Below are 72,089 nucleotides of genomic sequence, written 5' to 3'. Positions count from 1 at the left end.
ACTGACCAGCCACACTCATTGGTAGCTGTGTACATGCATTTGTGTATGTGTGTCGTAGTGTGTGTAGGGAAAATACGGATTTGTGAAAGTGAATTTTGAGTTAACCAGGGCTGTGAGGTGTATAATAGACATGCTGAGCAGTTGAAGGGTTTTTTTCAGTTACCCACTCAAATTCTTGGGGGAGTCCATGGAGCTAAGCACAGAGCTACATATATACCTCACACTGAACCCTCGTTGAAACATGCACAACTCAAAGCCCAGACATCACTTGAAATTCATAAATGCTATTTAAGACCGAAAGTTCTCACAGCGACTCCAGTAGTCACAAGGACTCTCGGGAATTCACCAGTTATATACGGTGGTCTGGCTACTGAACATTCACTCCAGAAGCAGCCCTGTAGGTTTAAGACATGATGCTAGGTTCATGAACAGGGGAGCAGGGGTTGGGAAGTAATGGATCTGTGATCAGGCTCCAGGAAAAAAGAGGAGAAGGAAGCTGGCTATTTCTGTGCCCTTCATTACTTGGTTAAGGAAAAAAAGAAGAAGAAGAAATCAGTGATTTTCATTTTGACGTTATCAAGGACCAGCCTGGACTGAACGGAGAAACCTGAGTTTGGGGGTGGGAATGAGAAAGAAAGAAACACAAGGAATGGGATCAGGAGGGTCACAGCTAATGCTGAGACCACGTTTATTGGTTCACAGCAGTTTCATAGGATTCAAGCACAGTGCAATCACGTGGGAGTCACCTTGGTCATTGCATAGATGATTCAATAGAACAATCAACAGAACAATCTGCTGGTGAATTAAAGCTTCCTCATTTTGTGCTGTTACACTACACTGCCTCAGATCAGAACTTCTTGCAATGAGCTTAAGGGCAAATCTATTTTTCTCTGCCTACTTTCAGCTATGTGGTTTACGTGCCTCTGCAAGCTGCGGTTTAGGGCTGAAGCTTTAGGGCTGAATGCGGTGGGTAGGGCTGGTCTCTCACGTGGCCCTAAGACCACAAGGACCCTGTCCGCTTGCTGTCTGGTCACCACACGACATGACTCTTTGACTAGACAATGTCAACATGAGTGTCTCAGGCTGATTATGTCAAAATGTCCGTCTTTGTCCCTTTTGCTGTCTTGTAGACTTTTCAGTCAATTCTTTGGTTTTTCGGAAGAGGAATCGAATCTTCAATGCCATCTTCTTTCAACTCATTGTTTAATCATTAAATATTCAGGAGATAAATAGTGAACATATGCCATGTGCAGCATTTTAAGAATTATGGATACCATGATGAATACAACGTTTCCTGCCTCCAAGGAGTCTGAATTCAAGATGGAAATGTACATAGACGATTTCATCTCACTTAACCCCAAGAGACGCTGGCTGGGACCTGGTTTTTGAAGGAGAAGGGAACTGACACTCACTGTATTTTGATTCGAATACTTTATTATTCATTATATAACACATCATCCTTGAAAGAATCCCGTCATGGGATGGATTTCCCACAGACTATCTACCAGTAACCAGTAGCTCTGAAGAGATTTTTAGACAGACCGAGGGTTGAATCTTACTTCACTGCTTTCTAAATGGATCTTGGTCAAACTACTTAACCTCCCTGAACACCAGTCTCCCTCATCTAATAAATTAGTGAAATTAATAATCTACTTCATAGGGTAAAAAAGAAGTGCAATAAAGTAATTTAAAATATTGAGCATTCTGTCAGAACTCAATAAATGTTTCCTTTCTTACATTCTTCCCATTTTATTTTAAAATTAAGGTAATTGTCCATCTGTCACACACGGCCCTCTCTGGGAAAGAACCCCCATAGGACATGTATCATTGGCAACACTGGAAAGTATCCAGTGGAAATAAAAGCTTGTGATCAATGGTCAGATCTTGCCTTCACCCTACCAGTGCTCTAGGGACATACAACTGCTGCTACATTGGGCATGAAGTGATTCAACCGTTATGTTCTGTGCAACTGTTAACAGGGGGTGTTTAATAATGTTACATGGACAGTGTCATTGCTCTGTGGAAACAGGGAGTTTCTTCTTAGCCACTTTCTTAAAAAAAAAAAGTTTAATTTTCATCTTTTCTTTGCTTTTTGACAGCAGAATGATGCTGATTTCACCAATGAAATAGCTAAGAGAGCACAAAAGCAGACATTTCAAAGCATTCCAGACCTAACAGGAAAAGAAGGTCCTGGAATGTTCAAAAGACCTGCCAGAAGCAATCCCTCAGACCCCAAGGGAGGAAGAGTCCATATGAGTCACACTAAAAGTAAGGATGTATTGTATATCAGTATTTTTAATAAAATGTATTTTGAAAAGTCTATTTAAACATTAAAATAATACATATCTATATTAAAAAATCACACTGTAGATTCAGCTTGTTTAATACTGTTGCTGGTCCTGCCAATATACACTTTTGTTTACTACTTTAAGATCTTTGAGATGACATTTATCATCTTAAATAATATACTTATGCTTTTATTTATTGCTTCATCATGTATAGATGGCATCTTTCTTTTTTTTTTTTTTAAAGATTTTATTTATTAGACAGAGAAAGAGAAAGCACAAACAGGGGGAGCAACAGACGGAGGGAGAGGGAGAAGCAGACTCCCCACTAAGCAGGGAGCCCAATGCGGGGGTCCATTCAGGACCCTGGATCATGACCTGAGCCAAAGGCAGACACTTAATCGGCTGAGCCATCCAGGAGTCACCCAGATGGCATCTTTCAGCCCTCGCCTTATAAATAGGAATTTTACCTTTGTTAATCTTACTTTTATAACTTCTTTCCCTCTTCTACCTCTTAGTTGTTGAAGTCAACCTCCTTTTTAAAGGGCAGAGGAGGAGGTCGTCAGGCAAGACAATCAGGAATAAAGGCTTAAAGGAAGTATGATTTTTTAGACTTTTAAAAATTTTTAGGTATTTTCTCTGGCTTCTACTTCTTTGATCCTCTATCTCAGGGCTCTCATATACGTGTATATAAGAATTAGCTAGAGTATTTCTTCAGTATATAACTTGTGGTATCCAAACCCTAGAAGTTCTGGTTTGGTATCTTCAGAGCAGGTATGGAAATCCTTATATTTACCAAGCACTGTAGGCAATTTTGAAGCAGGTTACCCTCAGAGCATACTGTGCGAAATATCAACTTTTCTTTCCCTTGGTAATGGATATCTTTGGACCTATGCTAACAGAAGATGTTATTCCAAATGTGTTCCATGTGCATTCTAAATCCAGTGGAATGGCCAGCCAATCTGGAGAACTTATACAGTCCTGTGGCCTGGAGTTGCTGGAAATAATTGGAACTCCATAGATGGACTCTGGGAAATATATAGGTAGTGATGAATCATGTACCAGTTTATGCCTTGGGTTGGTAGACAGTCCTATGTTGTCATCACCCCAAAGGAGATCTTCCAATGAGAACCAACTGCTGTAGGAAGTGGTTCTCCTAGTCTCTGTAGAAGTAGCTGGAGGGCTCCCCGGGAAGACTGCTCACCTGATCTGTTTACTGAACTCTAAAAAAGAAATTGAGGGTATTTCCCTTCAACATTAGAAATGATGGAGCTAGTACGCAGCATTCCAGTCACATCCTTCCAAAACACTTGGAGAGAAACCACTGGAATCTTCCTTCAATTCTGATGTCATGACAGAAAGCTTAGAGGCCCATCCGTCTCTACTTTTGGATGGGTAAGGGGCACGTGATAAGGAACCTCGCTTCCTTTGCATCTAAATTTAGGAACATATTACAGGACATAACAGATATATCCTTGCTGCTGTTCAGCAACACTGAAACCTGTGAGGGTTCAGTCAAATCAAGAAAGCAGAGCTTCTGGAAGTGTTCTGGATTTGGGGGTCTTCCACAACGGCAAAGATGTTGAGGAAGGGAAGTTCCAGAAGAGGGCGCTAGAAGATCAGGTACATAATATGAATCTGTTTTCCTGAAGTCCTGTGGGGGTGGGATGGGGTGGGATGGGGTGGGATGGGGGGGCCACCTAGGGGCCATCCTGTCTGAGGACTTCACAGGCAAGAGGCAGGCTCTGATCCTTCTTTGGCAGGGCGGAGGAAAGAGCTGACCAGGTGAACTGGGTGCTAGGGGTGGGGTCGGGGTCGGTGGACCAGATGTGAGCTCCCAGGAGAAACAGCTGTTCCGGGGACGATTGAATCCTATTCAGGAGGACTCTGTACCAGGGGATGGACTCCTGAATTTACAGGGACAGAAGGACCAAACATGCCTGCTGGAGGAAAGTTGTTTATTTCTGCCCTCTTTGTAAGTACAGACAGTTCTCAGGCTAAAGTACCACAAAAGCTAGCCAAGGCAAGGAGTGTGCTTTGTTCTTCCCTCCCAGCAAGGTGTGTGTGTGTGTGTGTGTGGCGGGGGGTGGGGGTGGTGGAGGTGGGGGGTGTAACTGCAGACAGCTGCAAGGAGAAACCAGCACCAGGTTACACTTGCTCTGCCTCTTACCTCTCTTCTTTCCTCTGCTCCAAATCCAGATGGACCCAAATCAGAGTCAGAAAACCAGCTGGGAGAAGAGGCAGTGAGGGAGGGAAATAGAAAAGAAGTTGACTATAGCCCCATTATAGCCTCTGAGCTTGTGGAACCCAGGAGGGGCAGGATGCTTTCACTTTAAATTAAATTCAGGCTTTTTAGAAAATTGCACTTGGCTGGGTACATTTATGACTATTCTTATGCTTGAAAGTGAATGGGAGTCCTCTTATTCTCTAATAGTGATTGAAGACGTGGACTTTATCAGAGATTTCATACAGGGGCAGGAAAAGAAGAAGGCTCACAGAGTAAGCTTACATGGCAGTAGGGCAAAGAATAGAGTTATTTTCTGATTGAGTCATAAGGGTTTTGATTGTTCAGCTTAGCAGTTACCTGCCTTGGTTAAAAAGAAAAATTCAAGCAACATATCGTAGGCAAACTAGCTTATCTTGACTTTACTTACTTACTTATTATTATTATTTTTTTTTAACTTTACTTGCTTTAAAGACAAGCAGAAAAAGGGCTTTCTGAGTATTTGGAAGATTTTGCCGAAGGAAGCGGATACGGCTGTGTGTAGTTTTAGAAGGCTCAGATATGACAAAATTGAGTCTTGCCGCGGAAGACAAACTTGTCAGTGGTGCTGGGGCTGCTGCCATGCCTTCGGTCACCTCTTTCACTTACTTTCACCACTTACTTTCCCGAAAGTGACTGCCTGTTTGAGGCTTGGCTAAGGCGGTAGGGAAGCCTATGGTGGGAGTCTTTGACTGCTTTGGGGATTTCAGAATCTATTGTTTTGCTGTCCGCATCTTTCTTAGCCTGCAAAATTCTTGCAGTTGAGTTGAAATGTCTGTTTTCTACTCAAGAAGGTAGAAAATGAGATCACAAGGTAATGTCATCATTCTAAATTATTTAAATCCCAATCTCCTGAATTTATAAACATCCATATGCTAGTGAACTTTTCAATAGAGTTGAAAATAATTTGGCTTAATCAAAAGAGGATATAAAATCTTAGACATAAAAATAGGAATAGAAATAAAGTGTAATATGACTTTAAAATCACCTTAATTTCTACTCTGCCTTTGGAAGTAATCCTAATTCTTTTTCTAACTTTAACCATAATTTCCCGAATAATTTCTAGGCAAGGACTGATTCTTGTTATTATGAATGTGTTAGTTAACCTTTATTTATTTATTTTTTAAAAGATTTCTTTTTATTTATTTATTTGACACAGAGAGAGAGGGAGAGAGCACTAGCAGAGGGAGTGGTAGGCAGACAAGCAGAGGGAGAAGCAGGCTCCCTGCCAAGCAAGCAGCCCAATGTGGGACTGGATACTAGGACCCAGGATTGTGACCTGAGCTGAAGGCAGACGCTTAACTGACTGAGCCCCTCCAGGCTGCCCCACCTTTATGTGATCATTTAGTTGAACTAAAATTATACGCTAGTGCTTGAAAGCATTGCTTTCTATTCTTGTACTAAGTATAATCTCTCCAGGAGCAAATCCAAAGGGACCGTGTGAGAAAAATCCTGGTAAGCTGGTTCACCTGTGTTCAGTGTCCCATGTGAGGAGGGTACTCGCAGGGTTAAAATGCTGGTACAGCTTTCTGTGGTATCTACAGTATGCAGGTCTATCCTTAAATTCAGACCGAGGAGCTTACTAGGCGTTTGTCCAAGAATATAACCCCAAATTGCCCTATTCTAGCCTTTTAAAAATGCCCATTTGAAGGAAGCATCTATTAGGAAAGACCATCCCAGGGAAACAATGGACATCGACTCCTCAGCAGGCTTTAAGTTGTGTCCTTGAGTTGGGTTCTGTGGCTGAAAAGCAATGTACTTGGCCATCAGCTTTGCCCTTTCCAGACACCCTGCCTGTGCCGCAGTGTAATGGGAAGTTCTCAGTTTTTATGGCATTCGCAATAAGAGAGAGGCATAGGAAATTTGCTCCTTCATTTACTCTGAAACCGTCTATTACATTATTTAATGTGCCCTATATAAATCCTCATATGAGACATTCTTTTAGAATTTAGTTCTAAGGAAAAAAAAAACTTATCTCCCCTGAGGAACTCATTGCAAAATACCTTTCTTTCTGATATAGGGACTTACTATAATTTATCTGGTTACATTTTATTCTCATGGTTCTGAAATACAACTACAAGTTATCAACCTTTTTAACCTATATTTTGTGTGTTTCAAATCACTTTTGAGAAGGGGTAGAAGTTAACTGCGATTTGCCTTTTTCCCTACTCTTAGAAAACTACCTTTTAGGAATGTTTTAATTACCATATTATTTTAAAGTATAAAACCAGAAAGTTTCTTATTTTAACATGGAAATAACATTACCTATTTCATGCTGCTATTGTGTTGACCATAAGAGATAATGTATTTAGAGCCCTTAAAACAGATCCTGACCTCCCCACCTAAACAAAATGGCTGAATATATCTTCAATTCATTGCTCTCCATATAGCACGTAACAATGCACCTTGCCAAAAGGGTATGTCTATTTTCTTTATTTATCCAATTTTGTTATTACGTGTAGTTGCTTATCAAAAGCCAAGCCTTGGGACACCTGGATGGCTCAGCTGGTTAAGCAACTGCCTTCAGCTCAGGTCATGAGCCCAGGGTCCTGGGATCCAACCCCATGTCAGGTTCTTTACTCAGCAGGAAGCTGCTTCTCCCTCTGCCTGTTGTTCTCCCTGCTTGTGTTCTCTCTCACTGTCTCTTAAAAAAAAAAAAAAATCTAAGCCTTCATGATACAATAAGTATACATCTTCACAGAAAAAATACTAATTGATTTATTTACTGATTTTACAAAACATATCCCCCAACTCATTCATTGTTTTAAGTGCTTTTGTCCACTTCAGAGAAGCAGTAAACAATGTCTAGTCATTGTTTTTCTGATATAAAACTGTTTTCTTCTTTTCATAATCAACTACATTTTTGTCAGCTTTTTGAAAGCAATGCTAGCTTTGGTCTTCAAGTTCTTTTATTCTACAGTACTCTATCTTTCTCTTAAAAGAATTTCAAGGGACATAGAAAACAGCTATCTAAATTGTAGAGTGGAACATATTTAATCATCATTAGGTTATTGCTGATATAATTTCTAAGGCAACTATTTTCTGGATAAGTAATTTAAGTGAACTATACATTTCTGAAATATTAGAATGAAAACTTCCATAGTTAACTTGTCTTTTTTTTTTTTTTTAAAGATTTATTTATTTTAGAGAATGAGAAAGAGAGAGAGAAAGAGAGCACATGGTGGGCAGGAGAGGCAGAGAGAGAGGGAGAGAATCTCAAGCAGGGTTTCTGCTGAAAACAGAGCTGATGTGGGTCTCCATCTCAGGACCCATGAGATCATTACCGGAGCTGAAACCAAGAGTCAGATGATTAACACACTGATCACCCATGTGCCCCAAACTTGTTTTTTATAAGAAATAATTGTTATTTTCAAATCTGTTGATGAAATATATATCCTGGAAAAATTTACCTGTAAGAAAGATAAATTTCATTAGTAAGGAAAATTTAAAACCATGAGGGTTTAGTATCTGCCTTGCAGAAGTACCTAGACTGATTAGTGAATTCTTAAGCTTATGCTTTGATGAGTTAAAATTGCTTCTGTCTACTGCTCTTTCATGGATATTTTGAGTTTTTAGAACTTACTGACCCTACAAATCTACCAGAAGAAAGAGGTAACATTTGTTACAGTATTTATCATATTTAAGATCTCACCACTAGACTCCTACAGTATTTATTTATTTTATTTTTATTTATTTATTTTAATTTTTAAAAAAAATTTTTATTTATTTATTTGACAGAGAGAGATCACAAGTAGGCAGAGAGGCAGGCAGAGAGAGAGAAAGAGAGAGAGGGAAGCAGGCTCCCTGCTGAGCAGAGAGCCCGATGCGGGACTCGATCCCAGGACCCTGGGATCATGACCTGAGCCGAAGGCAGAGGCTTTAACCCACTGAGCCACCCAGGTGGCCCCCTCCAGTATTTAGAATATCACCAAATACAGTCAGGAGTCATAACAATGATGAAAATTTGAGAAAAGTGATAGACAGTCTTCTTTCCTGCATTTTTTAAAGGTTGTGAGTATTGAGGAGTAGGGAGGCTTACAGCATTCCAAATATTTGTCAAAACAAAAGAAGACAGGACAACACAGCAACAACAACAAATTAACCTGTGAAATTACAGTTGACTCTTGAACAGCTTGGGGAATGGGGCGCCGACCACCCCACGCAGTTGAAAATGCACCTTTAACTTTTGAATTCCCCCCAAAAACCTAACTACTAATAGACTGTTGGCCAGAAGCCTCACCAGTAACTTTAACAGTCAACTAACACATATTTTGTATGTTCTGTGTACTATATGCTATATTCTTACAATAAAGTAAACTAAGGAAAAGACAATGTTATTAAGAAAATCATAAGGAAGAGGAAATACAATACTGTACTGTATTTGTAGAAAAAAAATGCACATATAAGTGGACCTATGCAGTTTAAACCCATGTTGTTCTAGGATCCACTGTCTATTTGTAAGTGAGGTACTTTGACACGAGATGGCTCTGCATCCCTAGAGAGAGAATGTCAGGGACATCAAAGCAGTTTTACTGTCTTTATTTCATGTTTCCATAATTCATACTATTCCTCGTGCCGCCTTTGTCATGATTCCCACCCCAAATGGTGAGAAAAGAAGGTGAGGAAAGAAGATGAAACATTCCATCCCTTAGGCTGCTTATGGCCGTGTCTTTTCATGATTAATTAAGACCTGAAACAAATGAAATATCCTTAATTTTTAACTTAGTTTACAAAGTAAGGAAAGTATTTGCTGAGTGCTTAATCGTAGTGACCTATTGAAGAAAAGTGTTGCTGTGGCGGCGGCATGAGCAGCTGAAATAGCTCAGTGAAAGAGAAAAAGGGAAGAAAGTCCTGGAAACTGGGAAGGTGAGTCAGGGCATTTCTGGGCAATAGTGAAGTTCTTAATTTTAGGTCTGTGATGGGGATATTGGGCGGAATTCTTCTAGTTGTGAAGCCTGTTGGGCAGGTGGGGGCGCCAGCGTGCTGTCTGTGGTACCCAGGGTATGCAAGGAAGTATCGACTTAATTCACTCTTCTTGAAAACTTTCACCCCAGCCTTCCCCTGGACTTTGTTTTTTTTTTCCCCCTTAAAGGTACCATACTCAGATTTCAAAATGGAATTCATTTTTGATACTAGAATTTGATGTATTCAAATTTAGAGTCATCTTTGTTAGAAAAATCCTAAAACAATTTTTACTGTGATTGAGCAAATCCATGTAAAATGTGTTTGGTTCCATGTGTGACTGTCTTTATAAAGTGGGATGGAAGTAAGCTTCAAAGACTTGTGTTGATAGGGCTTTAGTGCCTTCTGTGTATTTTGCTTTGTTTCTTTTTCCCTCCGATCTTTTGACACTTAAAAATTCTCATTACTTTAAAGGAATGTTGATACGATCCAGGCTACTTAAAGCATGGTGTGTGAATCTAAGGAAATGTTCAATATTTTATAGTCAGAAAAAATAGATTTTTGTATCCTGACCTTTAAGTTAAGCTTTTCTTTTCAGAACTATATTACCTTGCAAAGTACACAGGGAACTGGAGCCAGCTTGTGACCTTTTGTTAACATGTAGTTCTGAGAAATGGGAAAAAGGCATTGCATAGATCAGGAATTTTATTACCAAAAAGAATTAGGAGTCAGTTGCAAGTTCTGCCTTTCTTAGAAAGACAGCTAGCCGTATAATTTCTGGGACAGATCTTCTCTTTTGGAGGATTTTGTGAGTTAATCCCAAAACGCCATCCCAAGTCTTCCATGTGAAGTGAGAAGCAATTAGACTGGAGAAGGTGAAGACGGGAAAGGAGGTGAGGAAATATTTGGCATGTTGCTGTCAGGAACATTCTGGAAGCTTGTTCTTACTAGTTAAAGCCAGCTTGCTTAAAATGTAGCAGACTCTAATTAACGTTAATTGAAAATTTCCCCTAGTGGATTAAGAGCGTTGCTGTGATTGGGTAGGGAAATAAACCAGAGGAGGAGAAGGTGCAATTACATGTTCGCGAGGCCATGATGCCCACCAGTTTGTAGCCACGACCGATCCTGTGGGTGCTACCTTCAGAACATACTTGAACTCCCCCTGAACTCACCGTGGAGCAAGCTACCTCCATCTGGCCACTTTGATTATGGCAGAACCCCTTGACTGGTCTCCCTGCTTCTACTCTGCCCAACTACCCATTCTCCATACAACAGTGAGGGAAGTCCTGTTAGTACAAAGTCAAATGATGTCACTTCTCTGCTCAAAACCCCTCAGTAGTTCCCATGACACTCAGAAAACAAAGGCCAGTTGCACAATGACCTGCAGGGCCCTGATGGGCTCCTTGACCTCATCTTTGGTTCCTAACTAGTGCATGCACTAGTCCAGGCACACTGGGGTCTCTGCTCAGCTCTTGCTTGTATCTCTTGCTGGAGCAATCATACTGTGTTCAGAGGTTGTCTTCTAAGTGAGGCCTTTCCTGAAGTCCGGAAGTAAGAGAGTAACCTTCTTCTTCCCACACCCTTCTGGACTACAAGCCTCTTTATATCATCTCTGCTTTTCTCGATAGCATTTGATTGGCCTCGCAATGAATATTAAAACTAGCAAAATAATTTCATTTTTAACAAATACTTACTCAGGAATTATACTATTTAAAGCCCCCTGTTAAATACTTGGAAAATAGTGCTCCAGGAAGGTAAGATGCAGATGCAGATGTGGAGATGCAGATGCAGACTGGGCCAGGACTCAGACACAATCAAATTAACAGACTATTGGGGCACCTGGGTGGCTCAGTGGGTTAAACCCTCTGCCTTCGGCTCAGGTCATGATCCCAGGGTCCTGGGATCGAGCCCCACATCAGGCTCTCTGCTTAGCGGGGAGCCTGCATCCTCCTCTCTCACTCTCTGTCTGCCTCTCTGCCTACTTGTGATCTGTCAAATAAATAAATAAAATCTTTAAAAAAAAATTAACAGACTATTGACTATTGGCATGCTTTCTTAGTCTGCTGGAAGGAGCAGAAGACTTCAGTGAGATGATAGGATACTTTCTGCACTTCAAGACAATCTAACCATTTAATGAATCACAAGAAAATATATTTTCCTTATATATTATACTGTTTTTTAAAAAGCTTTTTCCAGTTTTATATTCTGTGTAGGTTAAAGATGTAAAGCATAATGACTGAGCTCACAAATTCTGTGAAAGGAGAGGCGCCTGGGTGGCTCAGTGGGTTAAACCTCTGCCTTCCCCTGGGGTCATGATCTCAGGGTCCTGGGATCGAGTCCCGCATTGGGCTCTCTGCTCAGTGGAGAACCTGCTTCCTCCTCTCTCTCTGCCTGCCTCTCTGCCTACTTGTGATCTCTGTCTGTCAAATAAATAAGTAAAATCTTAAAAAAGATTTTGTGAAAGGATTACCACAGTAAGTTTGGTTAACACTCATCATCTCATATAGAAACAAAAAAAAAAAAAAAAAGAAGAAGAAAAGAAAAATGTTTCTTTTCCTTGCGATGAGAACTCTAAGGATCCACTCTCTAAATTTTCAAATATACAACCTAGCAAGGTGAACCTTAGTCAGCATGTGTTCACTACATACCCAGTACTAATTTATCTTAGACGTGGCAGTGTGTATGTCCAGGCCACTTTTGTCTAAATTCTCTGGCCCCCACCGGTAACCACAAACCTGTTTTTCTTAATGATTTTTTAAAAATATAGCACACATAAGTGAGATTTTAAAGTATTTGTGTTCCTCGGACTTCTTTCACTTACGAATGAATGTAACACTCTCAAAATTCATCCATGTTGCCACAAATCGCAGGATGTTTCTTTTTTTATTGGTTGAAAAATATGCCATTTATATATCTACCATGACATCTTTATCCATTCACCCATCGATGGACACTTAGGTTGTCTCCATGTCTCTTCTGTTGTAAATAATGCAGCTACAAACATGGTGGTGAACATATTTCTTCAACATAGTGTTTCCATTTCCTTTTACTTATATTCTCAGAAGTAGAATTGCAGATCAAATGGCAGATCTATTTTCAACTTTTTGAGGAACCTCTACACTATTTTCCACAGTGGCTACACCGGTTTGCATTGCCATCAACAGTGTATGAGGGTTCGTTTTCCCCCCACATCTTTGTTAGCATTTATTATCTTTTGCCTTTTTGATGATGACCATTTCAAAGGTATGAGTTGATATTCCATTCGACTTTTAACTTGCATTTTCTTATTAATTAGTGATGTTGAGCATATATTCATGTAACTGTTGGCCGTTTGTATATCATTTTTAGAAAAACAGCTATTCAGGTCCTTTGGCATTTTAAAAATTGGATGATGATGATGATGATGATGATGATTTTGACTTTGAGTTGTATGAGTTCTAAATATATTTTGGATATTAAGCCCTTACCAGATATATCATTTGCAAATATTTTCCCCATTTTGTAGGTTGTCTTTCTGTATTGTTGTTTCTTTGGCTGTGCAAAGCTTTTTTGTTTCATGTAATTCCACTTGTTTATTTTTATTTTGTTACTTGTGCATTAGATGTTGGATTCAAAATATCATTACTAGGACCCATGTCTAGGAGTTTTTCTTTTTTTTTTTTCCTTTGTCTTTGTCTAAGAGTTTTATGGTTTATAGTCTTACATTTAGTTTTACATCCATTACGACTTACTTTTGCAAATGGTATAAGAATCTCTTATCATGTGAAAATCCAATTTTCTCAGCACTATTTATTTAAGAGATTGTCTTTTCTCCATTGAGTGTTCTTGGCAACCTTGTCAAATATTAGTTGACTGTATATGCATGGGTTCATTTCTGGGTTTTCAATTCTGTTCCATTGTCTATGTGTCTGTTTTTATGCCAGTGCCATACTGTTTTGATTGTAATATCTTAGAGTATAGTTTGAAATTAGGAAATGTGATGACTTCTGCTTTGTTCTTGCTCAGATTTGTTTTGGCTATCCAGGGTTTTTGTGGTTCCATAAAAGTTTTAGAACTGTTTTTTTCTACTTCTGTAAAAATTGCCATTATAATCTTGACAGGGTTTGCAATGAATCAATAAATGGCTTTGGATAGTACAAACATTTCAGTGATATTAATTCTTCCAATCCATAAACACAGGATATCTGTCCATTTCTTTGTGTCATCTTTGAATTCTTTCATCAATGTCTTGTAGTTTTTTCCATGTAGAGATATTTTACCTCCTTGGTTAAATTTATCCTATTTTATTGTTTTGGTGCTATTGTAAGTGGGATCAATTTATTTCTTTTTCAGATAATTTGCTTTACTGGAAGATATTGAATTACTGATTCAATCTCATTAATAGTAGTTGGTTGGTTCAGATTTTGTTTCTTTCTAATTCAGTGTTGGTAGGATATAGGCTTATAAGAGTTTTTTTTTCATTTTTTTCTAGGTTGTATAGTTTGCTGGCATATAGTTATTCATGGCAATTTCTTATGATCCCTTATAATTCTGTGGTATCAATTGTAATGTCTTTTTTTTTCATTTATAATTTGGTTGATTAGAGTTTCTTCTCTCTTTTTTTCTTGGTTCATTTAGCTTAAAATTTGTCAATTTTATTTATCTTTTCAGAAAACAAACTCCTGGTTTTGTTAATCTTTTTGGTGCTTTCCTGTTCTTTATTTCATATATTTTTGTTCTAATTTTTATTATTTTCTCCCTTCTGCTAACTTTGGGCTTAGTTTGTTCTTAGTTCTAGCTTCTTTCTAGTTCTTCAAGGTGCAGAATTAGGTTGTTTATTTGCAGTCTCTCTTCTTTCTTAATATAAGCATTTATTGTTATAAGCATTTCTTTTGGACACCTGGTTGGCTCAATCTTCAATTCAAGTCATGTTCCTGGGGTTCTGGGATCAAGTCCTCTGTCCGGCTCCCTGCTCAGCTGGGAGTCTGCTTCTCCCTCTCCCTCCACTATTCTCTCTTTCTCTATCTCTGTCAAATAAATAAATAAAATCTTAAACAAAAAAGAGAAGCATTTCTCTTAGAACTGTTTAGCTATATCCCATAAGTTTTGGTTTCCATTTGTGTTTCCATTTTTGTTTGTCTCAAGATGTTTTTAATATTTCCCCTTTAAATTCTTCTTAAATTCTTTAGTGTTCAGGAGAGTGTTGTTTAATTTACACATATCCATGAGTTTTCCAGTTTTTCTCTTGTTACTAGCTTCTAGTTTCATTCCTTTATGGTTAGAGAATATACTTGGTATGATTTCAGTCTTCCTGAATTTGGTAAGACTTGTTTTGTGACCTAACGTATGTTCCATCTCTGAAATTGTTCTGTGTGTGCTTGAGGAGAATGTGTGTTCTGCTGTTGTGGGGTAAAATATTCTGTATATGTCTGCTCGGTCTGCTTGGTCATAGTGTTTAAATCTATTGTTTCTTTTCTTTTTCATTAAGATTTTATTTATTTATTTATTTGTCAGAGAGAGAGAGAGAGATACAGTGAACGAACACACAAGCAGGGAGAGCAGCAGGCAGAGGGAGAAGCAGGCTCCCCACTGAGCAAGAAGCCTGATATGGGACTTGATCCCAGGACCCTGGGATCACAACCTGAACTTATGGCTGATGCTTAACTGACTGAGCCATCCAGGCGTCCCTTTATTGTTTGTTTGTTGATTATCTCTGGGTAATATATCTATTGTTAAGGGTGGAGTATTTAACTCCCCAGCTATGATTGCATTGCTATTTATTTCTCCTTTGGCTCTGTTAGTTTTTGTTTTATATATTTAGAGACTTCAAAGTTGGGTGCATAAATATTCATAATTGTTATTTCTTCTTGATAGATTCACCCATTTACATAATGACCTTCTTTGTCTTTTTTTATCATTTTTAGTTTAAACTCTATTTTGTCTGATATAAGTATAGATAGTGCTTGAAATATCTTTTTCTGTCCTTTTACTCTATGTGTGTCTTTAAGGATAATGTGAACCTCTTGTAGGCAGCCTATTGAATCTTGGTTTTTTTTTTTTTTTGGATCCTTTCAAATGTAATTTAATCCATTCAAATGTAAATTTTATTGATAGGTTAGGATTTCCTACTGTCATTTTTTTAAAAAAGATTTTATTTATTCATTTGACAGAGAGAGAGATCACAAGTAGGCAGAGAGGCAGGCAGAGAGAGGGGGAAGTAGGCTCCCCACTGAACAGAGAGCCCGATGCGGGGTTTGATCCCAGGGGTTTGATCCCAGGACCCTGAGATCATGATCTGAGCTGAAGGCAGAGGCTTTAACCTACTGAGCCACCCAGGCGCCCCAACTACTGTTGTTTTATTCATTGGTTTCTGGCCTGTTTTTTAGATCCATTATTCCTTGCTTCTTGTCCTGCTCTCTTCTTTTTGTGTTTTGATGTCTTTTGAAATCAGTACGCTTTGACTTTTTTTTATCATGTTCTTTTGCATAATTACCACAGCTTTTTCTCATGTGGTTACCAAGAACCTTATATAAAAATACATTAAAATTATAACACCTGTTTGTTGAATGTCTCATTTTGTTTATGCATTGTTTTCCTAATTTTCTTTAGTTGTCTGTGTGTTCTTGTAATTCACTAAATTTCTTTAAAAATTACTCTAAATTCTTTATCTCACAATTCATAGATCTTTATTTCTTTCAGGGTATTAGAACTTTATTAGTTTCTTTTGGCAGCGTCACATTTACCTGATTCTTCATGAACTTTGTCTCCTTACACAGGTATATGCACATATGAATATACCATCTCTTCTTCCAAAGAGGAAGAGATAGTTATTCACTAGTGTTCTTAGCTTGGTGTTCTGGATGTGTCTGATGGTAACATCCTTAGCTTCTATTTTGGGGCAAGGCTGCTGGCTGAGCTCTGAGGTGGGGCCATGCCACTGGCTAAGAACAGTTGGATAGGACTACTGGCTTGGTTCCCTGCCCGAGATTCTATAGATTGGAATTCATGGTTGCCTGGGTTCTCTGATCTTAGATGATCAAGACTGCATAGTGTACTCAGATGTAGGTGGAACTATGAATTAGCTTCTCTGCCCTAGTAGGGTAGCAGAACTGGCCCCAAGACCTGAGCGGCTCATTGTTTGGGGGCCTAAACCAGGCAAGACTGTGCACTGAGTTCCTTGGCCAGGTGGGGCCACTGGTTCTGCTCTGCAGCAAGTCCAGGTTGTGCTGTGTTTAAGTGCCATTATAAGCAGGGCTCTTGGAAGAGCTGTGTAGCTTCCCATGTGCTCTCATTAGGTTCCCTGGTGGGTGGGCTGAAGGCTGTATTCCAGCAATGGGTGGAGCTGTGAATTGTTTTTTCTGCTTAGGCAGAGCCAGAGAACTGAGTCCAAGTATGGCAAGGCTCTTGGTGGTCTTGACTCAAGTTGATTTGTCCCCTAAGTGGCCTGACCAAATGGCACCACAGACTTTGCTCTGTGGATGATCATCTCTGATGTCTGTGCTCAACTATTGCTGGGCTATGTAGCTTTCCAGTGTTCTGGCCAGGCTTTCTGCTTGCGTGTGGCTAGGCGCTGTGCTCAGAAGATGCAGGACTGTTAATTAGCTCCCTTGACTGGGCTAAGCAGGAAAGCTAGCTCCAATCAGCTTCAGGTGTTGTTGGTCAGGCTCTCTGATCAGGTGAGGATGGGAGGTACACTTAAGAGATGAAGGGCTATTAATTAGCTCCCCTGACTAAGTGAAGCAGGAGAGCCAGCTCCAAGCAGCCTTCAAGGTATTTCCGGTTAGGTTTTCTGGTTAGATGGGGCCGAGCTACATTCAGCAATGAATTAGCTTTTCCCACTGGGCAGAGTGGGAAAATAACTCCATGTCCAGCAAGACTGTCTGTTGTCTTGACTCAAGCCAACCTGCACCTCAAGTTCTCTGGCCCAGTGGTGCCACTGGCTTTGCTCTGTGGGTGATTAGCTCCGCCTGCCACACTCCTTGCTTGAAGTTGCTGAGCTGAGCAGCTTCCAGGTGTTCTGGCCATCCTTTCTGACCAGGCAGAGCTAGAAACTGCACCCAGCAATGGAATATGCTGAGTTAGCTCCTCTGCCTGGGGGTGGAGGGTGGTGGTCAGAGTAGGGTCCAGCACTGGCAAGACTCTTCATCTGAGGACCCGAATCTGGCTGAACTGTGTTCTGCCTAGTTCTCTGGTCAACTGCACCTCTGTCTTGGCTCTGCAGATGAGCAAAACTGCTATCTGGAACTACCACTTGAGGACTGCAGGTAAGAACTTGGTCTGCCAAGATATGAGCACTTGTTGCAAACTCTGCCCTCTTCTTTGCCACAATAAGCTTTCTAATGGTCAAGCCCCACAGACTTTTCTGCACCTCCCCTGAGGTGAGTGCAGAGTGGGGACTCCTAAGAAGCAGCACCCAGTGCTGGGGAAGCTAGCCCTGGGCTCTTTTCCCACTGGAGAAAAATAGATTTGGGGAGACCTCAGTTGGCATTGTGCCAGCTGGTGCCAGCCCATGGTCTGTGCATAGCCACTCCTCTCCCCCATGTTCTAAGACTTTCTTAGTTGTGTTTTGTCCGTGAATAGTTGTAAAGGGGAACAAAACTGGGAATGACCCATTTTGCCACCCAGGTGGCATCACTGAAGGGATAATATATTTTAAAATGTCTTCCTTTGTTGTGTTTCTTTCCTTCTGTCATTCTGCCTTTTCAGTGAGTTGTCAGTTCTTGTCTCAGAGGGGTCGTGATACTGCAGAAAAGCAGAGAGGGGCTTTTTGATTTCTAAAGTATTGCCTTTTATTGGAAAAAACCTAGCCCAAAAGAAAAGTTGATGATATAAGAATAAGTCTTCCTGTCCACATTCTTTTCTCTTTCCAGGGTTAGGGAAAGGAAGGACCATTGTACTCCATAATGTCACAGAGTTACAGAGTACATATAACTGTGTTATATGTCTGGCCTCACAGAGGTCCTGCATATTCCAGCTGCAGGGAAGAAAGCAGTAGTGCATTTGCAGAGGGCACTAAATTACCAGTGAAGATAGATCAGACAGAAGAGCCACTGTAACAGGATTGAGTTCCCTCCATGACTTTAAGAGGCCAGGAGACAATAAGAGCTTCCTCATTTGCAGCCAGCTTGAAAAGAGGGTGAAAAAAACTAGGTGGATTCCCTCTCTCTCATGGGTACTGTATATTCACCTGGAATTCCTACACAACTTCTGGCAAGCAGTTATGATTAACTTTCCACCCCAGAGCAGAAGCTTACTACAGAAACTTAGTTCAGTTATAAGAGAAAATAATTGCACACTTGAATAGATGGCCTGAAATGTGTACACTTACATAAACCAGATGTCTGTAACCTGAATGACTGCAGGTCCTCCAACTTTTCTGAGTTCCTTTACCTTTTAATATCTTGATAAAATGACTCAAAGCTCTATCCCTTGTACTATAGAAAATTTAGCCATGCTACTGTCTCTGAGTATTCTTGAGAATTATAATTTCTGGACAGCTGGCTTGGAATTCTTCCACTGAATTTATTTTTTTCCCTTCTGTTTACTGCTCTCTCTTTTTTGTACACTGGACACCAATTTCCTACTTCTTCTATCCATTGAATGCATCACTAACCAAGGTTGATGAGAATAGCAGATTTTTAAAGAAGGTTTGAATCAATGGAGGGGAATAACAGCAAAAATTACTGTAAGCGATTACTGGAAATGAACACAAGATATGAGAGCCCTAAAAAGTCATTGTTTCTTTCGGTATCTTTTAAACACCTTATCTCTTCTACAAAGAGCCCTCTGAGTCAAAAATCCTGTGAATTTTTTTTTTCCAGAAGGGAGTATTGAAGCTTTCTGTATTTTTTCAAGGTCTATTTAAAAATGATCAAAACTGTTTTCAGGAATGATCGAAAATGAAAGAAGTGAAGAGTTAAACAGGTAGTCACTACACTGAAACACTTACACAATGTGGCAGTGTGAGCTGCTTACTAGTCAACAGCCTTAACATTATCTCTACTGTGTTTTGTTCTCTTCAATAGTTCGCCTCCGTATATTATATCACTGTGTTTGCAGCTCATGTAGAAATGTCAGGAATTCACCTTAGCACTTTTCCCGTGTCAGTAGCTAGGTGCACACCACACTACCATCATTCTTCAAAATGCCATTTCTAATAGAATACTCTTCATTATACACAGAACCCTTATCCTGAAAGGTCATAAGTTGCATCACACAGCAAGCTTGTTTCACCTAACCTTTGGTAGTACTGAAACTTATTAAGAGACTCCTCTTAATACTTAGTACTATACCAAGACAATACCTATTCCTAACACGAGCCCTAAAAAAGCCTGTTGAACTTTCCACAGAGGTGATAACAGAAGACATACCAGCTTCACTCCTCTGTCATTAACTACATTGAAATTCAAAGAGAGCAACTTCAGAAGCATTGAAACCTGGTGCTGTGGAGTTGTCTAATCAATGGAACTGTTCAGCCTTGAATAAATTAACATGAAGCAATGTCAGCTCACTGAATCCCAGGAAATCATGTCTTATGGAAGAGTAATTAACTTGCTAAAACTATGAGAACAAGAGATGCCAAGACTTGTTTAGAAGATTTTCACCCCTATCAGAGATCACAGTAAGAGCAAGCAGCATGTGTGTTACACATTCCTCTTTGAGAAATGGGTTGGAATTTGCAGGCAGAACCATCCAGGGCTCCTCAGTTAGGTTACAGTGAGTCAGAAAGGAAAACCCGGAAAATCTCCTTGATGCATTGGTCAGAAAGGAAGATGACCCTCCCGTGAGTGTTCTGTTCTTTTATGGCCTTACTCTGAGCAATCAGGTATATCCTGGACATTTGTCACTCTAGCCTGTGTTTATTGGCTTCTTAGTGTAGATCCCATTTGACCTTCCCAAGGGCTGGTGCCAAATACTCCTTGCATCCTGAGTGGCTAATACATTGTCTTGTTTATGGTTAATTTATAATATATATTTGATGAGGAATAATATTCCTCACTTAGCCTCCATTCAGGAAATTGGAATATAGCGACTGACTCCTATCAGCAGTTCAGGACTGTAGAATACAGATAAATAGAGGAATGGGAAGAATGAGAATAATTGGATCTGTTGTTGCCTTATTAACTCAGTTATACTTACACATGGGCTTTCTCAGCACATTCCAAGCATACCGGTTGCCTTTAAAAATAGGCATCTTGGGGAGCCTTGGTGGCTCATTCGGTTAAGCATCTGCCTTCAGCTCAGGTCATAATCTCAGGGTCCTGGGATTGAGCCCTGCATTGGAATCCCTGCTCAGCAAGGAGTCTGCTTTTCCCTCTGCCTCTGCCTTCTGCTCCCCCTGCTTGTGTTCTCTCTCTGTCAAATAAATAAATAAAATCTTAAAAAAATAATTAGCATCTCTTCCTGCCTCAGGATCTTGGTGCATACTCTTTTTCTACTCAGAACTCTTTTTTTTTCCTCTTCACATAGCAGTGTCTCTTCATCCTTTAATGGAATTTTAGTCAGAGTAGTCTTCTCTGATCATGTAACCTATGTTCCCTAATCCCCTCCAACCAATGATCTGGTACTTACCATATTTAATTAATCAATTCATTCTTTTAACTTCTTTTATAAGTTTGCATTTTCTTTTTTCTTTTTTTAAGATTTTATTTATTTATTTGACAGAGAGCGAGATAGTGAGAGAGGGAACACAAGCAGGGGAGGGGGATAGGGAGAAGCAGGCTTCAGGCTAAGCAGGGAGCCCTGTGTGGGGCTCAATCCTAGGACTCTGCGATCATGACCTGAGCCGATGGCAGACACTCATTGACTGAGCCACTCAGGTGCCCCTGCATTTTCTATTAAAGTGTAGGCTCCAGGAGAGCAAGGACTTTTTTTTTCTACCTATTCTTTCCCCAGTGCTCAGTAAGGTGTTTAGCATAAAGTAAGGAACTCAACAATTATTTATTGGCACTTATTTAGTAAACATTTAATAATTTTTATCATGTTTTGGAATGAATAATAGAAAAATATTTTAAAGCATGAGAAGATTTAAGGTCATTGTGAGAAGTGTGATATAAAAGGTGATTCCAATTTAGATTTTCAGGAATACCATGTTTCTTTTGAGTTGAAAATGCTATGCAAAAAACGTTTCAACCTAATGAAACATATGGATAAACAAGGAGAGCAAGGGATTTGAAGTAGCTGTTATACAAATGGTACAGTTTGCATCTATTATGTATAAGCTATAGGAAACTGATCATTGTTTGAAAATGAGAGTTTCATTAATAATATTATAGCTTTTAGTCTCAGAATCTGTGGACCATTGTCAAATTACTAATATTAAGGTCTCAAAACCATAAATCTGCAGCTTGGGATTAGGATTTTAAGTACAGTAAATAAGATCAATTTATATGACCTTAGTCATTCTATTTTCAGAGATACAGTCAAAAGAGGAGGCTCTGCCTAGGTTCTAAACTCTAATATACTGAGTGATTTTAGCAAGGCACTGAATTTTGTTCTGATGTATCTGTAAAATGGGCTGACAATATCTGCTTTATGGTTTGTTGACCAGTTTATTAAAACAGGGAATTGGGACGCCTGGGTGGCTCAGGGGGTTAAAGCCTCTGCTTTCAGCTTAGGTCATGATCCCAGGGTTCTGGGATCGAGCCCCGCATCGGGCTCTCTGCTCAGCAGGAAGCCTGCTTTCCTTCCTCTCTCTCTGCCTGCCTCTCTGTGACCTCTGTCTGTCAAATAAATTAAAAAAAATTTTAAAACAGGGAATGACCTATATCAAGACATTATTGCTAAGGCATTGCTATTGGCATACACTGTTATTTTATACTGTATTTATTGACATATACTTCGACTAAGAAATCAGGGGGATAAAGCATATCATCTATAAAGATGCAGGGACTAGAACACGGAAGCAGACTCATGTGGACTTAGGCGCTTTCCCCGGATGATCAGGGAATTGAATTTTTGATTGTTCTTTTTGTGAAATCTGCATAATCGTTAATACCACTTTTCCCAAAGATCCAGCAGATCTTTAAAGTGATCCAAAACATCAGATCATTTATCAGCCTCTTGTTTTTTATTACATATACATGACCTCAGGTGGTATAAATATTTGTTCTGTCAATAATTGTCTGTTCTGAAACCACTGTGGGACAATGAGTAGTATACTTTTTTTAAAAGATTTTATTTATTTATTTGACAGAAAGTGAGATCACAAGTAGGCAGAGAGGCAGGCAGAGAGAGAGGAGGAAGCAGCCTCCCTGCTGAGCAGACATCCAGATGTGGGGCTCGATCCCAGGACCCTGAGATCATGACCTGAGCCGAAGGCAGAGGCTTTAACCCACTGAGCCACCCAGGCACCCTGTAGTATAATTTTTTTGATTGATGGTCAGAACTGGAAAGGAATTTTTAAGTGAGATGCATAGGTTCATAGTGTTTTAGAAAAGTATTCTACACAGACTTGACATTTATGCTACTCCAAAATATTATAACCACTCCACAAACAGCTGTCAGTGATTGTGAAGAAAATGAGGTCTGAGTCTCCTGCCCAGTCAATAGCTTGGTTATTTACGTCACATCCCTTGAATGTGTGGTGCTGTGTTATATGCTAAGTGCTTGAGTTTTTTAGGCATTTTGTCCTAAAATTGCTAACATTAACCATCCTCTTCTAACATTGGAGAGAAATTAACTTATCTACATTATATAAACAAAGAATAGGAGTAATATAGTGACTATGCAAATAATAATAAAAGGACTGTGCCAGATAGGAATTTGCCTTTCCTTTGGGCACCAAGATTCATGTGGATATTAGGCAGCCATGTTGTTAGGAAAAGACTAGATCTCTTCCTGGTCTTACGGCTCTGTAACAATCATGATGATTCGTTTTCCTTGGGTGGTTTAGGAATAATAGCAAAAATATGAGGATGATGATGATAAAAATATTGGCAAACATTTGCTCTGTGCTTATGATATGCCTGACACCAATCTAAGTACTTAACATGGTTTAATTTATTTAATCCTATGAGATTTTTCTTTTCTGAATATGAATGTTGTTTCTTGCTATGAGGGGAACAAAACAAATAAAACAAGAAAGAAACTTAAGATATCTGTGAGCTATTGAATTAACCGATTCTGAAACAAAATTACCAGCTAATATTGCTAAATGTTTTTCTGTTTACCCTATGTTTTTGTTAAGTCTTCTGCTAATTAAAGTTGAAAGCATAACTGACCTGCATTTTGCATTAAGTAATTTCAAATAGCATTTCTCTGACCACGGAACTCACTTCACAGCAGTAGAAATGAGGGCACGGGGAGGATGCTCATGGGATTTGAAGGTGATGATAAAGCCTAGTAAAGCCCAGGTTGGGAGACAAAGCCTTAAAGAATTGGCCTGCTCCCTACAGGATTTGCTTAGTGGTCTCAACCAGGGACCATAATGGTGCGTTTGTTTCCTCCCTTCCTCAGGATATAGGATATAGGAACTAAAGTGGTTAAATGTTTTAGTATATGTGCTGCTGAAATGAGCACAAAGGGGGTTAAATATGAATGAAACCTCTCACTATTGCAATAAACAGCCCAGTTTAAGAAATTGTGCTTCCTGCTTCCATGATTTTGAATTCTTCTGGTTTAGAGCTCTTAGTATTCGAGGGAGACATGTTTCCATCAGGAGATGTACAGAAAATCCCTTTAATTAGAAGCTCATAAGAGCATCTGGTCATTTGGGGCTTCTCATGTCACTGAGTGAACAGATATAAAAAGATGTATGGTGTAGAGTTGGATAATGAATTCTGACTGCCAAAGAGAAATGGATTTCTCTCACATGATGGGAGCAGGCAGGATGTGGATGGAATTAAGGATATACTCTGGGATGCCTTCTGGAAATGCTGTACCAGAGATAAAATTTAATCAAAGACGTACCACACCTAGCATCCATGGGCTCAGGTATCTTAGAAATGAAGGTTTGGGTCAGTCAACTAGAGTAGAGAACCCTGAAAAGTTGGGTGCTAGCTGAAAGCATGTGGGCATGTGGAATGGGTGGTGCAGGTAGCATATCATAAACATCAGCTATGGCTTCATGACCAGTTGCTGAAATAAGGACTGTGTCATCTAGCCTTCTTTTCTTTGATATTTAGCATATCCGTTTTTATGTTTATAAGTTATTTTAAATTTAATTTAAATATAATTTGTTTCCTACATGACTTTACATGATATAGTCATTACCAGTTAGGCTGGTAGAAATGAGAGAATATATAGAGAAAAGATTGTAAAATAAGTACTGAAGGAATAGATGAACCCAGAGATGCTGGATTTAGATCCAGATGCAGTCATTGTGGCCTTGTGCTGCTTCTTTTTGAGAAAAGGGTAGACATATTTTTATCTAATAAGAAAATGGATGCTTAGTGCTAGGTGGAAAGATTTAAAAAATCTTCGTATGTTTTGTTTTTAAATTCTTTCAATAAGAGTGCAATGTACATACAGAAAAACAGACAAACCTCTTTAAAAAGCTTTTATTTTAATTCCAGTGAACCTACATTGTTATATTAGTTTCAGGTAGACGGACAGTATCACAATTCCGTAATTCCCTTCAACATGTCCTGTGGTCATCACAGGTGCACCCCTTAATCCCCACCAACTATTCCCCCATCCCCCACCCACCTGCCCTGTGATAACCATCAGTTTGTTCTGTATGATTAAGAGTCTGTTTCTTGATTCATATGTAAACACCTTGAATTACCATACTGAAGTAAACACCACCAGAGTCAATAAATACATTGTCACTGTCTCAGAAACCTCTCTCATAAATGCTCCCAATGTTACTGTCTCCAAATTTAACCACCATCTTGTCTTCTAAAAGCATAAATTAGTTTGCTTGTTTCTGATTCTACATACAAGTGAGACCACACACTATTTGTTTTTCTCTGACTTATTTCACTTAACATAATGTTTTTGGAGTCTATCCATCTTGTCACAAATGGCAATGTTTCCTTCTTTTTATTCCATCATATATACATACTACATCTTTATCCGTTTATCTTTCGATGGACACAAGTTGTTTTCATGTATTGGCTTTTGTAAATAATGCAGTTGTGAACATGATAGTGCATACAGCTTTTTGAATTAGTGATCTTTTTTTCCTGTAGATAAGTACCCCAAAGTGGATTTGCTGGATCATATGGTAGTTCTATTTTTTAGTTTTTAAGGGACTTTCGTACTGTTTTCTCTAGTGGCTGCACAAATATACAATTCCACCAACAGTACACAAGAGTTCCCTTTTTGCCACATCCTCAACAAAACTTCCTTTTTCTTTTTGATTATAATCGTTTTAACAGGTGGGAGGTGATATCTCATCAAGGTTTTGATTTGTTTCCTGATGGTTAGTAGTGAGCATTTTTTCATGCATCTGTTGGTTTTTTCAGCTCTTAATAATGTTACTAGGTACATTCCTGTGCATGTATTTTTGTTTACAAATAAAACATTTCTTCTGGTCCTATAGCTAACAGTGGAACTGCTGAGTTAAAGAGTACATGTATGTTCAATGTTAGTAGTTACTTCCAGATAGTTTTCCAAAATGATTATACCCATTTCCATTGCCATCAGGAGGAGTACATGAGAGTTTCAGTTGCTTCAGAACTTTATCATGCTTGGTATTCTCAGCCTTAAAAAAAAAAAAAAAAAAGCAGACCTTTTTTTTCAAAGTGGCATATTTCTAGAAATGTGCATAGGTCGTAAAATTACAGTTAGATCAATTTTAATAAAATTGTTTAGCCAGCACCCAGATTATGAAGTCGATTTTTATCTATATCCCGAAAATGTTCCTTTGCCCATTATCCTTGTCTATCTCACCTAAAAGTACTCGCTATTCTGTCTTCTGGCCCTGTTCGTAAAGTTTTGCCTTTTTTGAAATTATATAAATAGAATTGTACAATATGTTCTTTTCTGCATTTAGCCTCCTTTGCTTAACTTTGTGTTCATGAAATTTGTCTTTGGTGGCTGTGTAGTCATGGTTTTGCTGAATAGTATTCTGTCAGATGAATATATTACCGCTTATTTCTCTTTTCTCTCATTGATGGACTCGCAGTTATTATAAATATTGGTTATTATAAATAATGGTGTTCTGCACATTCTTATAGCTTACATACTTCTGTTGTATATATACTGGACTAGAGCTGCTGGGTCATGGAATATGGATATGTTCAGCTTTACTAGATACCACTGACTAGTTTTTCAAAGAAACTTTACAAATTTACATTATTATTAGCAATATATAAGAATTCCAGTTGCTTCACATTCAGATCAATAGTTGGTATTATCAGTCCTTTTAATTTTTGCACATTCTCCTAGGAGTGTTGTGGCCTTAATTTAAAAAGAAAATTTGTATTTCCTTCATGACTGTGATTGAGCATTTTTTTGTTTATTGCTCATTTGGATATCTGCTTTTTAAAATTTTTATTTATTTAATTAATTTATTATGTTATGTTATGTTAGTCACCAAGTCACCATACAGTACATTGTTAGTTTTTGATGTAGTTTTCCAAGATTCATTGTTTACATATAACACCCAGTGCTCCATCCATATAATATAAGCCGTCCTTAATGCCCCACTGGCTAACGTATACCCTCACCCACCTACCCCTCTGAAGTGTCTGTCTATCCCAAGGACTTAAGATATTATTCTATATTATCTCCTACAAACTTATGGTCTAGTATTCAAATTTAAACTTATAACCCACCTGGAATCATGTTTGTGTGTATATGTGTGTGCATGTGTGATGCAGAGGATAAGTTGATTTTTTTTTATGTATATCTAATTAACTCAGTACTATTTATTTAAATAGTCATCCTTTTTCAATGTTCTATAGCATCACTTTTTGAAATATATCAGTAAAAAAATTTAATTATGGAAACCTAAAGGAGAGGACTGTATTGGGCAGTTATTATTTTTGGCTGGATAAAACTGAGCCTCTTCTAAAAATTATAGACTCATGCACTTTAAAATGTAGATTTCACATCCATTGAAAATGATAGCCATATAATTCTTCATGAGGAAGATGTGGGCACATGACTTATGCTTTGCTAATCAGATTCACAAAACCAAGATTTGAATCAGACTTCAGTCACTTAAAGATGCAAAGACCATAACAGAATTCAATTTGAAGGTATGTGTCACCACATGCAGCAGAGAATAGGCCTTTACAGAGTTACTAATGTTCAGAGAGTGTATTTAGTAAACTGATTACACAGTAGAGCAATATAGACTTGAAATTCACAAGATTGTCGCCAAGGATGGTAATTACGACAAACAGATCTTGGTTTTGAATCTTGTTTCACCATTTCTTATCTGTATGATCTTAAGCTTTTCTAAATCAGTTTTACACATTTTAAAATTTCAGAATGACAGTACTAATACAAATATTTAGTGATCTGGTACAGATTAATGATGAAGGATATGAAACAAACACAAAATAGATGCTCAGCGAATGGTATCCTTGTTGGTCATGATATTTTTCAAAATGAGAAGGTGGTTTCAATTGCCTTACTGACATAAGGGAATTGTCATTAGTTTTTGCTGAGAAAAATCTCAAAGAACTGTATACCTTATCCTTGGTGGTTAAATTAACCAATTAAAAATATTACAAGAAATACATGAGATTTAAGAATACTCAGTTCACATTCATTTTAACTACTGGATAAAAAATAATATCTTAGAAGATTCGTAAGTATTTTTCTTCATATGCTTTTCAGAATACTGAAGGAAGGCCCAATTTAATTTACTTTAGTTAAAAAAAATTTTCGAATCAATTAGTTCTATTGGTAGTATAAAAGTGATATAAGTTCATTATAAGATGTCGAAGTGAAACAGACAACTTCAGAGTTCAAAAAAATCCCAAATTCGGGGGGAGGAGTCAAGATGGCGGAGAAGTAGCAGGCTGAGACTACTTCAGCTAGCCGGAGATCAGCTAGATAGCTTATCTAAAGATTGCAAACACCTGAAAATCCATCGGCAGATCGAAGAGAAGAAGAACAGCACTTCTGGAAACAGAAAAACAACCACTTTCTGAAAGGTAGGACCAGCGGAGAAGTGAATCCAAAGCAACGGGAAGATAGACCCCGGGGGGAGGGGCCGGCTCCTGGCAAGCGGCGGAGCAACCGCGCACAAAATCAGGACTTTTAAAAGTCTGTTCTGCTGAGGACATCGCTCCAGAGGCTACCTGGGGCAAAGCCCACATGGGGTCAGCGTGGCCTCAGGTCCCACATGGTCACAGAAGGATCAGGGGTGTCTGAGTGTCGCAGAGCTTGTGGGTATTGGAACGGGAAAGCCGGCACAGAGAGAGAGCCGACAGTAAGCTCACAGCTCGGTGTTACCTTGAACCGGTCGCAGGCTCAGTGAGCTCAGAGCGCGGCCGGAGGTCAGCCAGACGGGAGTAACTGGGCGCTGTTCTCTGAGGGCACACTGAGGAGTGTGGCCCTGGGCTCTCGGCTCCTCCAGGCCGGAGACCAGGAGGCCGCCATTTGTATTCTAGTCCTCCGGAACTCTACGGAAAGCGCTCAGGGAACAAAAGCTCCTGAAAGCAAACCCGAGCGGATTACTCACCCCAGCCCCGGGTAAGGGCGGTGTAATTCCGCCTGGGGCAAAGACACTTGAGAATCACTACACCAGGTCTCTCCCCCAGAAGATCAACAAGAAATCCAGCCGAGACCAAGTTCACCTACCAAGGAGTGCGGTTTCAATACCAAGGAGAGCAGCAGAATTCCAGAGGAGGAGAAAGCCAAGCACGGAACTCATGGCTTTTTCCCTGTGATTTTTTTTAATCTTGCAGTTAATTTAATTTTTTTCTTTTTCATTTTTCGGGTAAAATTTTTTTTTTAACTGTTACCTTTTACTTTTTTAACAATTTTTTACTAGTTTACCTAATATATATCATTTTTCTTTTTTATATTTTTCTTAGGTGTTTTCTTTCTTTTTAATTCTTTTCTTTTTTTTCTTTTTTCTTTTTTTTTCTTTCTTCCTTTTTGAACCTCTTTTTATTCCCTTTCTCACCCGTCACGATTTTGGATCTCTTCTAATTTGGTTAAAGCATATTTTCCTGGGGTTGTTGCCACCATTTTAGTATTTTACTTGCCTCTTCATATACTCTTATCTGGACAAAATGACAAGACGGAAAAATTCAACACACAAAAAAAGAACAAGAGGCAGTACTGAAGGCTAGGGACCTAATCAATACAGACATTGGTAATATGTCAGATCTAGAGTTCAGAATGACAATTCTCAAGGTTCTAGCCAGGCTCGAAAAAGGCATGGAAGATATTAGAGAAACCCTCTCGGGAGATATAAAAGCCCTTTCTGGAGAAATAAAAGAACTAAAATCTAACCAAGTTGAAATCAAAAAAGCTATTAATAAGGTGCAATCAAAAATGGAGGCTCTCACTGCTAGGATAAATGAGGCAGAAGAAAGAATTAGTGATATAGAAGACCAAATGACAGAGAATAAAGAAGCTGAGCAAAATAGGGACAAACAGCTACTGGACCATGAGGGGAGAATTCGAGAGATAAGGGACACCATAAGACGAAACAACATTAGAATAATTGGGATTCCAGAAGAAGAAGAAAGAGGGGAGCAGAAGGTATACTGGAGAGAATTATAGGGGAAAATTTCCCCAATATGGAAAAGGGAACAAGCATCAAAATTCACGAGGTTCAGAGAACGCCCTTCAAAATCAATAATAATAGGCCAACACCCCGTCACCTAATAGTAAAATTTAGAAGTCTCAGTGACAAAGAGAAAATCCTGAAAGCAGCCCGGGAAAAGAAGTCTGTAACATACAATGGTAAAAATATTAGATTGGCAGCTGACTTATCCACAGAAACCTGGCAGGCCAGAAAGAGCTGGCATGATATTTTCAGAGCACTAAATGAGAAAAACATGCAGCCAAGAATACTATATCCAGCTAGGCTATCATTGAAAATAGAAGGAGAGATTAAAAGCTTCCAGGACAAACAAAAACTGAAAGAATTTGCAAACACCAAACCAGCTCTACAGGAAATATTGAAAGGGGTCTTCTAAGCAAAGAGAGAGCCTACAAGTGGTAGATCAGAAAGGAACAGAGACCATATACAGTAACAGTCACCTTACAGGCAATACAATGGCACTAAATTTATATCTCTCAATAGTTACCCTCAATGTGAATGGGCTAAATGCCCCTGTCAAAAGACACAGGGTATCAGAATGGATAAAAAAACAAAACCCATCTATATGTTGCATCCAAGAAACTCATTTTAAGCCCGAAGACACCTCCAGATTTAAAGTGAGGGGGTGGAAAAGAATTTACCATGCTAATGGACATCAGAAGAAAGCAGGAGTGGCAATCCTTATATCAGATCAATTAGATTTTAAGCCAAAGACTATAATAAGAGATGAGGAAGGACACTATATCATACTCAAAGGGTCTGTCCAACAAGAAGATTTAACAATTTTAAATATCTATGCCCCCAACGTGGGAGCAGCCAACTATATAAACCAATTAATAACAAAATCAAAGAAACACATCAAAATAATACAATAATAGTAGGGGACTTTAACACTCCCCTCACTGAAATGGACAGATCATCCAAGCAAAAGATCAGCAAGGAAATAAAGGCCTTAAACGACACACTGGACCAGATGGACATCACAGATATATTCAGAACATTTCATCCCAAAGCAAAAGAATACACATTCTTCTCTAGTGCACATGGAACATTCTCCAAAATAGATCACAACCTCGGTCCTAAATCAGGACTCAACCGGTATCAAAAGATTAGGAACATTCCCTGCACATTTTCAGAGCACAATGCTCTAAAGCTAGAACTCAACCACAAAAGGAAGTTTGAAAAGAACCCAAATACATGGAGACTAAACAGCATCCTTCCAAAGAATGAATGGGTCAACTGGGAAATTAAAGAAGAATTGAAAAAAATCATGGAAACAAATGATAATGAAAATACAACGGTTCAAAACCTGTGTGACACAACAAAAGCAGTCCTGAGAGGAAAATATATAGTGGTACAAGCCTTTCTCAAGAAACAAGAAAGGTCTCAGGTACACAACCTAACCCTACACCTAAAGGAGCTGGAGAAAGAACAAGAAAGAAACCCTAAGCCCAGCAGGAGAAGAGAAATCATAAAGATCAGAGCAGAAATCAATGAAATAGAAACCAAAAAAACAATAGAGCAAATCAACGAAACTAGGAGCTGGTTCTTTGAAAGAATTAATAAAATTGATAAACCCCTGGCCCGACTTATCAAAAAGAAAAGAGAAAGGACCCAAATAAATAAAATCATGAATGAAAGAGGAGAGATCACAACTAAAACCAAAGAAATACAAACTATTATAAGGACATAGTATGAGCAACTCTACGCCAACAAATTTGACAATCTGGAAGAAATGGATGCATTCCTAGAAACATATAAACTACCACAACTGAACCAGGAAGAAATAGAAAGCCTGAACAGACCCATAACCAGTAAGGAGATTGAAACAGTCATTAAAAATCTCCAAGCAAACAAAAGCCCAGTGCCAGACACCTTCCCAGGGGAATTCTACCAAACATTTAAAGAAGAACTAATTCCTATTCTCCTGAAACTTTTCCAAAAAATAGAAATGGAAGGAAAACTTCCAAACTCATTTTATGAGGCCAGCATCACCTTGATCACAAAACTAGACAAGGATCCTATAAAAAAAAAAAAAGAGCTATAGACCAATATCCTTGATGAACACAGATGCGAAAATACTCAACAAAATACTAGCCAATAGGATTCAACAGTACATTAAAAAGATTATTCACCACGACCAAGTGGGATTTATTCCAGGGCTGCAAGGTTGGTTCAACATCTGCAAATCAGTCAATGTGATACAACACATCAATAAAAGAAAGAACAAGAACCATATGATACTCTCAATAGATGCTGAAAAAGCATTTGACAAAGTACAACATCCCTTCCTGATCAAAACTCTTCAAAGTGTAGGGATAGAGGGCCCATACCTCAATATTATCAAAGCCATTTATGACAAACCCACCGCAAATATTATTCTCAATGGAGAAAATCTGAAAGCTTTTCCGCTATGGTCAGGAACACGGCAGGGATGTCCATTATCACCACTGCTATTCAACATCGTACTAGAGGTCCTAGCCACAGCAATCAGACAACAAAAGGAAATTAAAGGCATCCAAATTGGCAAAGAAGAAGTCAAATTATCACTCTTTGCAGATGATATGATACTATATGTGGAAAACCCAAAAGACTCCACTCCAAAACTGCTAGAACTTATACAGGAATTCAGTAAAGTGTCAGGATATAAAATCAATGAACAGAAATCAGTTGCATTTCTCTACACCAACAGCAAGACAGAAGAAAGAGAAATTAAGGAGTCAATCCCATTTACAATTGCATCCAAAACCATAAGATACCTAGGAATAAACCTAACCAAAGAGGCACAGAATCTATACTCAGAAAACTATAAAGTACTCATGAAAGAAATTGAGGAAGACACAAAGAAATGGAAAAATGTTCCATGCTCCTGGATTGGAAGAATAAATATTGTGAAAATGTCTATGCTACCTAAAGCAATCTACACATTTAATGCAATTCCTATCAAAGTACCATCCATCTTTTTCAAAGAAATGGAACAAATAATTCTAAAATTTATATGGAACCAGAAAAGACCTTGAATAGCCAGAGGGATATTAAAAAAGAAAGCCAACGTTGGTGGCATCACAATTCCGGACTTCAAGCTCTATTACAAAGCTGTCATCATCAAGACAGCATGGTACTGGCACAAAAACAGACACATAGATCAATGAACAGAATAGAGAGCCCAGAAATAGACCCTCAACTCTACAGTCAACTAATCTTCGACAAAGCAGGAAAGAATGTCTAATGGAAAAAAGACAGCCTCTTCAATAAATGGTGCTGGGAAAATTGGACAGCCACATGCATAAAAATGAAATTGGGCCATTTCCTTACACTACACACAAAAATAGACTCAAAATGGATGAAGGACCTCAATGTGCGAAAGGAATCCATCAAAATCCTTGAGGAGAACACAGGCAGCAACCTCTTCGACCTCAGCCACAGCAACATCTTCCTAGGAACAACGCCAAAGGCAAGGGAAGCAAGGGCAAAAAAGGAACTATTGGGATTTCATCAAGATCAAAAGCTTTTGCACAGGAAAGGAAACAGTTAACAAAATAAAAAAAAACAACTACAGAATGGGAGAAGATATTTGCAAACGACATATCAGATAAAGTACTAGTGTCCTGAATCTATAAAGAACTTAGCAAACTCAACACCCAAAGAACAAATAATCCAATCAAGAAATGGGCAGAGGACATGAACAGACATTTCTGCAAAGAAGACATGCAGATGGCCAACAGACACATGAAAAAGTGCTCCATATCACTCGGCATCAGGGAAATACAAATCAAAACCACAATGAGATATCACCTCACACCAGTCAGAATGGCTAAAATCAACAAGTCAGGAAATGACAGATGCTGGCGAGGATGCGGAGAACTGGGAACCCTCCTACACTGTTGGTGGGAATCCAAGCTCGTGCAACCACTCTGGAAAACAGCATGGAGGTTCCTCAAAATGTTGAAAATAGAACTGCCCTATGACCCAGCAATTGCACTATTGGGTATTTACCCTAAAGATACAAACGTAGTGATCCAAAGGGGCACGTGCACCCGAATGTTTATAGCAGCAATGTCCACAATAGCCAAACTATGGAAAGTACCTAGATGTCCATCAACAGAACAATGGATCCAGAAGATGTTTTATATATACACAATGGAATACTATGCAGCCATCAATAGAAATGAAATCTTGCCATTTGTGACAACATGGATGGAACTAGAGAGTATCATGCTTAGCGAAATAAGTCAAGCAGAGAAAGACAACTATCATATGATCTCCCTGATATGAGGAAGTGGTGATGCAACTTGGGGGCTTAAGTGGGTAGGAGAAGAATCAATGAAACAAGATGGGATTGGGAGGGAGACAAACCATAAGTGACTCTTAATCTCACAAAACAAACTGAGGGTTGCTGGTGGGATGGGGTTTGGGAGAAGGGGGTGGGATTATGGACATTGGGGAGGGTATGTGCTTTGGTGAGTGCTGTGAAGTGTGTAAACCTGGTGATTCACAGACCTGTACACCTGGGGACTAAAAATATATGTTTATAAAAAATATAAATTAAAAAAATATGTTAATACCAAGAAAAAAAAATCCCAAATTCAACAACTCCAAGTAATTTTAATTTCAATATTAGCAATCATTGTTTTATTTTATTTAATTAATTTATTATGTTCAGTTTGCCAGCATATAGTGCATCATTAGTTTTTGCTCTAGTGTGCAATGATTCATTAGTTGCATGTAACACCCAGTGCTGATCATCTCATGTGCCCTCCTTAATACCCATCACCTGCTTACCCCATTCCTCATCCCCTACCTTCTATAACCCTCAGTTTGTTTTCCTGAAGTCCAGAGTCTTTCATGGTTTTTCTCCCTCTCTGATTTCTTCCCATTAAGTTTTCCCTCCCTTCCCCTGTGGTCCTGCATTGTATTCCTTATGTTTCACATATGAGCAAAACTCTCTGCTAATTGTTTTTCTCTGCTTTCCTTATTTCACTTAGCATTATCCCCTCCGGTTCCACCTATGTTGATGCAAATTTTAGGTATTCATACTTTCTGATATCTGAGTAATACTCCATTGTATATGTGAACCGCATCTTCTTTATCCATTCATCTGTTGAAGGACATCTAGGCTCTTTCCACAATTTGGCTATTGTTGACATTGCAGGCTGGTACAGCCTCACTGGAAAACAGTATGGAGGTTCCTCAAGGTGTTACATATGGAGCTACACTACGACCCAGCAACTGCATTGCAGGTATTTACCCTAAAGATACAGATGTAGTGAAAAGAAGGAGCACATGCACCCCAGTGATCATAGTAATCATTGTCTTAGACATCTTACTAAACATTATGCAGACAGAAAAATGCATCCTTTTTTCTTTCCATATGTCCAGAAATATGTGTGTGTGTATGTGTATTTCACATAAGAGCCATAGAATAATAACACTGAAATTATATTCATTTAAAGTAAAATGTATATAATTGTACTTAACTGAAAAAAGAAATGGAATTAAAATTGCTGGAATCAACATATTTCAGGTAAAGGAAAAGGTTTCTTTACCAGAAGAGTTATTAGCCCCAACACTATTCTAGTGTTAACTAAAAAAGATTAGGAAAGCCATTAAGAAATTTGAATCACTTTTTAAAAATTATATAATATGATTATGAATTGATAGTAAAGACTGAGTCTGTTTTGAAAGTGAAAGTGATTGATAGTGATTTCTTGCCCCATCTTCCTCTCCTGATATAGATTTATTTTTACTATTTTTACTTTGTTAGAAATATTTAGAACATTTTTATTATATTTTAGAATTATCTCCCAGCCATTCTGTTTCCATTCTGTATTTTATAGCCAGTGCTAATTCTTAATCCTTTTAAGACAGCTTCTTCCTTCTCAAATTTTGTATTTGGTTGTTTCTTTGTTCTTCTGTTTTTCAATAGCACATTAAAGAAAGCCCAGAGTTCCTGTGTGCCCAGGAAAGTGTATCATTCGCTTTTCTAGTTCAATAACCAGTGGGTCCTTATTATATTAGGCCATGCTTTTTTTCCCTCTGAGGTTTTTTGCTTGTTTGGGTTTTTTTTTTTTTTTTTGGACATTTTCCATTACTTTTTGCTTTTTTGAATGTTACTGTTGATAAGTCTGAAGCCAATATGATTTCTTTTTCTTCTTTAATTGTTTTTTGTGGTTTTATCTGTTCGTTTTTTTTTTTTTTTAATTTGAACTTTATTTTTTCAGTGTTCCAAGATTCATTGTTTATGTGTCACACCCAGTGCTCCATGCAATATGTGCCCTACATAATACCCACCACCAGGCTCACCCAGCCCCCCCCCCTCCCCTCCAAACCCCTCAGTTTGTTTCTCAGAGTCCATAGTCTCTCATGGTTCATCTCTCCCTCCAATTTCTCCCAACTCCTTCTCCCAATGCCTTCTGCATTATTCCTTATGCTCCACAAGTAGGTGAAACCATATGATAATTGACTCTCTGCTTGACTTATTTCACTCAGTGTAATCTCTTCTAGTCCTATCCATGTTAAACAGAAGTTGGGTATTCATCTTTTCTGATGGAGGCATAATACTCCATAGTATATATGGACCATATTTTCTTTATCCATTCATTTGTTGAAGGGCATCTTGGCTCTTTCCACAGTTTGGCGACTCTGGCCATTGCTGCTATGAACATCGGGGTACAGATGGCCCTTCTGTTCACTACATCAGTATCCTTGGGGTAAATACCCAGGAGTGCAATTGCAGGGTCTCAGGGTAGCCTATTTTTAATTTCTTGAGGAATCTCCACACTGTTTTCCAAAGTGGCTGCACCAACTTGCTTTCCTATTAACATTGTAAGAGGGTTCCCCTTTCTCTATATCCTCTCCAACACTTGTTGCTTACTGTCTTGTTAATTTTGGCCATTCTAACTGGTGTGAGGTGGTATCTCAATGTGGTTTCGATTTGAATCTCCCTGATGACTAACTTATTACCTGCCTGGATGCTGGAAGATTTCTAAATTTATCTTTGAAATTTAGTAACTTAATGAGAATGTAGGAGTCTTGTTTATTTCACAGACTTTTTTCATATTAAAAGTTATATTTAAAAAATTTTATTTCAGTCTTCTTCTACATTTAGAGAAATGCTTCTGTATTATTTCTCTGTGTACCTTTACCATTCTATTTTTTATGATGTCATTTATTGTTTACATTTACCGATTTCTTTCAACTTCCTATGAGTCTTTTGCCATTTTTTCCTACGTTTCTAGGCATTTCAAGACATTATCCATGTTATTATTTCAACTTTTTACTTTTTCTCCTGTTTCTAATGCATTGATTAGATGTATAATGATGAAAGTTTTTTATGCTCAACTTTCTCCTCAACTGCCCCTTTTCTGCTTTATCATTTTGTCTTTGAGCTCTTATTTTACTGAATTCATTTTCTCTAAAGTTCTTTTATAATATAATGTATTTGTGGGGTATTAATTTTGTATATTTACATGTTTTTATTTTTATTATTTTTTTATTTTAAGATTTTATTTATGTGAGAGAGAAAGAAAGTGGGAGAGAGCACAGGGAGTGAAGGGATAGAGGGAGAGGGAGAAGCAGATGCCTTGCTTAGCAAGGAGCCTGATGTAGGCTTAGATACCAGGACCCTGGAATCACACCCCGAGCTGAAGGTAGCTGCTTAACTGACTGAGCTACCCAGGAGCCTCTCTTAGTTTTTATTTTTAATATCGAAGTATAGTTGACATCAATGTTCTATTAGTTTCAGGCATACACCACCAGAATGATTCAATATATCTATGCCTTATGCTCCTCATGATAAGTATAGTCACCATCTGTCATTGTATATCCTATTGACGATATTCCCTATGCTGTACTTTTCATCTCTGGGATCTATTTACTTTGTAACTGGAATTTTGTACCTCTAAATCTCCTTCATCTGTTTTGCCCTTCTCCCTACCTTCTTCCCCTCTGGAAGCTACCAATTTCTTCTCTGTATTTATGAGTCTGTTTCCATTTTGTGTGTGTGTCTCTGTGTCTTTGTTCATTTGTTCTGTTTTTTTTTTGATTCCACATAAAAGTGAAACCATATGGTATTTGTCTTTCTCTAACAAAATTTTGTTCACTGGGTTATGTTTTCTTTGACTGGATTCTTCGTGTGTCATTCATATGCTAAGGTTTTTGTTTTTGGTTTTTATTTATTTATTTATTTTTTATTAACACATAATGTATTATTAGCCCCAGGGGTACAGGTCCATGAATTGCCAGGTTTACACACTTCACAGCCCTCACCATAGCACATACCCTCCCCAGTGTCCATAACCCCACCACCCTCTCCCTACCCTCATCCCCCAAGAACCCTCAGTTTGTTTTGTTAGATTAAGTGTCTCTTATGCTTTTATGATTTTATCTTGTTTCATTTTTTCCTTCCCTACACCCGAAACCCCCCACATTGCCTCTCAAAATCTTCATATCAGGGAGATCATATGATAATTGTCTTCCTCTGATTGACTTATTTTGCTCAGCATAATACCCTCTAGTTCCATCCACATAGTCACAAATGGCAAGATTTCATTTCTTTTGATGGCCGCATAGTATTCCATTGTATGTATATACCATATCTTCTTTATCCATTCATCTGTTGATGGACATCTAGGTTCTTCCCATAGTTTGGCTATTGTGGACATCGTTGCTATAAACATTTGGGTACCCGTGTCCCTTCGGATCACTACATTTGTATCTTTAGGGTAAATACCCAGTAGTATTATTTCTGGGTCATAGGATAGCTCTATTTTCAACTTTTTGAGGAACCTCCATGCTGTTTTCCAGAGTGGTTGCACCAGATTGCATTTCCACCAGCACTGTAGTAGGGTTCCCCTTTTTCCACAACCTCACCAGCATCTGTCATTTCCTGACTTGTTAATTTTAAGCATTCAGATTGGTGTGAGGTGTTATTTCATTGTGGTTTTCATTTGTATTTCCCAGGTGTCGAGTGATGTGGAAGAGTTTTTCATGTGTCTGTTGGCCATCTGGATGTCTTCTTTGCAGAAATGTCTGTTCATGTCTTCTGCCCATTTCTTGATTGGATTCTTTATTCTTTGGGTGTTGAGTTTGCTAAGCTCTTTAAAGATTTTGGGTACTAGCCCTTTATCTGATATGTCGTTTGGAAATATCTTCTCCCATTTTCTCAGTTGTCTTTTGGTTTTGTTGGCTGTTTCTTTGCTGTGCAAAAGTTTTGACCTTAATAGTTCATTTTTGCCCATTTCCCTTGCCTTTGGCAATGCTTCTAGGAAAAAGTTGATGCTGCTGAGGTAAAAGACGTTGCTACCTGTGCTCTCAAGGATTTTGATGGATTCCTTTCTCACATTGAGGTCCATCATCCATTTTGAGTTTAGTGTAAGGAAATGGTCCAGTTTCATTTTTCTGCATGTAGCTGTCCAATTTTCCCAACACCATTTGTTGAAGAGACTGTCTTTTTTCCATTGAACATTCTTTCCTGCTTTGCCAAAGATTAGTTGACCAGAGTTGAGGGTCTATTTCTGGTGTTCCATTGATCTATGTGTCTGTTTTTGTGCCAATACCATACTGTCTTGATGATGACAGCTTTGTAATAGAGCTTGAAGTCCGGGATTGTGATGCCACCAACTTGGGCTTTCTTTTTCAATATTCCTCTGGCTATTCGAGGTATTTTCTAGTTCCATATAAATTTTAGGATTATTTGTTCCATTTCTTGAAAAAAAAATGGATGGGATTTTGATAGGGATTGCATTAAACGTGTAGATTGCTTTAGGTAGCATAGACATTTTCACAATATTTGTTCTTCCAATCCATGAGCATGGAACATTTTCCATTTCTTTGTGTCTTCTTCAATTTCTTTCATTAGTACTTTATAGTTTTCTGAGTACAGATTCTTTGCCTCTTTGGTTAGGTTTATTCCTAGATATCTTATGATTTTGGGTGCAATTGTAAATGGGATTGACTCCTTAATTTCTCTTTCTTCTGTCTTGTTGGTTTATAGAAAGGCAACTGATTTCTGTTCATTGATTTTATATCCTGACACTTTAGTGAATTCCTATAAAATTCTAGCAGATTTGGAGTGGAATCTTTTGGGTTTTCCACATAAAGTATCATATCATATGCAAAGAGTGATAGTTTGACTTCTTCCTTACCAATTTGGATGACTTTAATTTATTTTCATTGTCTGATGTCTGAGCCTAGGACTTCTAGTACTGTGTTGAATAGCAGTGGTGATAATGGACATCCCTGCCGTGTTCCTGACCTTAGCAGAAAAGCTCTCAGTTTTCTCCACTGAGAATGATATTTGCTGTGGGTTTTAAATAGATCACTTTGATGATGTTGAGGTATGTACCCTCTATCCCTACACTTTGAAGAGTTTAGATCAAGAAAGGATACTGTACTTTGTCATATGCTTTTTCAATATCTATTGAGAATATCATACAGTTCTTGTTCTTTCTTTTTTTAATGTATTATATCACATTGATTGATTGATTTGCAGATGTTCAACCAACCTTGCAGCTCAGGAATAAATCTCACTTGGTTGTGGTGAATAATCCTTTTAATGTACTGTTGGAACCTATTGGCTAGTATTTTGATGAGAATTTTTGCATCTGTGTTCATCAAGGATATTGGTCTGTAATTCTCTTTTTTGATGGGGTCTTTGTCTGGTTTTGGGATTAAGGTAATGCTGGCCCCATAAAATGAGTTTGGAAGTTTTCCTTCCATTTCTATTCTTTGAACAGTTTTAGGAGAATAGGAACTAATTCTTTAAATGTTTGGTTGAATTCCCCTGGGAAGGCATCTGGCCCTGGGCTCTTGTTTGTTGGGAGATTTTTGATGACGGCTTCAGTCTTCTTACTGATTATGGGTCTGTTCAGGTTTTCTATTTTTCCTGGTTCAGTTTTGGTAGTTTATATTTTTAAATTTTTTTTAAAGATTTTATTTGTTTATTTGACAGACAGAGATTACAAGTAGACAGAGAGGCAGACAGAGAGAGAGAGAGGGAAGCAGGCTCCCTGCTGAGCAGAGAGCCCGATGCGGGACTCGATCCCAGGACCCTGGAATCATGACCTGAGCCGAAGGCAGCGGCTTAACCCACTGAGCCACCCGGGCGCCCCAGTTTTGGTAGTTTATATGTCTCTAGGAATGCATCCATTTCTTCCAGGTTATCAAACTGGCTGGTGTATAGTTGCTCATCATATGTTCTTATAATTGTTTGTATTTCTTTGGTGTTAGTTGTGATCACTCTTTCATTCATGATTTGGGTCCTTTCTCTTTTCTTTCTTTCTTTTTTTTTTTTTTTAAAGATTTTTATTTATTTATTTGACAGACAGAGATCACAAGTAGTCAGAGAGGCAGGCACAGAGAGGCACAGAGAGAAAGAGAGGGAAGCAGGCTCCCCACTGAGGAGAGAGCCCGATGTGGAGCTCGATCTCAGGACCCTGGGATCATGACCTGAGCTGAAGGCAGAGGCTTAACCCACTGAGCCACTCAGGCGCCCCTTCTCTTTTCTTTTTGTTAAGTCTGGCCAGCCGTTTATCAGTTTTATTAATTTTTTAAGAGAACCAGCTCCTCTTCTGGTTGATCTGTTCTGCTGTTCTTTTGGTTTCTATGTCATTGATTTTTGCTCTGATCTCTCTTCTCCTGCTGAGTTTAGGCTTTCTTTGTTCTTTCTCCAGCTCCTTTAGGTGTTGGGTTAGGTTGTGTATTTGAGACTTTTCTTGTTTCTTCCTTTCATTTAAAAAAAAACAACGATTTTATTTATTTATTTGACAGACAGAGATCGCAAGTAGGCAGAGAGGCAGGCAGGAGTGGGGGCAGGCCCCCTTCTGAGCATAGAGCCTGATGCGGGTCTCAATCCCAGGACCTTGGATTCATGACCTGAGCTGAAGGCAGAGGCTTAACCCACTGAGCCACCCAGGTGCCCCCCTTTCTTATTTCTTGAGAAAGACTGTATCTGTGTCCCACAGATTTTGAACCATTGTGTTTTCATTATCATTTGTTTCCATAAATTTTTTCAATTCTTCTTTAATTTCCTGGTTGACCCATTCATTCTTTAGAAGAATGCTGTTTAGTCTCCATGTATTTGGGTTCTTTCCAAATTTCCTCTTGTGATTGAGTTCTAGCTTCAGAGCATTGTGGTCTGAAAATATGCAGGGAATGATCCCAATTTTTTAATACTGGTTGAGACCTGATTTATGACCCAGGGTGTAATCTATTCTGGAGACTGTTCCATGTGCACTAGAGAAGAATGTGTATTCTGTTGCTTTGGGATGAAATGTTCTGAATATATCTGTGATGTCCATCTGGTTCAGTGTGTCATTTAAGGCCTTTATTTCCTTGTTGATCTTTTGCTTGGATGGCCTGTCCATTTCAGTGAGGGGAGTGTTAAAGTCCCCTACTATTATTGTATTATTGTTGATGTGTTTCTTTGATTTTGTTATTAATTGGTTTATATAGTTGTTTGCTCCGATGTTAGGGGCATAGATATTTACAATTGTTAGGTCTTTTTTTTGGACAGACCCTTTGTGTATGATACAGTGTCCTTCCTCATGTTTTATTATAGTCTTTGGCTTAAAATATAATTTATCTGATATAAGGATTTTCACCCCAGCATTCTTTTCATGTCCATTAGCATGGAAAATTGTTTTCTACCCCCTCACTTTAAATCTGGAAGTGTCTTTGGGTCTAAAATGAATTTCTTATTGATAGCATATTGATGGGTTCCTTTTTTTTTTTTTATCCAATCTGATACCTTGTGTCTTTTGATTGGGGCATTTAGCCCATTTACATTCAGGGTAACTATTGAGAGAGATGAATTTAGTGCCAATGTATTGCCTGTGAGGTAACTGTTACTGTATATTGTCTCTGTTCCTTTCTGGTCTACTAATTTTAGTTTCTCTTTTTGTTTAGAGGACCCCTTTCAATATTTCCTGTATTGCTGGTTTGGTGTTTACAAATTATAATTTTTGTTTGTCCTGGAAGCTTTTTATCTCTCCTTCTATTTTTAATGGTAGCCTACCTGGTTATAGTATTCTTGGCTGCATGTTTTTCCTCATTTAGTCCTCTGAATATATCATGCCAGTTCTTTCTGGCCTGCCAGGTCTCTGTGGATAAGTCTGTGGCAAATCTCATATTTTTACCATTTTATGTTACAAACTTCTTGTCCCAGACTGCTTTCAGGATTTTCTCATTGTCACTAAGACTTGTAAGTTTTACTATTAGATGATGGGGTGTGGACCTATTCTGAGGGGGGTTTTCTGTGCCTCCTGGATTTTGATGCTTCTTCCCTTTGCCATAGTAGGGAAATTCTCTAATTTGCTCCAATTTACTATAAATTGCTCCAAATTCTCTACTATAATTTGCTCTACTATAATTTGCTATAATTTGTCCCCCTCTCTTCCTTCTTCTTCTGGAATCCCAATTTTTCTAATATTGTTTTGTCTTATGGTATCACTTATCTCTTGAATTCTCCCCTCTTTGTTCAGTAGTTATTTGTCTCTCTTTTGCTCAGCTTCTTTATTCTCTGTCATTTGGTCTTCTATGTCAGTAGTTCTTTCTTCTGCCTTATTTGTCTTAGCAGTAACAGTCTCCATTTTTCATTGCACCTCATTAATAGCTTTTTTGATTTCAGCCTGGTTAGATTTTAGTTATTTCTCCAGAAAGGGTTTTATTTCTTCAGACAGGGTTTCTCTGATATCTCCCATGCCTTTTTTGAGTCCAGCTAGCACCTGGAGAATTGTTATTCTGAATGCTATATTTGACATGTTACCAATGTCTGTATTGATTAGGTCCCTGGCTGTTGGTACTGCCTCTTGTTCTTTTTGTGTGTGTGTGTGGTGAGTGATATGTGTGTGTGTGTGTCTGTGTGTGTGTGTGGTGAGTGATATGTGTGTGTGTGTGTATTATATATATATGCATATCTCTATATGCAAACATATGGGTAAACACGTGATGTTTATATATGCATATATGCATATATATCTATGCATATATATGAAACATATGGGTAAACATGTTTGTTTCCCATTTGTTTGTTATATATATAACAAACATATAGGAAAACACAATGAAGAATGGAATATGACTGTAAAGATGAAAATTTTTAAAAAATTCTAAAAAAGGAGTTGATAAGATAAGTTGGTTGGGAAAAGAAAAAAAAACGAGAGTGGAGAGTTTTTGCTCAGGTTGAAAGTAGAACAAAGCCCTGTGCTAGATTTAGGGTGTATTTTGATCTATTAGAAGAAATTATATCCAAAATTCTTTAGAAGAAAAAAACCTTATATGTATATAAAAAATTAAGTTAGATACAAGAAGGATAAAATATGATTATAATAATGAAGGTTCAAAGAGATTTTTTTAAAAAGAAAGGTATTGTTAAGATATACTAGTTAAAAAACGTTAAAAGAGGAAAGTAAAAGTTAAAAAAAATTAGAATAAGGGAAAAATGAAATTAAGAAAATTTAATTAACTTTTTAAGACTAAAGAATCATGGGAGAAAGCCATGAATTCTCTGGAATTCCACCATTCTCCTTGCTCAGTGAGCTTGGTTTTGGCTGGATAGTCTTGCTGATCTTCTGGGTGAGTGGCCTGTTGTAATGATTCTTAAGTGTCTTTGCTGGAAGCAAAATTGCACTGCCCTTGCCAGAGGCCAGGCCAAGTAATCTGCTTGGATTCGCTTTTGGGAGCTTTTGTTCCCTGAATGCTTTCCTTAGAGTTCTGGAGGATGGGAATGAAAATGGCGGTCTCCCTGTCTCTGGCCCAGAGGAGCCGAGAGTACCCTCAGAGAAAAGTGCTCAGTTGCTCCCATCTCCCTGGTCTCAGGCTGCTCTCCAAGCTCACCCCACCTGTGACTGAGCGTTTCTCTGGCACACAGATCTCTTTGGAGTCTCCACACCCAGTATATTCCTGCCTCCAGAGAAGGAAGGTGAGTCTACCCAGATCTGCCACTTGTAGGGTCCCTGCTCAAAGAGTAGTGGCCTGCCTGTGCCATGGATCACAGTTTAAGGTAACCCTGAACTGAGAGCTCACTCCTCTGCTCCATCTCTGTACCTGGCTTGCCTGCTCTAATACCTGCAAGCTCTGCTACACTCCAGCACCTCCATTCCTTCTGTGATCCCACAGGACCTGAGACCACGCTGTCCCCATGAGGGCTCCATCTCTGCTTAGCCTCTGGAGCTCTGTCCCTCAGTGGAGCAGACTTCTGAAAGTTCTGATTTTGTGCTCCATTGCTCTGCTGCTTGCCAGGAGCCAGCCCCTACCCCTGCGGTCTATCTTCCTGTTGCTTTGAATTCACTTCTCTACACATCCTATCTTTCAGAAAGTGGTTGGTTTTCTGTTTCTAGAATTCTTGCTCTTCTTCTCTTCAATCTCCTGTTGGGTTTAGAAGTGTTCAGAATGTTTTGATAACTATCTAACTGATCTTCTGTGACCTGATGTCATCTCAACCTGTTAGTCCTTTGCCATCTTGACTCCTCACCTGATTTTTGTTTTTTAAACTGTAGTCTTTTTGCACTGTCTCTATAACACATATTTTCATCTAGTTCATGGTTAATTGAGAATTCTGAAAATTCTGTCATTACATAGAATGGTTAAATTTGCTTTGCCATATTTCCCTTCTTTTGGAGAGTTGATTTATTTGCTAGCTTAAGTGCCTGCATTCTGAGGACTGGTTGTCTATCCAGTTGTTTTGAAGCCAGGAGTTCAAGGGTAAGGTAAGAAGGTAACCAATCCTTGTTCTGGATAACTCATGCTTGTTTTTTTCTCTGAACTTCTGTAAATGTCTCCTGCTGGGGTCTACTTCCATTAATTTTTGTTCTCTAGCTGAAGGTGATAAACTCTGGTGGTATTATTGTCTCTCTCAGATCCTCAGGAGTGTTTAGAGGCTTCTAATATTGAAAATCTTTCCTTGTTTTTTTTTTTCCCCCATAGTTGCCTACTTACCTCTTTAATTTGTTTCTCTCCAAAATTGGAGGATATTAGTAGCATTTATAGGATTTTTTTCAATGGATTTTCTTTCCTTAGTAATGTTTTAATGGGAATCTGTTAGGAGTCTTGTTGTACCACATACACATACTATTTGTGCTCTTTTTTTATCATACACATTGTAAATATTTATAACTTTTGCTGTAGATATATTAATATATTTGATTATGTGGCTTTGTCCTAAATGTCCCAGGTGCAATGCAATATACAGTTTATGCATATACTTTTGAAATTAAAAAAAAAATTCTAAATGTGTTTTCTTTTCTTCCCTCTGTTTCTATTGTCTAACATGTATAGAGCAAAGCAACTCCTCCCCTTCCTTTCTTTGCTGCTGTGAATTTGAGACTGTTTTCTTTTGCTTTTCTCCTTCTTAAAATTGTCATAACCCCAAAGACTGGTCTGTGATTTCGTGTTATACTTTATAAGGCAAAAACTATTTGAAGTAGGGAATTACTCATTGAAATAGTAACATGGGAAACGTACTCATCCAGTGAAAGTTCCTTTTTAACTATCTTGCAATTATTTATTGGCAATGTAAATCTATCATATTTTAATTTAAAAATGTAATAGTGCTCTAGTACCAATTATCTTTCCTTTATCAGGGTTTATGGTAAATAAGCCAGTTTAAAGTGGAAATTCCTATTCTTTTGGAATGAGTACATGTGTTAGTCTTCCTACATTTCATATAAACACCCTTTTGGAATAATGACCTTTTGTTCCTCAGTGAAATGACCCAGCCCTGTGACTCCTAGTGCAAATACATTTAGTACTTGGGAAAGTATATGGTTATTTATATGGTATTTCAGACAGTAGCTGTGTTTTGTCTTTCTTTAAAGACCCCATAGACATATTCACACATCAGCATACAACCAAAACCATACAGTATTTTTTTTTTTTGATTACCAGAGTAAAAGAGCAAAATGTTTGACACTGGATACTGTAAACTTTACCTCTAATACAAGGAATGGAGTTTGTGATTCTTATCAAACCCTACGTGTGCTTTTAAAAACAGATCCTCAATACTTAAATCAGGATTATGTGATTGCTACAATGACGTGTTTTATATTCTTTCTTTTAATAATATAATTATTTTAAATGAAAGATTTTAAAGAAACCATTGTCTCCATGTTTCTATACCAAAACAAAAAGATAAAGACTATGTTTCTCTGAAAGTAACATATTGTAAATCCAAGAAACATTGTACATTTTTGTATGAAGTATAAACATTATCAATGAAATGAAACATTTCCTATAATTTACTTAAGAACATAATTTGATCTATCAAAATCCTAGAGGAGAACATAGGCAGTAACCTCTTTGACATCGGCCACAGCAACTTCTTTCAAGACATGTCTCCAAAGGCAAAGGAAACAAAAGTGAAAATGAGCTTTTGGGACTTCATCAAGATCAAAATCTTCTGTGCAGCAAAGGAAACAGTCAACAAAACAAAGAGGCAACTACAGACAAAGGGCTGATATCCAAGATCCATAAAGAACCCCTCAAACTCAACACTCAAAAAACAGACAATTATATCAAAAAATGGGCAGAAGAAATGAACAGACACTTCTCCAAAGAAGACATACAAATGGCTAACAGACAATGTTCATCATTAGCCATCAGGGAGATTCAAATCAAAACCACATTGAGATACCACCTCACACCAGTTAGAATGGCCAAAATTAACAAGACAGCAACAATTGCTGGAGAGGATATGGAGAAAGGGGAACCCTCTTATGATGTTGGTGGGAATGCAAGTTTGTGTAGCCACTTTGGAAAACAGTGTGGATATTCCTCAAGAAATTAAAAATAGAGCTACCCTGTGACCCTGCAATTGCACTACTGGATATCTACCCCAAAGATACAGATGTAGTGAAAAGAAGGGCCATCTGTACCCCAATGTTCATAGCAGCATTGGCCACAGTCACCAAACTATAAAAAGAACCAGGATGCCCTTCAACGGACAAATGGATAAAGAAGATAAGGTTTATATATACAGTGGAGTATTATGCCTCCATCAAAAAGGATGAGTACCCAACTTTTGTATCAGCATGGACGGGACTGGAGGAGATTATGCTGAATGAAATAGGTAAAGCAGAGAGAGTCAATTATCATATGGTTTCATTACTTGTGGAGCATAAGGAATAACACAGAGGACATTGGGGGATAGAGAAGAGAAGCGAGTTGGGGGAAATCAGAGGAGGAGATGAACCATGAGAGACTGTGGACTCTGAGAAACCAACTGAGGGTTTTGGAGGGGGGAAGGTGGGTGTTTGGGTGAGCCTGGTGGTGGGTATTATGGAGGGCACATATTTCATGGAGCACTGGGTTTGGTGCATAAACAATGAATTTTGGAAAACTGAAAAAAATAAAATCAAATAAAAAAAACCATAATTTGATCCAGATTCCATTTTCTTTTAAAGACTAGGGACCGTCGCTTCATGTTGGATGCGGTACTTTTCATGTACAAGCAGGAACAACTGCATTATTTTTTTTTAAAATGTGTTAAATAACATGAGATCTGTTTATAAACCAGAAATTATTTTTCTGTGCAGAAAAGGTAAGATTTACAGCATCTAAAAATTTTTTACCTTTACTAAGTGTGGGAACTACTGATGTTTGTTAAAATATATACCATAACCAAACATTTGCTTTTAATAATGCATATTTTTCTAATATAGTCCTTGTAATGATATTCTAGGGAATACAAACTGTTAACTATTTTCTTATCCGCTCACTTTATTATCTAAATAAGAGCAAATTTCCTATTTTTCTGTTTCACAGATGGGAAAGAAGTCCTTTCCTTAGATGTTGAAAATCTTTGATTGAATCAGTGAAAGAACTGATATGGTGTACTCTTAGATCCCAGAAATTTTTTCTAGAGCTCTTAGTTCCTAACAGGAACTATTTTGCATTAATGTTTGAATACCATTAAATTATATTTGACATAAAACATAAAAATTATCAGTGTCAAGGTGAGTGTTTATATCCACTTAGGAGGTGATTTCATATTTAATAACTACTATTGAATCCCAAATTCCATGCCTAAACTGGGAATGGTCTGGATTGGAGTCTCTAATGTACAATTTTCTACTTTTTCAGAGGTAATCTATTTCATCTATTTTTCCTTTTTTTTTTTTTTAACTTTCTACCTACTTTTGCTTGCATCTGCTAATTGCTGGAGAAATATTATACACAGCCATGCTCTCTGTGTTTAATTTACATTTATGATCACTAATTTTAAGTGGATCCTTAATGCTCTTAGCAATCATACAGTTTTTCTCTGCACTTTAATTCTTGTGCTCTCTCTGAAATGATTGTTTCATGCATTCTCTATTTTCCAAACACCTTTCTTCCCATTCTCTTTACCATCATCAACTTTTATTTTTGTAGTCAGGAAAGAACTTCTACCATATTCCATGACCACAACTACCTACTTACTTGCATCTGGACACTTCTGTTCCTTTTTCCCTTTTTCAACTACGTTCCTATCCCTTTGCTTCTGTACAAGATCCTGTCATCTCTAGCTCTCTCAAAGACCGTATCCCAGCAATTCCTCCCTCTGTTCTGTTTCATCAGTTTCCCCCATTGGGTAATGCCCATGAGAATATAGGGAGACTCCTACTTCTCACATCAGACATTCAAAAACTCCCTAAAGAAAGCCTTTAATCTCTCCATTCTAGCCCCACATTTACCCTTTTCTTTACAGCTAAACCTCTTAGAAGGTTTTCAGTACTAGCTGTCTTCTCTTTCTTTCCCATTTTCTCTTGACTTCATTCCATATAATCCAGGATAACCATGGACCTCCATTGTGTCAAATCTAATGGTTATAAATCAGGTATACCTTACTTTACTTGTCAGCAGTGTTTAAAACAGTTGACCCTTCCTCTATTTTGCCTTCTTCACTTTGGCCCTGGGACACCACAAGAAAAACATTACTAGATCCAGAAGTGGCCCCAGTACTCTCTCACAATCTATGTCATTTCCCTTCTCAAATGAGTCAGTATCAAACTTCAATTATAGTTACTTGGTAGCTTTTCTTTCTTTCTTTCTTTCTTTTTTTCTTTTCTTTTTTTTTTTTTTTGTTTTTTTTTGCATCCAGGAGAGCTTTTATTCGTACGGAACAGTTTTAAAAATACAGAATAAAATAGCTTTATCTCTACTATTATTCACAACATCTGGTCCAAATAGTACATATTTTTAAAATACTTAAACGTTTAATGAAGCCATGTTAGAAAAACAATATGAAAATTCTTTTTAAAAATTCCATAAAAGAATTACACATCTCAAAAAACAACCCCACTCCCAAATACCCTCGGTATGCAAAATAAACATAAAAAACAAAGAAAATCCCCAAAAGGTATATAGCCAAAGTCAGTCACAAAAACGCAAGGAAAATATAGGCATCCCTACTGCTTTAAGAACAGTCAAGAAATTTATTAATGTGTCAAACAAAGGTGGTTACCAACTTACAGAAAAGGGTATTAACTCGAATTGTCAGTAGGACGGCTGCCCCATGTACTCTTAAAATTATACTTGAATTTTACCTGTTCTTTGAACTTTATGAATAGGGTCATGCAGAAGGTATTAATTTTTGTGAGGCTTCTTTTATTCAACATTGCATTTATGAGCTATACCCATGTTGTTATTGAGCAACATAGTACTCATTTTCATTGCTTTCTACTGATCCATTGTATGAATATCCTAGTGTTTTCATTCTACATCTGACAGACAGGCAGGTTTATATGGACTCAGTTTCTGCCCCTTCTAGACTTGTGTCCTGGCCTGGCTTTCTAGCTGGGTTGCCCTAGTAACACTGGTACTGTTGTTGGGTGCTGCTCTAGAGGAGGAGCCCTCCATGCTTGCTGACTTCTGAGAGGGCCACTGTAGCTATGCCCTGCTACATTGGTTCTGTCTTCCCAGCTCCTGCTTGGACAAACTCCTGACTCAACTAGTAGGTGGGAAGAGTTTACCGCTCATTATATGGATTTTGACGAATGGGAGATGGAGAAGAGGATAAATTCTTTATTCTTCCAATCACCAATACACCTGTATATGTAAGATGTTGTACTTATGTGGCCTCTCAGAAGACATGCTGGGAAACTAAAACATCAGCTCTGCTTGCTGCTTAATAGAGGCCAGCTCTGTAGTACTTCACCTATGCTATCTTCCTTTTTCCCTTTATCATTCCCTCTTTTCACTCACTCTTGAGACTCTGGAGTATATTCCTCAAAGAAGTGGTAGTGTGTATGCTTTGGCCCCAGGCTATATTTTCTAGAGAACATAGAAACTCCCTCCCAGGACAAGCTACATAATTTATGGAGGCCAGAGCAAAATGAAAATATGGGGACCCTTATTCAAAATTATTAAGAATTTTAAGACAATGACAGCAGAGCATTAAACCAGGTGCAGGAACTTCTATGCTTGGGATTCTGTGTGATTTTCCATGTCATGTGTTCATGAAGCTGTCCTGATTCTTCCCATGCCAGGCTCTTTCCCCACCCATTTAGGCTCATGCCCTGTCCCCCAATTCTTCATATTCTCACATCAGCTTCTCCACTGTTACCTATTTCTCACATGCACTTCTAAAAAACTATCAACTATTCATCATCTATCTATTAGCTATCTATTATCTATCTATCTATCTATCTATCTATAGTCATCTGTTTATGTATGAATAAACATCCTTTTTAAAGTGACTCTAGCTACCTGGTGAAAAGTATTTATTGATATATTGCTGAGAAGGAATTTTTAATGATTAAGGAAGAATATATCTGTTACACATACTACTGTTAGATAAATGACATCTTTTTTTTTTTCAGATTTTATTTATTTACTTGACAGAGATCAAATAAAGAGATTTATTTATGTGACAGAGATCACAAGTAGGCAGAGAGGCAGCCAGAGAGAGGAGGAAGTAGGCTCCCCTCCGAGCAGTGTCCGATGTGGGGCTTGATCCCAGGACCCTGAGACCATGACCTGAGCCGAAGGCAGAGGCTTTAATCCACTGACCCACCCAGGAGTCCCAATAAATGACATCTTAATTATTGAATAAAATCACATATAGTTCACCCATACTACCGCTTTATTCTTTATAAAATAACTTATTTGGATGTTTAGTAAGTCTTGATTAAACACATTTTTCCATACATACTACACACATATTTCTTCTGTAAGGGTAAGTTTAGTTCTTGGCACAGATAGGTATCTCATAAATGGTATTATTCCTGTTCAGCAACAGTAAGCCTGCAGCTTTTTGCCATTTTCCCCTTCCCCATCCCTGTACCTTCATAGATTGTTAGATTAAGCAAATTAAAATACAAGTGCCTAGTTAACTTTGAATTTTAGCTATTAAACAGTTTTTAGTATAAAACATACTATAAAAGGTGCCTAGGTCATTCAGTAATTGAGTGTCTGCCATCTGCTCAGGTCATGCTCCCAGGGTCCTGGGATTGAGCACCACATCTGGCTCCCTGCTCAGTGCGAAGCCTCCTTCTCTCTCTCCTACTCTCCCTGCTTGTGTTCCCACTCTCACTGTGTCTCTCTCCATCAAATAAATAAATAAAATCTTAAAAAAAAGAGAATGTCCTATGAGGTATTTAATAATATGATATACTAAGGGGCACCTGGGTGGCTCAGTGGGTTAAAGCCTCTGCCTTCGGCTCAGGTCTGATCTCATGGTCCTGGGATTGAGCCCCACATCAGGCTCTCTGCTCAGCAGGGAGCCTGCTTCTCCCTCTCTCTGCCTGCCTCTCTGCCTACTTGTGATCTCTGTCTGTCCAATAAATAAATAAATCTTTAAAAAAATAATATGATATATTAAAAAACATGTCATTGTTTATTTGAAATTCAAATTTAACAGGGTATTCTGTATTTTATCTGGCAACCCCACTTCTTCTACCACTTTGGGTTATATAAGCCACACATGTATTTTTACAGTGCAAAGAGCAGTGTTATGTTCTTAATATTTCACTAATGGGAAAGTCTCACAGGAAACACCCCCAAATAATCAGATATTTCAAATATAATTTCCGGTGGGACCTAGAAAGGACTTCCTGAACTATTTCTCCAAGAGCACTGCCTGAAAGTTTCTAAGGGAAGCTGTACCAGAAGGAGTTTACACTTTCCTTGGTAATTCTACAGGACGCCACCCCAGAAACACAGTCACATATAAACCAGTTTGTGGCTGTCTTTGCTCCAGGAGATGAATTGATGACGCTTTGGAGACTGAGCTACTTTTGCCTTGTTTTATGATTTTCTGGGCAGGGCAAATAATTTGAACTTCATATATATTTCTTTATCTTTTCTCTTAGATTGTGACCTCTCTCATGGGGCTTTGATAAAGAAGAGTAACACCTCACAGAGGTGATTGTCCCTGTTATCATGTAGCTTATGAGGCAAGGGGCCAAAGAAACAGTATAATAATGACACCTCCTGGGGCTCGGGTACATAGCAGAGGTGAATGTGAAGTAAAAATTCGGTCTCCTTCAGAGCATGTGTAATTAGCATACCCACTGCTACGTTGTAGGTGTTCCTCAAATCAGTTAATTCAGGGAGCTTATTTCATGGAAAGAAAAACACAAATGAAAGTAGTAAGCTTATCTCAGAGAAAGAAAAACATGAGTAGAAGTAATAAGTTCAGAAGTAAATATTTGATTTTTTGAATACAAGTGGCTTTCCACGCCCTAAAAGATTACAGCTGCCCTTTGAGACATCAGAATGGTGTTCATAGCATTTTATCAAGTGAGGCCGGTTAGCCTGAGAGATCTGCATTTGTCTGAATCTGTCCCTGTAATGGCTGTGAGATTTTGTGTCACAGCTGTGCTGTTTCCTTTATACTTCAGTTCCAATGTTTATGACTTTGTCTGATCTGATTGTTACTGAGCAATTGCCTTGTTTGGAGAATCTAAAGCTTTGATTAGAATTTTAAAAGGTTCTTTTCCTGTGGCCAGATTTCTGTTCCTCCCCATGTCTTATGCCTGGTTCCCTCTCACAGAAGACTCTTTGAAGTCAGTGGAAGCTCAGCTTACAGAAGGATGCATGGCTCTGTGGGATGGGTGATGGAGAAGCAAGAATGCCGCCTCTGGTTTCTGATTTGTTTGTGATCTAACTGGTGGGGGGGATAACATGATTAATAGTAAAGAATATATTTTGTGAGTTTAAAATAAGTTTTGAAACAGACTTAAGAAAATTTTTTTACAAATTTCTTGTTTCGTAAGATGAATGGCTAGCGAGTATTCACATCAAAAATAAAATAAAGCATGTACATGGATTTCTCACACAGTTTGTCTCTATCTATAACCTCCATACCCTGGAATCCAAAATCTTTAACTGGAGTAAGTGTGGACATGACAGGGAGATCATCTTCAGAATGGGAATAGAGTATTTAAGAAAATGTACTTAACTGCCACTCTTCAGAAAGCAAACTTATTGGAAAATGATCCAGAAAACATCTTCAGAGATAAAAATCAGAATGTTTGATAGAAGCAGCACTGATTAGGCTTCATGTACGTGGCATGTAAATAATACATTGATTTAGATCTACTTTTATTTTTGGGGAAAGTTCATCAAGCCTCCCTTAATGAGTTAGTGTCCCCCTTTTTCTTTTAAAATCTCATTTTCATTACAACTGACCCCTAGCATCTCTACTTGGTTATATCTTCAAATTAATACGACTGAAATGGAACTCATGAGTTTCTTCTCTTGGAGACAGGAAAATGTTCAGCATTTGGAGGACCTGTAAATGGGCCCATCTTCTAACATGAAAAATAATTCTCAGATGGTGCTTTAAGTCCTGGTTTCAGTACAAAGACAGATTGTCAGGGTAATAAATTGAAGATAAATTGAAGGCACCTCACTGCAGTTGTTTTGGCCAGTGTTCTACCACAGGCCCATATTAATATTTTATTCCCTTTAATATTATTACATGATGCAGACCTTATTTAAATGGATTTGACGGGTCTCTTGGTTGGCTTGACAACCAGAGGGAAAAATTAATGTTCTGCATTTAATCTCAGCTCAAGGCGCTAAATTATTTTGGAGGTCAAAACCGTCATGCATATCAAGCTAAATTATTGAATGTAATAACTATTAGCTAGCTGTCTATTTATGGGTTTTTAAAATTGTTTACTTCATGCATATTGGCCTAATTTTTAAGTAAATTCCCCTTAAAATTTTAAAAGTTTTTTTTTTTTTTTTTTAAATGTGTCACTGTGCCCTAACCCTTGCAATTGTGGTAACTGAACTAATAGAAAATGCCAGGTGACCATCTTATAAATGATGCCTAACTTGCTAAATGTTAATAAAGTGCTGTGAGCATTCCTCCTTTCATTGGTTCCTTCTTTACATGAGGTTCAGGAATGTTGAGAGAAATAGCAACTCTGTTGTAATGGAAACTATTCTAAGATAAAAAACACAGAATGCTTTGTAGAAAAAAAAAAGACTGTTAAAGGGATATAGCTGCTGAGGGAGGTAGTGAACCATATTCTAATTATTTAAAGAATAATTACAGTATTGAAAAAGGAATTGAAATGTAAAATGATAGCATTGGTTTTTTAAAAAGATATTTCAGTGAGAGATCTAACAAGTGAAATCTAAAGGAATATACCTATTATTTATAAAGGGAATAAGTTCCATATGCTCCCTCTTTGGTATGGTCTATTGTAAGAGATGGGTTGACGTCAACTGTAATATGTAGCATAGGTGAGAATACTGTTCTTATTTCCTGTATGTTTTTGTAATGAGAGTTATTAAAACTACATCTTGGTGGTAGGATCTTATATCTTTAGATTTTAGAAAGGTGGTAAAGGGAAGTTTGAAGGAAGTACTTATTGCCCGGTCACAGTTCTGCCTCCTCTGGATTTTATCTTAACTATAGCTAGCACTTCTGTGTAGGAGGCTTTCTGAGGTTAAGCAGTTTTAACTGCTTTATTTAAGGCAACATCAGTCATGGCCAATGGGCCGTGATGAAGAAAAGAGCTTCAAATAAGAAGGTGATTTTTCTTCCTCGTAATGAATGGCGATGGGCCAAAAAAACTTCCAGTAGTTTCCAGTACAGGATAACAGCTTATCTGAATAAATGTAGTGGAGCGCTTGACCAGGCTGGCTGGCTGTTCGTACAGGGACTGGCCCTCACAGAAAGGGCTGAAGTTGCACTCTTTATCCCATCTCTCTTTCTGTCTTTCCTGTCTTGCTTATAAATTACTTCATTCATCTAAATGAGAGATTTCAGGAAAGCTGTTAGTTTGAAAATGGCAGGTCTATCTAGTGACCCAAGAGAGCTTCTTGGTGGCATCTAGCCATGCAGAGAGATTATTGAGCAAGGAGTAGTTTGGTGGTTTGGGATAGCTCAGGCCCCACCTTTCTCAGCAGCCCTTGAGGTCAACCAAATGGCTAAACGGAGGAGCAGTGAGCCAGATGGGAGGTGTGGGGAGGGAGGGAAGAAAAGGGTTGAATATTAACCTCCTCACTAGAGGTCTGACTGCTTGATCAGGATGAACATCTAGGATCCATGCTGTGATCCAGGTCTGGTACTGGGAAAAGATAAATTTTTTTCCTTATCTTTATCTGGTGACTCAATGAATGCAAAAACAAATTTAAACAACTCCACTTACTATTTGCTGGTTTGTGGCTGTGGGGCAGATGGTGGAAGAAGACTGGGTTCCTGCCTAAGGGGAGGCCACAAGCTACAGCCTTCTTTAGGCTATTGGCCTCGGGGGCCCCCACTCCCTCATCCCAGCCTCTGACAGAGGAGTACTTGAGGACAGCACGAGGGAAACCACAAACAGGGAAAATATGGAGAGCAGCTTTAGGAGCCACTTATGGAGATGGGCATCAGGATTTCCTAACACAGGACAGGAAATAGAGAAGGTGGGAGGATTCGCATCTCATCTTGGGATGGAGAGAGCAACATTCGGAGTATGGGTGGTTTTGATATGAAGAATGAAAATAATGTAAATTGGAAGTGGATGGATCATCATCATGGTTCTTGTTGTTCATTATCTTTCTGGGCTTGTGAGCTTTTGGGATCTAAGTGTATTCATTGATGATATTTTTGAATTGGCTGTTGTGTGTGTGTGGATAAGAACTTTATTAAAAACAACAACAACTGTCCTTCCTTGTTCTCCATTGCTTTCATTTAAAACTGGAGATACTTCCTATTCAGGGAGGCCTTCCGGTTTGTAAGAACTTCAGTGGGGCCTAAAGAAAACGAAGCAGAGAACTTCCTTTAAATATTTCATTCTACTTACTCCTTATCACCTGTACCTTCCAGAGGTAGAATAAGAATACTCAATTTAGGGATGCTTGGGTGGTTCAGTTGGTTAAGCGGCTACCTTCAGCTCGGGTCATGATCCCAGGATCCTGGGATCGAGTCCCACATCGGGCTCCTTGCTCGGCAGGGAGCCTGCTTCTCCCTCTGCCTCTGCCTGCCTCTCTGTCTGCCTGTGCTCGCTCACTCTCTCTCTGTCTCTGACAAATAAATGAAAATCTTAAAAAAAAAAAAAAAAGAATACTCAATTTAGTGGGAAATAAATAACTGAAAGAAAACATGTCCAATTCTGTGACTAATGGCAGTTTGTAAGAAATCACTATATAATTAAAAATAAAGTTCTTCAAAAATATATTTAACAAAGTAATCTACTTTCCTCTGCATTTCCTCTTGCCTCTCACAACAGTTTTTGTGTCAAAGACTTATAAAAATAAAAAAGCTCCATAAAAATAAAAATTAAGCAAACAACCTTACCAATATTTTAAATACATACATTTGAAAATGTATTACTCTAAAGGATGCTGACCATAATTCTATTATCATTTTGAGGTGTTTGGAGTTCACTAGATAAAGAGGAGATGCTATCCATTCTCTGTTATTCATGGGAAATCTCATTATTTTAGTTAGTGACAAAAATCTCTGGTCAGGAGAATGAAACCCCTGTAGTAAAGGATTCTAGATTCTTTTAGTAGTTGCAAAGTGGTAATTAGTCTATTAAGTCATTTGCTTCATGAACAGACTTTACAATCCTAGTAGGCATCTATGAAAGGGAGTCAGAGTTGTACTTAAAATAAGCTAATCATGGGGCGCCTGGGTGGCTCAGTGGGTTAAGCCTCTGCCTTTGGCTCAGGTCATGATCTTAGGGTCCTGGGATTGAGCCCCGCATTGGGTTCTCTGCTCAGCAGGGAGCCTGCTTCCCTTCCTCTCTCTCTGCCTGCCTCTCTGCCTACTTGTGATCTCTGTCAAATAAATAAATAAAAATCTTTAATTAAAAAAACAAGCTAATCATGATTAGATTAGCTGGGTTTGATGATTGTGAAAAATTAATGGGAGAAAGTGCTTTGGTCTTAAATATTTGCAGTCTACATGCTTTGCTTCTTGGATATTAGATAATTAAGTTTATTGGATGTACTGAACTCGGCAGAGTACAGTTAAGAAACTGGGTTATTTTTTGTTCCTACTGTCTTTGTAGATACCCCATTGTCATCTTGAGGTGAATCTTATATGAAACCCACAGCTTTTCATTCTTTTTTAAGTTTTTATTTATCTTTTAAAGATTTTATTTATTTATTTGAGAGAGCAAGAGAGCATAGCAGAGGGAGTAGCAGGACCCTAGGATGATGATGCCGAAGGGAGACACTTAACCGTCTAAGCCACCCAGATGCCCCCTTTTTAAATTTTTAAATGTCTGGTCTAATCTAAATCAAAGTTTTGTTTTCTACCCAGTGGAAAGCTTCTCTACTCTTTTCCTCACATATGAAAAGTAAGGCCTAGTATGTTTTGATAAACTTCTGGTTTCTCTTCCCTTCCTCCCTGCCCCTTTCTCCTACGTCCTCCAAATGGGGCTGCGGGAAAGGGAAAAAGGAGAGAAAATGTGGTCAAGCCCATCGTATTAGATGACTCTGCAGCCATAATGAAATATCACAGACTGAGTGACTTCAACAAAAGAAATTCATTTTCTTACGGTTCTAGAAGCTAGGAAGTCCAAGATCAAGGTACTGGCTTGGTTCAGTGCCTCGGTGAGAACGCTTTCCTGGCTTGCAGATGGCTGTCTTCTTGCTGTGACTTCACATGGTGGAGAGGGAGTTCTCTCTTGCGCTTCTTTTAAGGACAGCAACCCTATTGTATTAGAGCCTCAACCTTATGCCTCATTTAATCTTTATTACCCCCTTATAGGCCTATCTCCAAAGACAGTAGCATGAGGGGTTAGGGCTTCAATGTATTTTTGGGGGGACACAAAACTTCAGTCCACAGTTTTACCACATTTTACTTACTTGGTGTTTTATCTGGTAATTATAGTTCTACCTTGATTCTATAATGACCTATATTATCGCAAGATTTCTGTCATGAGCTAGAAATACTGGGTTCATGGGAGGACCCAGAAAGCACTTCTACCCTACTTAGTTCCCTCAATGTATTAGTGAGGGCAAAGGCTAAGCTTTTCTAACAAGAGACCAAACATATAATAGCTTAAAAAATGCATTCTCAATAGTAGTGAAAATTGGTTCTTGAGAGAAGGGCAAATGAAAAAAAAACTGGTTTAAGTTATTAAAATGGTTTGTGGCCTTCCAAAGCTCAATAAAATCTTATTTCTTCGTATTTAGTTTCTCTTGTTAGTTAGAAATTAAATTAAATTAAAAATTTAATTAGTTAAACAGTTTTACTCTTTCTTCTTAGAGGGGTAATAATGAAAAAAAAAGTTGAGAAACACTGACATAAATAAAAGAGAAATTATTCTCACTACAGTCCAGCTCTTCCCTGTAAGGGACCTGAATCTCTCCCACCTTATGTTCCACCATCACCCAGCATGTTATTCTGGTCTGCATGATCAAAAAGCTGTCATGAACGTCTTTTAGATAGAGAAAAGAAGAGAGAGGTGAATGCAGGGTGAAGAATTTCATTTTAGTGAGTGGGGCTGGAGGTTTTTTTTTTTTTGTTTTTTTGCTTTTTAAATTTTTTTATAAACATATATTTTTATCCCCAGGGGTACAGGTCTGTGAATCACCAGGTTTACACACTTCACAGCACTCACCAAAGCACATACCCTCCCCAATGTCCATAACCCAACCCCCCTTCTCCCAACCTCCCTCCCCCCAGCAACCCTCAGTTTGTTTTGTGAGATTGAGTCACTTATGGTTTGTCTCCCTCCCCATTCCATCTTGTTTCATTGATTCTTCTTCTACCCACTTAAGCCCCCATGTTGCATCACCACTTCCTCATATCAGGGAGATCATATGATAGTTGTCTTTCTCTGCTTGACTTATTTCGCTAAGCATGATACGCTCTAGTTCCATCCATGTTGTCGCAAATGGCAAGATTTCATTTCTTTTGATGGCTACATAGTATTCCATTGTGTATATATACTACATCTTCTGGATCCATTCATCTGTTGATGGACATCTAGGTACTTTCCATAGTTTGGCTATTGTGGACATTGCTGCTATAAACATTCAGGTGCACGTGCCCCTTTGGATCACTACGTTTGTATCTTTAGGGTAAATACCCAGTAGTGCAATTGCTGGGTCATAGGGCAGTTCTATTTTCAACATTTTGAGGAACCTCCATGCTGTTTTCCAGAGTGGCTGCACCAGTTTGCATTCCCACCAGCAGAGTAGGAGGGTTCTCCTTTCTCCGCATCCTCGCCAGCATCTGTCATTTCCTGACTTGTTGATTTTAGCCATTCTGACTGGTGTGAGGTGATATCTCATTGTGGTTTTGATTTGTATTTCCCTGATGCCGAGTGATATGGAGCACTTTTTCATGTGTCTGTTGGCCATCTGGATGTCTTCTTTGCAGAAATGTCTGTTCATATCCTCTGCCCATTTCTTGATTGGATTATTTGTTCTTTGGGTGTTGAGTTTGCTAAGTTCTTTATAGATTTTGGAAACTAGTCCTTTATCTGATATGTCATTTGCAAATATCTTCTCCTATTCTGTCAGTTGTCTTTTGATTTTGTTAACTCTTTCCTTTGCTGTGCAAAAGCTTTTGATCTTGATGAAATCCCAATAGTTCATTTTAGCCCTTGCTTCCATTGCCTTTGGCGTTGTTCCTAGGAATATGTTGCTGCGGATGAGGTCGAAGAGGTTGCTGCCTGTGTTTTCCTCAAGGATTTTGATGGATTCCTTTCTCACATTGAGGTCCTTCATCCATTTTGAGTCTATTTTTGTGTGTGGTGTAAGGAAATAGTCCAATTTCATTTTTCTGCATGTGGCTGTCCAATTTTTCCAGCACCATTTATTGAAGAGGCTGTCTTTTTTCCATTAGACATTCTTTCCTGCTTTGTCGAAGATTAGTTGACCATAGAGTTGAGTGTCTATTTCTGGGCTCTCTATTCTGTTCCATTTATCTATGTGTCTGTTTTTGTACCAGTACCATGCTGTCTTGATGATGACAGCTTTGTAATAGAGCTTGAAGTCCAGAATTGTGATGCCACCAACTTTGGCTTTCTTTTTCAATATCCCTTTGGCTATTCCAAGCCTTTACTGGTTCCATATAAATTTTAGAATTATTTGTTCCATTTCTTTGAAAAAGGTGGATGGTACTTTGATAGGAATTGCATTAAATGTGTAGATTGCTTTAGGTAGCATAGACATTTTCACAATATTTATTCTTCCAATCCAGGAGCATGGAACATTTTTCCATTTCTTTGTGTCTTCCTCAATTTCTTTCATGAGTACTTTATAGTTTTCTGAGTATAGATTCTGTGCCTCTTTGGTTAGGTTTATTCCTAGGTATCTTATGGTTTGGGGTGCAATTATAAATGGGATTGACTCCTTAATTTCTCTTTCTTCTGTCCTGTTGTTGGTGTAGAGAAATGCAACTGATTTCTGTGCATTGATTTTATATCCTGACACTTTACTGAATTCCTGTATAAGTTCTAGCAGTTTTGGAGTGGAGTCTTTTGGGTTTTCCACATATAGTATCATATCATCTGCGAAGAGTGATAATTTGACTTCTTCTTTGCCAATTTGGATGCCTTTAATTTCCTTTTGTTTTCTGATTGCTGAGTCTAGGACTTCTAGTACTATGTTGAATAGCAGTGGTGATAATGGACATCCCTGCCGTGTTCCTGACCTTAGCGGAAAAGCTTTCAGTTTTCTCCATTGAGAATGATATTTGCGGTGGGTTTTTCATAGATGGCTTTGATGATATTGAGGTATGTGCCCTCTATCCCTATAGTTTGAAGAGTTTTGATCTGGAAGGGATGCTGTACTTTGTCAAATGCTTTTTCAGCATCTACTGAGGGTATCATATGGTTCTTGTTCTTTCTTTTATTAATGTGTTGTATCACATTGACTGATTTGCAGATGTTGAACCAACCTTGCAGCCCTGGAATAAATCCCACTTGGTCGTGGTGAATAATCCTTTTAATGTACTGTTGAATCCTATAGGCTAGTATTTTGGTGAGAATTTTCGCATCTGTGTTCATCAAGGATATTGGTCTATAGATCTCCTTTTTGATGGGACCCTTGTCTGGTTTTGTGATCAAGGTGATGCTGGCCTCATAAAATGAGTTTGGAAGTTTTCCTTCCATTTCTATTTTTTGGAAAAGTTTCAGGAGAATAGGAATTAGTTCTTCTTTAAATGTTTGGTAGAATTCCCCCGGGAAGCCGTCTGGCCCTGGGCTTTTGTTTGCTTGGAGATTTTTAATGACTGTTTCAATCTCCTTACTGGTTATGGGTCTGTTCAGGCTTTCTATTTCTTCCTGGTTTAGTTGTGGTAGTTTATATGTTTCTAGGAATGCATCCATTTCTTCCAGATTGTCAAATTTGTTGGTGTAGAGTTGCTCATAGTATGTCCTTATAATAGTTTGTATTTCTTTGGTTTTAGTTGTGATCTCTCCTCTTTCATTCATGATTTTATTTATTTGGGTTCTTTCTCTTTTATTTTTGATAAGTCGGGCCAGGGGTTTATCAATTTTATTAATTCTTTCAAAGAACCAGCTCCTAGTTTCGTTGATTTGCTCTATTGTTTTTTTGGTTTCTATTTCATTGATTTCTGTTCTGATATTTATGATTTCTCCTCTCCTGCTGGGCTTAGGGTTTCTTTCTTGTTCTTTCTCCAGCTCCTTTAGGTGTAGGGTTAGGTTGTGTACCTGAGACCTTGTTTCTTGAGAAAGGCTTGTACCGCTATATATTTTCCTCTCAGGACTGCCTTGTTGTGTCACACAGATTTTGAACCGTTGTATTTTCATTATCATTTGTTTCCATGATTTTTTAAAATTCTTCTTTAATTTCCTGGTTGACCCATTCATTCTTTAGAAGGATGCTGTTTAGTCTCCATGTATTTGGGTTCTTTCCAAACTTCCTCTTGTGGTTGAGTTCTAGCTTCAGAGCATTGTGTCTGAAAATATGCAGGGAATGATCCCAATCTTTTGATACCGGTTGAGTCCTGATTTAGGACCGAGGATGTGATCTATTCTGGAGAATGTTCCATGTGCACTAGAGAAGAATGTGTATTCTGATGCTTTGGGATGAAATGTTCTGAATATATCTGTGATGTCCATCTGGTCCAGTGTGTTGTTGAAGGCCTTTATTTCCTTGTTGATCTTTTGCTTGGATGATCTGTCCATTTCAGTGGGGGGAGTGTTAAAGTCCTCTACTATTATTGTATTATTATTGATGTGTTTCTTTGATTTTGTTATTAATTGGTTTATATAGTTGGCTGCTCCCATGTTGGGGGCATAGATATTTAAAATTGTTAAATATTCTTCTTGGACAGACCCTTTGTTTATGATATAGTGTCCTTCCTCATCTCTTATTATAGTTTTTGGCTTAAAATCTAATTGATCTGATATAAGGATTGCCACTACTGCTTTCTTCTGATGTCCATTAGCATGTTAAATTCTTTTCCACCCCCTCACTTTATCTGGAGGTGTCTTCGGGCTTAAAATGAGTTTCTTGGAGGCAACATATAGATGGGTTTTGTTTTTTTTAATCCATTCTGATACCCTGTGTCTTTTGACAGGGGCATTTAGCCCATTCACATTCAGGGTAACTATTGAGAGATATGAATTTATTGCCATTGTATTGCCTGTAAGGTGACTGTTACTGTATATTGTCTCTGTTCCTTACTGATCTACCACTTGTAGGCTCTCTCTTTGCTTAGAGGACCCCTTTCAGTATTTCCTGTAGAGCTGGTTTGGTGTTTGCAAATTCTTTCAGTTTTTGTTTGTCCCGGAAGCTTTTAATCTCTCCTTCTATTTTCAATGATAGCCTAGCTGGATATAGTATTCTTGGTTACATGTTTTTCTCGTTTAGTGCTCTGAAAATATCATGCCAGCTCTTTCTGGCCTGCCAGTCTCTGTGGATAAGTCAGCTGCCAGTCTAATATTCTTACCCTTGTATCTTACAGACTTCTTATCCCGGGCTGCTTTCTGGATTTTCTCTTTGTCACTGAGACTTGTCAATTTTACTATTACGTGACGGGGTATGGGCCTTTTCTTATTGATTTTGAGGGGCGTTCTCTGAACCTCCTGAATTTTGATGCTTGTTCCCTTTGCCATATTGGGGAAATTCTCCCCAATAATTCTCTCCAGTATACCTTCTTTTCCCCTCTCTCTTTCTTCTTCTGGAATCCCAATTATTCTAATGTTGTTTCGTCTTATGGTGTCACTTATCTCTCGAATTCTCCCCTCATGGTCCAGTAGCTGTTTGTCCCTCTTTTGCTCAGCTTCTTTATTCTCTGTCATTTGGTCTTCTATATAGCTAATTCTTTCTTCTGCCTCATTTATCCTAGCAGTGAGAGCCTCCATTTTTGATTGCACCTCATTAATAGCTCTGTTGATTTCAACTTGGTTAGATTTTAGTTCTTTTATTTCTCCAGAAAGGGCTTTTATATCTCCCAAGAGGGTTTCTCTACTATCTTCCATGCCTTTTTTGAGCCCGGCTAGAACCTTGAAAATTGTCATTCTGAACTCTAGATCTGACATATTACCAATGTCTGTATTGATTAGGTCCCTAGCCTTCAGTACTGCCTCTTGTTTTTTTTTTTTTTTGTGGTGAATTTTTCCGCCTTGTCATTTTGTCCAGATAAGAGTATATGAAGGAGCAAGTAAAATACTAAAAGGGTGGCAACAACCTCAGGAAAACATGCTTTAACTAGATCAGAAGAGATCCCTAATCGTGAGGGGGGAGAAAGGGGATAAAAAGAGGTTAAAAAAGAAAGAAAAAAAAAAAGGAAAAAAAAGAAGAAAGGAGAAGAATTTTAAAAAAGAAAGTGAATAAAGAAAAATATAAAAAAGAACAAATATATATATTAGATAAAGTAGTTAAAAAACATTAAAAAAGAAAAAGGTAAAAGTTAAAAAAAATTTAGCAGAAGAAGAGAAAAAAATGAAAAAGAAAAAAATTAAATTAACTGCAAGACTAAAAAAATCACAAAGAGAAAGCCATGAGTTCTGTGCTTTGCTTTCTCCTCCTCTGGAATTCTGCTGTTCTCCTTGGTATTTAAACCACACTTCTTGTAGGTGAACTTGGTCTTGGCTGGATTTCTTGTTGATCCTCTGGGGGAGGGGCCTGTTGTAGTGATTCTCAAGTGTCTTTGCCCCAGGGGGAATTGCACCGCCCTTACCAGGGTCCGGGCAGAGTAATCTGCTCGGGTTTGCTTTCAGAAGCTTTTGTTCCCTGAGCGTTTTCCGGAGGATGGGAATACACATGTCGGCCTCCTGGTCTCCGACCCGGAGGAGCCGAGTGCCCAGGGCCCCACTGCTCAGTGCACCCTCAGAGAACAGCGCCCAGTTACTCCCATCTGCCTGACCTCCGGCCGCGCTCCGAGCTCACCGAGCCTGCGGCTGGTTCAAGGTAACCCCGAGCTGTGAGCTTACTGTCAGCTCTGTCTTTGTAGCGGTTTTCCATTCCAATACCCTCAAGCTCTGCGACACTCAGGCACCCCTGATCCTTCTATGACCCTGCGGGACCTGAGGCCACACTGACCCCGCGTGGGCTTCGCCATGGTTTAGCCTCTGGAGCGATGTCCCTCAGCAGAACAGACTTTTAAAAGTCCTGATTTTGTGCTCCATTGCTCCACCGCTTGCCGGGAGCCGGCCCCTCCCCCCAGGGTCTATCTTCCCGCCGCTTTGGATTCACTTCTCCGCCAGTCCTACCTTTCAGAAAGTCGTTGTTTTTCTGTTTCCAGAATTGCTGTTCTTCTTTTCTTTGATCTGCCGATGGATTTGCAGGTGTTTGCAATCTTTAGGTCAGCTTCTAGCTTATCTCCTGCTAGCTTAAATAGTCTCAGACTGCTACTTCTCCACCATCTTGTCATATTGGGGCTGGAGTTTTAGCCATTGCTTCTAACATTGCATTGATGGTAACTTAGTCATTTGGTTACTTTTAGTGGAAAGAGGCTGGGATATAGAATTTGTAGCTTGGCAGCCATATGTCCAGCAAGAAGAAGAGGAAATTTGTGGGGATAGCTAGCAACCTGCTACATCTCTTTGAAAATGTACTCTTTGGCTGATGGCTTATGAGCTCCCTTTAACTGCCATCCTACAGTGTTTCATTCCACTCAACCCTTTTCTGCTGTGATTCTTTATCATACAGTTATCTTGGGCAATATCTTTTCAAGATAATCCTAGCTTATGACACAAGGTATCTACCCAAACAGTGAAAACTCATGTAGCTTTGCTGCCTTAATATGGTAGGAACATACTGATCTCATTACTGTATTTTCTTGGTTTGCATGCGTGGACCAATCTGGCAAGACTGATGACTTGACTTCAGAATTCCCAAGTGAAAGGAAAACCGGTTTGAAGGGACATATGTTAAGACCTAGAAAACTCTTTGGTTTTCTATATTGTTAGCACTGTTTTGTTCGCACTCTTAGACACTTCTTTCAGGTGAGGGGAAAGCTATCTGATGGCAGTGAGATACAAGACATCCCTCCTGCAAACATCCCTATGTGTTTAGAGGATTCTTCGTTTTAAGCTTACTCATTTGCTTGGAGGATAAAAGGCAACCCTATCCCCTCCTCCATGGGAATATTCAGGGAAATGCCATGATGCTTTGAATTCTTTTACTTTAAGGAATTATTCCTTTTGATCAATTTCAAATGTCTCATAAAAAGAAAGTTGGGGATGGGTGGGCCAATGTTGCAGATGCTTTGTTCCCCTGCATCTCATCCTGTTGGTTCATTTTTAATTTCATCCTTGATATTAAGCCATGTGTTGTAAACCCATGCATATCATTCCAACTTAAGCATCTGCCATGAATTTCTCCATTTGTCTCAGGACCGTCTTTAAAGCAATAGGAATTCCCTTGGCCCACTAGATTCAGTCTCCAAATGCAATGCAGTTAATGCTGCAAGCAACCCTCAAACAATGGGTAAGCCAGTGGATAAGTGCCCTAGACTCAGTCATTCCATCTCTCTCTCTCTCCCAGCCCCCCTTTGGATGGACTATCCTGGAAGGAGTTCTATATTTTCCTCAGAGGTCCCTACAAAATGAAGTCCCTGTTACCCATGGCAGCAGTCTCAATAATGTACTGTGAGTTGGTTTTTATATTTCTTCTGTCTCAATTTCCTTGTCCCTTCACTCCTGCTTTCTTGTATAAATTACTAAATGAACTACCTCAATGCAAGTCCTTTTCTCAGACTTTCCTTTTGGAGTAATTCAAATAGAGCTATGGGTTTATGACATTTGGTAAGTCTTACAGCTATAAGTTTGGCAGCTCTCTTTAGAACAGAGATCGTTATTCAATTTTGTGAAGTTTGGGGGCCTCAGCTGAAAGTGGGAGTGAACAGAAATACTTTCATTTTTATTTTTTCATCGCTACTATAGTATGTTTGCTTAAATTTGTTTAGTTTGTGTGAAAACTTAGTGTTTAGGAGAAGAGAGTTGGAGGAAATTGGAGGGGGAGATGAACTATGAGAGACTTGGACTCTGAGAAACAAACTGAGGGTTTGGAGTAGGGAGGTATGGGAAGTTGGTGAGTCTGGTGTTGAGTATTTAGGAGGTCAGGTATTTCATGGAGCACTGGGTGTGGTGCATAAACAATGAATTCTGGAACACTGAAAAGAAATAAAATAAAATTAAAAAAAAAAAAAAAGAAATGTTTGACAGAATTCCCCAGTTAGGGGGGTGGATTAGTGTTTAGTGAAACAAAGAAATCCTGTTTTCCTTTCACAAAAGGCATTTTGGAGTGAATTATGTTCTAGTGTCCTAGGATTGAGTTATCTAAGGAAAACCTGGCAACATATAGGCAGTTTTACTTGTATCCTAACTCTAGGCATTAGGCACAGTACCTAGAACTAATTAGCTTATGCAGAGATTGTCAACTATGAAGAGACAGCATAAGGATATTATATTTTAAATTTGAAGACCTTCATTTTGGACTTTTCCAGTTTTATGAGTTATATCCTTTGTGTTGATTATAGAAATTATATTATAGAATTTTCTATCTCCATGATGAATATTTGAGGAGAAAATTAAGAGGTTATTAAATGTTCTTTGGGGTTATTGTAAATATAATAAGTAATAAATATTCATGGTATTTTACCTAATCAGTATTGGGTCTCTTTCTTCATGATCACTAGGAAAGCTAGTGGAAGAAAAACATGTACATAGGACAAGTATTTGTTTTCTTTATGCCTTTTTGTGATTAAAAATAGTTGACACTTGACATGAAAGAGAATACAGAAACCATGTTCTAGCACACAGACTTCCCTTACTCATCTCTTTTGTGGAAGGTCAGGTTGTATCGTGCAATTTAGTAAAAATGCTATTGTTATTGTTTTGTAGCACTATTTCTTCAGAAGTTGAAATGATAGCTGCTTTAACATAGAAATCTTGACAAAACTGTTACAAATCACCAGTGGTTTAAGGAAAAGACTTGATTTTGATTATTTATGATTCCTATGTTTCTCAGAGAATTGTCTAGGATTTTGAGTCTTTTTCTGTCACTATCTTCAGTGGTTTAAATTTGTTGGATTTGAAGGAAATTGGTAAGAATACTTCCAGATTATTCAGAAAGTTTGTTTCCAACACTCATAAGAAATAGGCTCACAGTTGACTAGGGAGTAAAGTAAATTTCCTGGAACATTGTTAAAACAAGCTACCGGCACTCTTGGCTCACTTCTTCTCTACTATACACAAAAATACTTATAATTTTCACAACTGCACTAAAGTTTCTTTTTCCAATGCTGTTTATGACCAAGTTTTAACATTTTGAGATTTCCTTTCACTCTTTTTCTAGCTTAAAGAATAGTGCCAACCCATCATTAATTTATACTGCACTTATAATGCAGCTGAAGTGTACTTGGGAATCCTTTTGGGGCCTCCAAAAGAAATCTGAGGAATGCATTTTTTGTTCACCAGAATTATTCTTAGAAAATAAGTATAGATGGATACACATTTTTGGAAAGAGAGAAAAGGTTTTAAAGGACCATACTATCTGCAGCAAAGAACTGCTACTTGATATTGAAAAAGCATACTTTGACATCTTAAATCTAGTAGACTGACCACCTGACCATGGGACATCAAATCAGAATGAAACTAAAAGTCCATCTTTATTGGATATTTTGACATTATTCCAATCTACTACATTGTAATATTGGGCAATGTAATAGTAGCACATTGTTGAGTGCAAATGCTGCATTCAGGAATGAATGCAAGCAAGTTTTGAGGGCACAGGAAGCTGCATGACAGATGGTCCAGACCCTATGTCACCTACCTCTTTCACTAGTGCCTCTGCAGCTGCCACCTATGGACTCAGGTAGTGTTTCCTATGGTCAACCAACAGAGGTAAAAAGATCAGGTCCAGTTCATAGACTGGTTGACTTAATATGCTTGTAGTGGTTAAAAATGTACAGCCACCAATCTGTGATGCTGTGCAAGAGTGACTTTGGATAGTAGTGAAGTAAAATCTTCCCAGAGAACTGAAAAATGCACTTTGTTGTCCTCGGATATCACAGATGCCAAAAAGTTAGCAGACGGTTTGCCTGCTTTGTCAGAGGTCTTAAAATAACTGAATTGGAAGATGAAAGAGCAGAGGGAATTGGATGGACCATGTGAATGGGTACAAAATACATAAATCGGTGTATCTCACATTACTGTTCACTTGAAAACATCTATCACAGAGGAAGTACTCAACAATCAGATAATACAATAGGATAACTCTGTGAATGTCAGTCAGCCTCTCTCCTCAGCTGTCTCAGTGCTTGGACAGTGGTCCCATGAGGGGAATGGTGGCAGTGATGGGGGCCATGAATGTATGCAATAGTATCTAAACTATGCCACCCAGTCCGGCAGCAGCAGAGACTGGCTCTGAGCCCTCTATCTGCACTTTTCCTTGAAGTTGACCAATTAGCCACTGGAGAAGTTGGGATTTTTTTTTTTTCCCCCACTGGAATTTATCTTCCTTCCTTGAACTGTTTCTGTAAGCAATGCCATCCGAGGACTCTCAGAATGCTCAATTTACTAATATGGGATCCCATGTAATACTGCTTCAGACCACTTTTGTGCTGAGAGAGGTATAACAATGGGTACATACTCATAAGATTCAATGATCCAACTATATACAGCATCACTCAGAGCAGCTGGCCTAATAAAATGATGGAATGGTTTATTAAAGCCTTAATTAGAAATGCCAGGTCAAAACCAATCCCATATGCTGCTGGAAAAACAGTCTTCCATTCTATTTTATCTCTGATATATGGTGCTCTGTCTAGGATCCAAGGGGCTAAAGTAGGTTTTGACTTCTCAACCATTACTTCAAGTGACAAGCTCTCAGAATTTATTCTACGGGTCCCTACAGTCTTAAATTCTGCTGGATTAGAAGTCTTGATTACTAGTGAGTGTTGCAGTTTCACTGAATTTAAAGTATAATTATCATTTGTTCATTTTTAGGGTAGTGATAATGCTTCTGTTGAACCAGAATTTAAAACTATCAGCTGGGTTTTTCACAGATAGAGACAGAAGTTGATTTTGATTAGGATGAGGATTTGGGATCGGCTGTTACAATGAAAGCAAAAAAAAAAAAAAAAAAAAAAAAATTCTTTTTTTCTTTAGCAGCTAGAGGATTCACTGTAGTGTCTTTTTTTTTTTTTTTTTTTCCTCCGTACACAGTAATAATGGGCTGTGGTCAATTGCAGCTACTGTAGACGAGTATAAAGTAATTATGGGCTTCAGCTCCTTGAAGATATGGTGCTGCCTGGGTGGAGGAAATTGACAATGGGTGGTGTGCAGCTGGCCCCACGTTGAAGCATTAGGGATTGTTCTACAAATGCTTCTTGTAGAATCTTTCATGGAGATTGTGGTCTTATCAACTTGAATACTCTGTGGTGAACTGGATTTAATGTAGGGCCCAAGCAGATCTAAGAAGTACAAAGGGAAGACTGTGTTGACCATTTTCTAAGTGCTCATTTCACAGGTACTTTGCCAAAGTGTTTGCTCCTATTATCACTGAGGCAAATAGCTGCATGCAGGTTTAAGTCTGACAGCTCCTCACCTCAATTATACCACATCCACATATCTTGTATTTACCACCTTGAGACTTTTTGGTTTCTGCAGAAGTCTAGTCAACCCATCCTGGCTCATGAATGAACTTGGAGTACAGAGCCCTTAAAGTTGCTGTGGAGAAGCTGATCAATAACTCAGAACATCCAAAAGGACTGGATAACAGTAGTATATCATGATAATCTACTCAATCATGTATACTTAATATTGGTTATTCCTCTTTTCCTGTTTCACTTTTTTTCCCCCAGTGGCCCTATACTTGTTTCCTGGGATCACTCCCCAATATGAACTGTATGTATACAAGTCCTAATCTCTGAAAGTCAGATATGGCTTTTTTGTTTTCACCTTGTTTCCTCTCAAATCATTGCTCTTGTCATCAGGGAGATCTTTCTAAAATGAAAAGGGAATCTTGTTACAGTATTATTTACAACTTTTCACTGGAGTTCAGTAGTAAAGCATCTCTTCATGGTAAACACACCCTTGGGGTATAATACTTGAAGAGTTACTGCTAGAGTATTAATGAGTAAGACCCTCAAACGTCAAAGAAAGTATCAGGAATGTTG

The sequence above is a fragment of the Mustela lutreola genome, chromosome 1, assembly GCF_030435805.1.
Source record: "Mustela lutreola isolate mMusLut2 chromosome 1, mMusLut2.pri, whole genome shotgun sequence".
Lineage (NCBI taxonomy): Eukaryota > Metazoa > Chordata > Mammalia > Carnivora > Mustelidae > Mustela > Mustela lutreola.
This window is presented reverse-complemented; position numbering follows the sequence as displayed.